We start from the raw sequence: 72,089 nt of genomic DNA on the forward strand, positions 1-72,089 counted from the left end.
TAACAATAGAATATGCATATCACTGAAAACTGGAAAACCCGCAGTTCGGCTGACATTGACTACATCTACACACCAAAGATCACGATATGTCAGATGACAGGTAAATAACAACTAAAAGATGATTTACGCCGAGCAGGGAAACACATTTGTACGTGAACTTGAAGACAAACCGGTAATTTTTACTTTGTGACGTTACAGAGTTCCTAGCGAGAATTCTATTCTAACTTAATGGTCATTCACCCAGCACCGATTTTGAAAAAGAAACTGTAACGTTTCGACGTCAGCCTGTTTTTTCCAGCCCAGTTTCCTTCTATTAGTACAACAGCACAACACCTATTACCATAATTTCATTCAATAGCTAGCCCCGCCCAGAAATTATTCCGACCAATTTTTTCTATTTTTATTCTTCGGCGATCAAATGCGCTTTTATAAAGGGACAAAATCAAAGCAATTAAGCTAATAAGATCGGAAAAATGGCGGAAGTAACAGAAGCGATGAGAAGTTTTTAGCTGGACTAAATTCTCGTCATGTATTCTGCCGAAGTTGCATGAAGTTCTCCGTGATTTTTGTACTTATAAACATTGTGATTTGTTATGTACTCATGGTAATGTATGCATGGAATGAACGAGGTTGTCACTAACACTTCAAAACATATGGAATTGTATATTGTTATTGTAGGAACAACTAAACAAAATGACAGTCAATTTTGATTGAGTAGTGAAAGTGTACTATATATATATATATATATATATATATATACACTACCAAGTATACTACCAATGAGAACGTAAATTTAGTCCTGGCTGTCTCACGCAGCTCTACACTCACACTGCATTTTAAATTGAAAATTAAATCGAAAACATCTTTATCTACACAAAAGGGAACACGTGACATATAAAACAGGCATTGTGCAGTGCAAATTCTACATAATAAATTAAGAAAGAAGGCAACTATGATCTGTATGAGTATCGAAAGGGTACGCTTCTAGTGCTGAACTACACAATTTGTGATACATGTTGGTATCTGCTTATTTACACAGTTAACAAATGGGCTCAAGAGATCTGTTCTAAGTGATGTACCGCATCTCCATGATATGTATTTTCGGGATCTGAGCTGTTTTTTCATGGGCTTCCATTTACGAAACGACCAAACTCTTTTACACTATAAGAATTTTTGTATGGCTATTCTCATTGAAACTTAAATAAAGAAACATTTATCTCATTATTTTACAGCTTTGTATAAAATCGGTTTCTTTATTACTAATCACTAAAAAATGAAATTATAGACTGCTTTAGCAAACTGCACAATTTCTATGTCTGGCAGTCTGGTCGGTAGCAACTTGAAAATGACACCAAAAAGAAACAACTGACTATATCTATACAAATGTATGGGTTTTTACAACATCCGATGGTGATTAATTGGGCGTCCTTATTTAGTATTATTGGTTTCAGCCAATTTCCGGTACTTTTTCGCATTCAGCTGACGGTACAGATATTTTTTTCAAGTTTGCCGTACATTTTTGTAGATCGAGAATGCTTAGGCTGTCCGCAAAAAGAATTCATAGTCAACAAAAAAACACTGTTTGGTTGTTATTAAATTAGTGGTGCGGCATGTAAGCCGGAGGCCTCATTGGCCCTTTCCTCGACAAAATCGTAAATTCTCTTTGCTACCAAGGGCTTCCTTATATTCGAAATACTACTCTGCGGTGGTACAGCTATGCGAAGGCTGTCGTTTTTTGTTATCGGTATTACTCAAAGATGCTGGTTGGCAGTAATTTACACAAAGAATCATTGCTTCAGGTTTTGATAGCTTTCGTGAAGACGTTGAGCAATGGGCATCGTACAAAGCCACGCTTGACGTAGACCATTCAATTAAAGGTGAAATCTATTCAGAGGATCTAAGAATGAAACGTAACGAGGGCTTCATTGGAGCACAAGCTAAACGAGCGGGATATTAACATGTGCGCAGCGCTTATAGTACCGAGACGAGAAGAGTTGAATTGAGTCGACCAGCTGGGCACGATACGAGCTAACAGTCAACTTTTTTGAAATAACTTAAACTTAAAATATCAAAGAAACGTGCTAAGATTCAGATGTTTAATTACAAGCAAGCCAATGCTATCCTATTGATGAAACTACGAATGGCTGGTAGACCTTGAACAAAAGCATAGGCTGGATACGGAATACTGAGAGAGAGCTCCCCGGTGCGAAGTTTTTCCACACCGAAAACCGTTTTACACATAGCTGCAATAACTGAAAATACAAATAGTTTGTATGTTAAAAAATTGAAACGGTTGGACTAAGTGAAGGACGCTTATGAAGTTCGTTTGAGCCTAATGCGTCTAGCTACTGGCAACCTATCTGTACCATACAGGTTTCCCACCTGAACATGATCGAGACTGTGCCTAGTGCACCCGAGTACGTCAAATGTGCTCCCGTCCAAGACTCGATCAGTACCGAAGACGACAAGGGAACGACATAAATGAATTCTGAATGTGGTGTTATGACAGATGTTTCACTCTGCTAACGTTTCGTCGAACCTAGCAAGCGGCAGACTAATGATTCCGTACCGCTTCGTCATAATGATTGTTACAGCCAAAACTATTACAAGGTTGATCCCCTAAACTTTACGGACAAGCCGACTTCCCGTTGGCCCTTGGCTGAGATTGAAGGCAAGCGTTTAGCTGAGAGCTACATTCGAATGCGACCACGTTAGAAGTTATTCGAATTTTTACCACGCCTACCTGCGGCATAGTATAAGTCTTGCCGCAAATCAGTTTACTGGCTGAAAACTGTGCCGTACATATTTGTGAATAGAGTACAAAGTGAGCTAGGGACGAAATCAGCCGGCGAAAGGCATGACCCAAATGCCAGCCACGTGTATGTGCCGTCGAAGGTTACGTGACCAGACAGCGCAGATTATCGAGTTCCTATCGCCAGCAATTCAGACAAACGACGAGAAGAAATCTAAAGTTAGATTGGGAGGAAGACAGATGGTCGTTTTTTCGTACCTAAAAAAACCAAGTGATCCTACTATGAGTTGAGACAACTCTAGACGAACGACAGTTGCTTGCGGCTATAGAAAGACTAGATAGGATATTTCACTTAAAATCCAGATCGGTCAAATAAAAAAAAAAACAGGACGGCTGGCTGCAGCAAGCTACATTGAAACAATACAACTTGCTCACGGTCCCCAATACAGCGATGCCAGGGCAAATAAAAGTGAAGTATCGTTGACCGGATTAGACCTTGATTCGTCTACTGCTACAATAGGAAAGTCAGGCTCTGCTATATTAATGTTGCGACCTAGCACAGAAATTGCAATAATAGAGGAGCTTGCGGAAATAACTATAGATGTCCTCGTGATAGATCAGTGAGCCTGCCAATGCTAACATTGGCACGTTATGGTCTAGGTGCGAATCCATGCACTGACACACGGTCCGTTTCGTGCTCAAGACTAGTCATGTTATGGTTTGTTTAACGGCGACGTCGGACGTAGAACTGGAAAAATTTAGAGGTAATTCTAGATGTCCTGCTCAAATAGCTGAAAATTCACTGCATCCTAAGCGCTTGTGTAACAGGATGTTACAGTAGAGTTTACGTACTGTGACGTCTCGTTGGTACCTTTGACATGCAGCTTTAGTAGGAGAATCTTATATTTACTTTAACCTAATTTTTGTTTTCTTGGCATCAGTAAATTTACAGTATATAATCGTACCACCGCAGTATCGAGGCCCGGATTACTGTAAGCGTCCGCATCTCCGTATGTTTCCACTCAGAGATGATATGTATCTAGAAAAAAAGTAACGTCCTGGCTTTTCGTCACTATGAAAATGTGCAGTTAGTAGTTATCACTTGAATATGTATCAAAAATTAAAACCGTTTCTAGAATTATCTCTTTACTAAGAAATTATTCTGGGAATAAATAAAACTGTAATATTGACGTATGCATGTGGATGAACGACACTGCACAGGTCCTCTTTAAGGTGCAATAAGCTGCATACCGAACAGTTTCCTCAAATTATTTGTACCTTCGAAGGTTTCCTGTATAAAATCTAGAATCATCTCTATCTTATGCCAATCATGTATATTTACTGACAGAGAATTTAAGCCAGCCAGCTGGTCTTCTAACTGGTGACTTTACTTGAGTCCCGAAGCTGCGACCAATGAAAGGTAGCAGCGATAGGTACAATGTAGGATAGTTTAGGCAGGAAGCAGCAAGACAATTTAAAAGGTCGCTGAACATCCGTTTCGATCGTTGCTGCCGTAAGCTGAGTTGCGTTGAACTCTATCAGACGCCTTCAGTCCTAATGGTCGATGTCGGGTCGTAAAGTCTTTGTCGAGCAAGAACAGATCGACTTTAAACGATGGAGGAGTACGTCTCTCTGAAGGCCGGATCATGTGTGCGCAATGATAAACGCCGGCAGAGGACAACGGCGGCGCTAAAAAGCGTGTGAAGAAGTGTGTGTTTTGGAATCTACTTTTGCGCCTTAAGTACATTTTCGTTGAATGAAGCTGAAATACTTGGGGATAGATACTTGGTCTATACACGTTGCACCAGGAATTTATTGACAACATCCCTAAAAACAGGGAAAAGTAAGTGGTACTTACTACATTTCATTAGATGCAAATTACCACTGGTTATAGCTCGTGTTTGCATAAATAATCGTAGTCTAAAACCAAAAAAGAAAAGGGCAAGGCGAGAAATAACAAAAACCCTTAAGCTCTGTTGTCACGTCATTACGATAGCCAAAAATATAATTATAATTTATTGGAAGAAGCACGAAAAAATGCAGCTTGAACAGAATATACATTTGCTAAGGCTTAGGCCACCTTTTAATTGTCCTTAGACATCTTAGATTTCTTTGTAATAGCCCAGGTAACTCGCGTGAGTTACTTAGAAATGTACAGGGAGTTGCCCCACTTGTTGTTGGCTAGTGTGCTAAATAGCAAATAAAACACACAGAAGAATTAAGCCATTTTCTATACAAGCTGGTAGAATTTCAGCTGCAGGTACTCCAAACCTAACCCAACGTGCGTTTCGGCATAATGGTATGTCAAAAGCTGCACTAAAAGTCTCCCAGCAACAGTGTATTTTTTATAAGCAGCAACGTACAAAGTAATAAAACAAAATCTCTTAGGCGATCTGTAACGGTTGGCATGTTCGAAAACATTTGAATACAGTTATTAATTATAGTTTTTCAAAACGATGTTTAAGAAATGGAACTTTACTGTTGATGATTGGGCGCTACATACAAATGATAAAATACCCATATTCAAGGCCTTTTCTAGATTATGGAAATCACTCAGAATAGAAGGTTGCTACATCTCTACGGTCACATTGTGTACAGTTTAGTAATAATATTAGTTAGTCTTAGTTCTACGCCATAACTAGAATGACGACAAAAGGTGCATTCTTGAGCATTTCGCTAACAAAACGCAATGTTATACTTGGGGAAAAGTGCAAATCTCCTTATAGTATCAAAAAATATGCCTTCAGGTAGCCAGGTTGGAACAAGTGTCAAGCTTAGAGACTTCTGACGGACACTCCCTGCTACTTGTGATTTGAACAAGCTGTTTTTTAGATTGCCCCGTAGAGCAAAATTGTTTAAAATAAAAACAACAATACATTCTTGTTCTGATTTAACGTTTGTTATATCATAAGCGTTTTTCTCTGCCGTATTTCCTTTGTAAGCTTTGTTTCGCTTAACGATGCTTCTGTCTAACTATATTTTCAGCATTGATTCTTATATTCTGTTATTTGTAATGCTGCTTGGGATCGATAATCAGAATCTGACTATCGCTTTAGAATGTCGCATTATTAACGTTTCACTTGAAGGAAATATGTGAAAGAACAAGATACCGGATAATTACAAAATTGTGTATCTGCATTTATTTGAAGGAAAGGTTATTAATATATATACTTATCATAATAGTATTATATGTTTATATTGTATGTATATGCTATGCAGAAAAATCTGACAAACATCTCCCTTGATAAACACTAATGGCCACGAGAAGCGGTTGAGCAACTCGCCCTGCCGTATTATTGTGCATATAGCTCTTTAAATGAAGCCTCGAAATAGCCCTGTTAGTGTCACATCAAAGGCCAGAGAAGAATGTGGAGTCGCGAAGAATGACTTTAAGCAAAGAAAGTCCAAATCGCACCCTTATGATCAAGCTAAATTAGATTATAGTAAAAAAAATTGTATTGACCCCGTTACGCCTTGATCTCTGCGAAGTCACCTAAATAAAATGCCGCCAATCAGACGCTTCTTCCGAAGTTCAAATTGATTTGGAAAACGATTGCCACTCCATATGTTGACAGGATTTTGGCGCAGAGGACTACAATTAGCATTGGATACTCAGTCCCAGTGCTGGAATATACCGAATGAATGTACTAAATATACGTATACTTAAATATATATTGCACAAATGTGCATAGCCGACATAACTATACACAGGCCGCAAGTAACAACCCTCACGTGTATTAATTAGTTGATAAAACGGCCATGTTTTCACTATGTTAATACACAGAAAAGAAACAAAGTCAGCCAAATATCAACCTGCTGCAAGTGAATTTACGATTAGCGGACCGAGCTAAGTGCTTTTTACAAGAACTTATATTCACTCAGACAGCTGCTCCTTACGTACTTTTAGACGTGAGTGCTTTATCCGTTAACGCTACTCCTCAAATAATTCTAATCGCATTACTGACGGACTGATCTGGATCTAAAGGTTATCGAAACCTGACCTGTCTCCGCAACCGTTCTTGGTATCGCGCTTTCTAACTAAAGCTTGAGACACATGACGTAGTCTTCTAGACTCTAAGCCTGGAGTAGGCACGCTCCGTTTTACGCTAGGAGCGAGCTGTTTCAAAGACTGCTTAACGCCAGTACCGAATGTAAAATTTTGGGAAGTTGACGAATATTTACATTTGGATTATGCAAGCCAGGCGGATACCAAAAGGTTCCCGTATTCACCCACAATATAGGATGTGCATTAGTCTACGCGCCTGACAATCAAATCCATGTCTGATTTCCGGCCTTAAAAACGTCTTTTGAGATTTATATAATTATTTTATAATGACATTTCACATTGCTACCGCTAAGTGCCCGGATTCTACGGACACCTCAAGTAGAAGTATATCTCTCAGTTTGGTAATTCTAACAAAAATTAAGGCCTATAAGTAATTTCGAATCGCAATTTGAATAATTATAATAAAATTAAAATCTAGCCTTCATTTTTCTATTTCTGGTAGTGGGTCGCGTCACTATCTGACATAACTAAAGCGGGCGGACAGCTGAGGAATACCCACCAGAGTCGGAATTCAGCTTTAAACGAACCCCATCATCTCTTTCTCCTTAGCAAATCGCGGATTTCTTAACAAAGGAAGTCGGGCTTTTGTGGACGATAAAAGAATGTGTATGTCTAAGGCAAGATTCACTTAAAACTAAAACGCCATTTGATGGGATGCAGCTTAGATAAGAATGAGACGTAAAATTTTACATAAGCTTTTATTGACTGCGAAAATTCGAAGCAACGATTATCTCTGAACCGCATATAATAAAGGTACAGGACGTGAAATCGAACAAAAATGTGATACGTACGACTGGAACGTAGATGATTTCTTAGGCATTTCCTTGACAGTTATAGACCAGCATCTACATCAATGGTAATGTTCATACACGTCATTCAAACACACGAGTCGCACGAGCTTTTCAGCTAGTCGTTTACGAGCGGGCCTTTTCATTTGTACCGAAACCATCAAGACTCCTTATCCGGTATATTCTTAACATCAGCTGTAAGTGGCCAGGAACGGTGCGCCGATAAGATCTGCGGACTTGAATTTACAGGTCTGTATTGTCGAATATATTTGTCCTAATCAAATAATATTTTATACAAACAATATTAGATTTTTTTTTTTAGAAAATGAAAAAAAAATTTCAAATGATGCTGTCATAATTCAATGTGGCAAATTTTCTTGTAGCACCTCTATTTTTTTAGCGGCGTACAAAGAGCAATTTACACATGCCTAGTAGGGCTATCGTTAATAAGCCCGCTCTCTTTACTTTTAGCAATAGCTCAGTTATTTATGCTGTCAACCCGTACTGTCGTTGTAAAAGTGTGATTCTGTAAAATTATCAAGAAAGTTATGCACTTCATCTTCAATAGGAAGGGCTTCGTCAAGCAGAGGATGCCGCACATGGCTCTAGGTGAAGCTGGTCTGATGTGAAATGAAGTGAATTTGCTTTCATGCTAGGGCTCAGTTGACCTTCAGGTTCCAATGAAGGCGCTACTGACGTACACCGCGTGCGTTTGCTTGTAGCGATGGTAGGTAGCAAAGGGATCCCGACAAACGGCAAAGAGCAAATGACAGACGAGGATGCCGACGACCCCAGGAAAAAATTCACAATTCAAGGCCGAGTTTTTTTCTTAAATTTGAATGTAGATAATATTAAATGACAATGAAGGTGCCAGTCATATTTTGTCTTCTACTTAACGAACAAATTAAAACTAACGAAAATATGTTTTCGTTGGAACGGGACCTATAAAAGTACTAGAGCGGTCACGTTGTAACGTAATGGCCAAACATTTAGATATGTACATTTTTATGGGAGAATTCGTTCCATAAAAAAGGAGGGTAACTAAGTAGATAGGCACAGGCTTGGGTCCGCAGTAGAAAACGAATCATGAACACAAGCAATGAATCTAGGAAGCCAAAGGCAAGTGTTAAATTGCTTTTTTTTTTTTTACAAAGTCTAAAAAAATTACTATAGCAATAACTACGCAATCGCAGGTGAGGAGGTACTGCAACTTTCCCAGTTGTCTACGTGAAACAGAAAGACTGACCATCAAATAAGTAGTAGAAGTTTAGAGTCATTGGGTAATCCCCCGCATTGATACCATGAAAAAATTTGTTGGAATCCGACAACCGTGGATCGACCCTGAGCTGAAACAAGGAAGGACTTTGGAAAACAAGAGGCGGCGGAAAGCAATGCTGTTGCACGGCAACATTAAGTACTGCTTGATTTCGGCAATCTGGAAAATTCGGGCAGACCATAAGGAAAAATAGACTTGCTAGTTGAGAATTCCAGCAGGTTCCACCCGTTCTCGTCCGGAAGACTAACGTATATCATTAAATGACTCGAATAATAAACATAAAACGTAATTATCGCATGAAATTTATGAAGAACCCGCGGAAAAATATTTAGTACAAATTTGCGACACTGTCGTACTACTGTTCGTCTGAATGAATTGACAGATATTTGTGTCATAAACACGCTTTCTTAGACGCTGACATATTACCCTTCTATTTAAATCTTCTAATTAAGAATTTTTACGACACTCTTCATATTTGCTCGTTAATTAAGAACGAAGGATAAACGAACGTTAATTAAGATTAAGTAAGTACGTTTCGTCGAACTAACGATCCTCATGTGAATTCTAGCGCTGTGGACGCGTCCTGGAGAAGTTCAGCGATCGAGCTCCGTCTCAAAATTGAAATCGTGTGAGGTTCAGGATCGAATTTATAAGGGGTCAAGGTAAAATAGATCTGATATGAAGCGATGAGATGTGATTCGATCTCACCAAAATAGCCCCTCAGCGGCCCTTTTTGCTTTCAGCCAGCTCCCAAGTAGATCTTTGTGTCTGTCTTGCACAGTCGGTAAGCACCGTGCTAAAAGGATGCGATCATTCCAGTTCTAAACGCTCTGTCGTTCAGAAGTCAAGTTCAAGTATGCCTAGAAGCATTCTTTGCTCCTCATATATAGACATATATTTTGCCGCTATTTTTACAATAGTCCCACAGTTTATACATTTAAGCACGTAAACATTTGATATCAGCTGTACTGCGTCTACCTAAGTCAGAGCGCCTCAGATTATGTTATAACATAATAACACAAAATTTTTATAATGAAATTTTGCATTAAACCATTCTGAGCTGAGTTGTTGTTGTTGTTGCCTCAATTGAGTAACATTTAATATCGACAGTTGTGCCCTTGATATTTGAAATGGTAACTGACAATGTATGGCTAAACACTGTTACAGAATGAATATGTTTGTACAACTTAAACTTATTCGTTAGGACAATAAACAATTGATTCAATATACTGAATAGAGTGGCTGATCGCTGCAAAACTAGAACTCGATCCGGCGAGCCTTTCATTCTGCAGATGGCTTCTCGAAACCTGTGAATTCCATTTAGCGCCCCGTGTGCGGTTGCAACATGGTAGTTTCTCGACGAATTAGGACCTGTAGAATTAGAGAACCCAGAGCATCATTTTCGCCTAAAAAAATAGAATTCAATGCGTTGAATGTTTTAGATTTAATCTATATTTAATTTAAGTTACTTTAGGCATCATCAACACTTGCGCAACTAGCTCAATTTTTTTAGAAGACTTTAAATAAAATGGGCTCCAGTATGATACACGTGAGCACTTATCTCCTTGAGAGCGGTGTGGATAAGGAATCGACACATAGCATCCTATAAATCAGCATGTCAGGAAATCAGTCTGGCTGATCCTACCAATGTTTTACACTATGATGATACTTCGAAACATATCGCTATCCGGCTAGAGAAATTGATCAAATTCTAGTTAGAAATGTACACAAATAAAACAAAAAAACTGCACGGAAATTCATCGAAAGAAGCATAGAAGTTAATCAGAACGAAGGTGTCGTTGTATAGAACCAGTCAACCGTAAATGCCTAGTGTGTGTATATTTCTTGCAAAAGACCTGTCTTTGAATTTCGTTACTACATTTTTTTTGCATATCTAGCAAAGTTACAACTCACTGAGGATGTAGACGCAGGCCGTTTCCTTCGCCAAAGGAAACTGCAACATCGACGTGGCGAAACGCCACATCGGAACACTGCAAGCCGTATATGCACTCGGACGTCGCATACGACTAATGGAAACTCATAGGGATCATGTGTAGTCTACGTTGACAGTACAAGGCCACTAAAGCTCAGCTAAAAAGCAAAATAGAGGTTAATGGAACAAACAGATATTCCATAGCTCTGTATGGAACTGCATGCTTCTTAAACGTTCGTCCCCTATTTCGATCTATAAGAGCGTCTAGGCTCTCAAAGTTTTTGCACCACAAACTTTGAAAGTCTAGACTTTCTCGTTTCGTAGCTTGAAATTTAGTATTTACAACCGCGGGCTTGGAAGCCGTGCTGAAGACGTGACATGATAATGCGCATTCTCCAGCGGACCTACTATGCATACGTAAGGTGTACTTGAAGGCGTCGCTCATAGCTAATGATCTAACTTCATTTGATACAGCCACAAATGAAAATGATAAGATTCCACAGAGAAGACAAGGTACCGAACTTTTTCCGTGATCGTCAGAGAACTTCTGCACAGACAACAGATCAGAATTACATGAAACTGTTTTCACAGACCTGCCCAAAAACTCTGGCAGCACTTCAGTGAAAATATGGTGTACATCATACACAAACTGTCGCTTGTGCGGTTGGCATGTAATACACGCAATAAAAAACGCAACCAGTGGCATTCTCCTACAGTGCTTGGCACAGTCATTTAAAGCATAGGATTTATTTAATAACTAGAGTACAACATTCATTCGTCTTGTCTTGCCAAAATTTTTTGACTTTTCTCAGAAATCGGGTTCATATATTAGACAAAATGCATCAAGACCCATCGAACTAGCTTGGCAGTTGAAGTAGAGCTTGATAATTTCCGACAGAAATAATGCTTTCCTCGTCGTCTGAGGGGTACAAATTTGGTTTGAACAATGTATTTCCCAATGAAAGTTATGTGGGCCAATGAGAGAATAAGTAAACTCAACAGTAAGGTTCATTCATATCTCGAATAGTTCGATAGACTGGAAAACACCATGTATAATAACTAATTGAATGGATGAATTCGTATGAAAACTAAAAATATGAATGAACGCTTTTTCAAATCTCGCACGTGTTTTCTCCAAGCTGCATGGATCTAGATAATCGATGGAAGATGAATAGTAGTAATTCTACGCAGATAACAAGGTTCGCACAGCGTGCTGACCACTGGGCCTTTTGGACCGTCAAATGCCGCAACATAAAAATGAAAGCAAGACAAGAGGGTACGAGTCGTTGAGCCAGGGTCCTACTAATAACCTACGAAGCTTCAGGCAAAGACCTAAAATAGACATCGGCTTCGTGCTATGGATCTACATAGTAACACAGATATGAAATGCGATGTCGTAGGAGATGTTAGAAACGTGTGTAGCGTCCTTCTAGTACTCAGATCTAAATGATTGCGTTGTTTTACAAGGTAGGTTGCTATCAAGGATCTTCGGTCAGTCCGCAAAGACTAGACGACATAGAAGAAATCAGGACGATCGATCCAGCAAATCTCATCAGAGAAAAAAGTCAACGGATAGTCATTCGTCGTCGACCTGTTCCTCCGAAAATCGAACTCCGCTGAGTGTAACCGGTCTACGTAAGACAGAGGAATCTGAAAAGAAGCTGAAGGAACTTATACAGGCACTCACTGTCCACGTTTTGCCGTTATTGGAACAACCGCCTAAAGAAACAGAGGGCGCAACAGTTAGCAAAAATCGTGTTTTATTCGCATTAAATCATGCCGCAGAAAAGGTAGAATGTATGCGCAATTTCCATAAAATAAACCGGCTTTAAAGATCATTATATGGCCATGAGAACTGTGTGTGCGTTGAGGTAGAATACTTAGAGAAAATCGTCTTTCTTTAAAATTCGCAATTGAACGAATTCAGGTCAACTTAGGTTCAAGAAATCGCACATTTAACATTGAAAGGCTTGTAACTTTCGTCTGCTGGTTCTCTTACAGGCTCTTAAGAAAAAGAACGTCTTCGGTCGGCTTGAACAGTTACGCACAGAGGCGCGAGAGGCAGACAGCGTTGTAGCTGACTTTTTAGAAAAAGACTGCGATACCCGATTAGCTGCTATGGCACCGAAGTGCGCCGCCTGTGGGGCTCCGTGCAAGAAATGCACGGTGAGTTTTCTCCCGCTCACTAATGTAGGTTCCACAGGTCGCACTTACACATTTTTGACTGTGTGAAAATACATAAGATTTTTTGCATTAGAGTCGTAGCCACGAACAGATAACATCGCTTAAAAATTAAAAAATGTTTAGTCACAGAATTGAAGTGTAAATTTTTCTGTTAAAGCTGCTTTGTTCTGTAATTTATAATTAACGTGTTCGATTTTTTCCTTCCTGTCGTTAAGTCGAAGCAGGGATTGCCCCACGGATAACGGCGACAAGTCTTTTTTATTAACATTTCATTGTTCTGGAACATTAGATAATCTTTAGATTTAAATTAAATATTTTTCAAGTTGAACATGGTCATTGGTTTTTGATATAGATTGTCGATCAATTTCGATGATACTGCACTATACCATCATTGGCACGTTTTTCTCGAATGTTTTTGCATCGTCGCTACTTTCATAATATTTTCAAATTTGTATTTTTTACGTGGTTTTGCCTTGCATAGAACGTATCTGACACATATCGATGCTTAAAATTAAGTGCAACAAACGAAAGGTACTTGCACGGTATTGTATGTGATCAGGAAGGGTGAGAAGCTCTGTTATGTGCGTTAGAAAAACAGAAATGTACATCGTAAAGTTACGTCTGCAGTTTGTATAATAATGAAGTTGATTTGCCCACGTTGAAGAGCGTTAATTACAATCTATGGAACCTGTTTGGAAGTTGGGAAGGGAGTTGAGAACGTGGCTATGAATTTTTTTAAAGCGAACATACGTGACGGATGCTTAGCCTACTGACCTGACATGGTCAACATTGATATTTCGGAAGGTGACATTTTGTTATTGTTATTGCAATAACAAAAAAAAAGCATTGGTAAATAGCATGGTATGATGCCTTAACACAAGTTGTTAATATAAACGCTGCTGGAGAACCGTTTATATATAATATATTATGTGTATACATATAAATATAATAAAGCCAGACCACTTCACTATAGCTTAACGTAGATGACGTTCAATCCCGATGGGTGATGATTGCGGTACGCGGCTTATATTGGTTCCATCGTGTGGAAGCTGTGTCCCCCCCCCCCCCCTAAATAATTTGCAGTAATCCAAACAACGTAGATATATTCTGCATACTAAACCGATGAAATAGTTGTAGATCGTTTAATAGCAGTTCATTTCAAAGGCACCTCCCGATCCAATAGGCTTTGTTGTTAAGTGTGTACAAGCCAGTCACTAACAAAGCTAAATTTAAATCTATTTGTTGCCAAATGTTCTATCATACATTTTGGGCAAAACAATTCTCACGCCTTATGGTGAGAATTCAATTGGGTTAATATCACTGTTTCAATAGCCATACATTTTAGTGTAGTTTTATTGTCAGTATGTATGGTACATTTACGAACAGCTGGTATCCCCCAGTGGTGGAAAGCAAAGACGTTTAACAACAAGCTTGAAATTAAATTTTTTTTTATATTTTTTAACAAAAACGAAGATGTATTACAGGGTAAAATATATAGAATAGCTTAGCTAGATAATATAACTAGATAGAATAACAGCCTCTTCTTAAGCTTCTGAATTCAGACTTTGACTACGCATAGCGGATAGTGCGAGTACAGAGTTGCTCACTGAGTTTGGGTTATTGTGAGAGTTAATGAGAACTGAAATATCAATTTATATATATATATATATATATAGGGAAGTTAACGTTGCCCAGTCACATCGTTCTAGGTGCTTAATAGCTATGTAGGGCACATGTCTGTAGGCTGGCCACGTTTCGGAATAAACCTGCCCGTTGGAATTTTAAAATGGTTTTAGATAGGCAAACGTTGAAGGTCAAGTACCGTCGCAGGTGCAATCATTTTCGTATGAAGTAAACTAGCTTGTTGTGCATTTTTTATATTATGTCTGCACGGTCTTCGTTCACAGTTGCGCTAAGGGCTTAATGAAACGAGCGCAGGGAACCCCATGTCGGTTCATCACGAACAAGAACATATGCGGATTTTTTTTAACGTACGATAAAGTAGAAGTGTGGAGCTAGTTAGAGGAACATGGCCACTTGGTCTAAACACTTTGGAAACCAGTGGTTAATTTTAATTGTTCTGCTAACAGACGTAAATTGACAAATAAAAGATATAGCAATCTTTTATTTGTCAATTTCTGGTTGTTTACGGTCCGATTTCGCAATTTTACGGTTTTAAATCCAGGTTAGAATACAGCAGAATTGTAGTTGAAGAAATGCACGATTGTAGTCCATGGTCAAGTACCTACCATAGGCCGTACAATATAATGTTAATATATATAATATAATAACTTATATTAATTTATATGAGAATATCATGGTTGAACCCATTTGAAATTCCACTTGCGTATGTTGAGGTGTAGCTGTTTTCTGTAGTTCGATGTTGACGAATAGCTAGCTAGCTAGCTATCTCTGCGGTAATAAGAAGAATGGTACATAAATAACATTCGTCAAAAAATAAACTTTGATCACCAGTTCTGGATAAAACACTTTTGGCTAGTCGCATTACTCGACCCAATCCACGTCCTCCAAACCGGAAGAAATCCTTATACATTACACGCGAATTGACCCTCCAGCGGCAGTAAGTTGAAGGTTAAAATCTGAACGAGCAGTGGCCACCGGTTCACTCAGATGTGCAATGGACTGTCAATGTCCTTCAGTGGGTAACTGATATTAATCTTTCGTTTTGAAAGCGTTTGTATCTGTGTGTTAGAGGCTTTTTCCGTTCCCCTATTAGGGTTCTAGTAGAGCAGATAGTTATTAAAAGAAAAGAAAACATAGAATTGCGTTAGCAATAATTCGATACTCAGTTGGTGGAACGGTACAATCTTAATTGACTAACTGAGTTGGCAGACACCTGGCGGAAGCGGCTTCTCAAGGCCCGAAGATGGAGAGCTTCGTATGTACAGCAGTGCAGTATCGTGGGGTCCTGATCAAGTGACAGATTTCAACGTGTCAGCCAACGAAGTAAATGGCGGGGGTTTTTACCCGGAGCCAGACTCCGAGCTACTCTCATTGGACGAGAATACGTCATCCAGCGTTAGAAGCTAACGTAAGCCCTTTTCGATGCCTATTAGCAAATATTACAGATTAATCTGTTACCATACAAGCTCAAATATTGTACTTGTTGTTTAAGGGTCGCCTGTATTGGATAGTCAGTATTACGTTTTCTAACAGCAACGTACTGAAATCTTACCTCTCGTCTTGCTTATTCGTTTTTAATGTGGACTTATCGAAATGTTTTAACATTTTACTGAACTAGGACAGTTCTCAAGCGTTCCCTCAAGTAGCGCACAGGCTTAAGTCGAAATAGCAAATTTTGATAGTTGTTGGGTCCATTTTTCCCGCACTAACAAACCCATCCTGTATGCACGATTGGTGATATGAAAACAAAGTGCTTCTCCTAAATTTCACGTTGAGCTAAAGTCATGTCTTAAACTAGCACTCGGTAGTCGCTTTACAGCCGTTGTAGTTATATGATTTGAGCACTTATGATAAGTCATGGATTTTTTGATCATTTTTGAAAGAGTATTCATTTTTGGTCACTTTCCATAGGTTTTGATTTTGCCGCAGATACGATCTTGCCGTAGCGACTTCGTGTCAACTTGCTAACGACAAAGGAAGGGTCACAAACGGTTTACTTTACCTCGATTTGGGTGCATTCTAATTTTTAAATGTGGAAGTGTTTGATGACGACAGCCAGTTGAAACCGTTTCAGTACTAGAGGCCGCGATCAATCTAGTACAATTTACCTAAGACTGTCCTTTTTGGGTAAAATAAAATGCTTTACATCTCGTTATAATTTGCATTCCGTCATCTGCTGTATAAAATATTGCTATTTAAACCTTGAACAGCAAAAATTCGATAGATTGACCTATTATTGATCCGATTATTACATATAGGAAACTACGAAAGCCATCGTAGAATTATGTTGACTCTTCCAAGCGATGACGTAAACGTAAATTCATAGAGAAACGTTCGTTTCTAGATAACGAAGACGGGAACGGAGAGTTTAGCTTCGCGGAACATTCTTAGACAATGGTTACGGGTTCATATATATGTGAACGCCTTAAATTCTATGAACTATGAGATTTTTCTTCTGGTAGTTATTTTTGTCCCGAAACGTTGAACCAGTTCTTTTAGAAGGTAACTTAAACTCACGTGAAATTATTAGGTAGTAGCTATGTTTATTTAGTATAGTTTAAAACATCGGTTACTCCCGGTCGTGTCTACGGGTATAATATACTAATAACAGTATGTGGACAAGTTTGAAAAATAAACTATCATCTAGTCTTAATCGTTTCGTGTTTTCCAGTGACAGCTTCTAGTTCGCTGAACGCTGCGTACGTTCTTCACGCTTGTAACGACACAATTTTATTATAGTTTGCAAATGCATATAGGTTATTATCTTTTTTTATTTATTTGTTTGTTTAATTTATATGTCGTGAAAAACTATTCTCCATTTTTGTAGTCGGTAATCTACTACTCTAGGCTTGTTTTTGGTCGTGTTGACTTTGTCAAGTGAGTGACATGAGTGTATATATTTGATGGTATGGACTCGTGCAATTGTTTCTACCTGTCTCGTAACCTAACGAAAAGAAACAACCGCGGCTGCTAACGCGGCTTATCCCTTAACCATTAGCACTTGATGCTTTTAGCTCCAGAAGGGCAAATGAACCGGTGCCAAAAAAGCAACTTAGAAAAAATGATGAAAATTGGAAGAGCTTTGTTTGATACTCGTAGCATTGCAGGGTGCACTTGGAAACACATTAGCTTCAAAGAAAAATACCTAGAAGACCAAGAAAGACAACGCTTAATTTGAGTTTTGTTCTATTAGCAGCATAGACGAGAAACGCTGCCTGCATGTAGAGAACGAATCCGGAAGAAGTTTCCCGCGAAGGCATCTTAATTTCAAAGCGGGGGTTAGTAAATGCACAGGAGAAATATTAATCTAGCTGCGGCCATGCCTCCTTTGATACTGTATGAATACACCGCATTCCAGTCAGGTACATTAGGTTATGATGCCTGCTTCCTCTAATCGACTCGCCTTGATAGGACGTGAGGGGGTGTTGAGTGCGGCCTATGAGGTGTTGATCACTGCGCGGATTAAGGCGTACTGGAGTAATTTTCTGAATCTGCTAAAGTTATGAACGTGGTTTTTTTAATACATCTAATATGAAGTTCTGAAAAATGAGATCAAACCAACAAGGGACATGCTAAGAACAAGCAGGGATTATAGAACCTCAAGACTTAAAGTAAAACCGGCAAGAGGCAAGAGGCTGCTGAATAGAACTGGCATTTGGTGAACGTAAAATAAAATAACTGAGAAAATACACATTATGCGTTGGAAAATTTAAACACTTTGAAATGGATAGTAGAGGCAGATTGAAAATATTCAAGGTACTACCGTAAGCTAACAAGTGTCACGCAACTGTTACATGTTGCAACGTTCAAAACAGAAGATGAATGTTTTACAAAGTGTGGTCAAAATGTCTGAGATGGTGGGTAAAGCCAATTATTCCTGCCATTCCTGTTGTTATTGTAGCGTATAAATTATTTTTCGTACATTTTTTAATACGCGCAACGAGTACTAAACTTCTCGAAGTGTTTGTAAGTTGCCCAAAATGTACGATCCTAAAATAATTCAGTGGTCTTGAGGTCAATTTGTGGTGTAAAAACTCTATGCGATTCACATTAGTTTGATGTTACAGATCAATCCGTTGGACCTGTTACTCAGTGAGCCCTTGTGTTAACTATGTGAATGCGTTAAGATCATTTAAAGAACGTATTCTGCAGAGCGGATATTTGTACATACCGTCACAATATACTATTCGTGATTTGTATGAGCGATTTATATAAATAATGTAGTGAACGAAACAGGTTAATTAATAATCATGACTATACTAGATATACAAAAGCGAGCAAAAGCGTGATGTAAAAAGATATATAAACTGGATAAAAGTACATTCTCGAAACATCCGTGATACGGCGCAAGCCGTGCTCCTCCAATGGCGACAAATGGGATTCAAGGGAACCTGGGGTCATCGGAATGCGACGGCAGACGTGAAAGAAGAGTCTTTGCTCCCAAGTTCCCTCGGGGAAATGGCTATTGAGGAATGCAGAGACAAAAACATAATCGCCGCTACAGGCAGTCATCCGCACCATTTCCTTCCGCTTCTCTCAGGACTGACAACATCGGGGTTTGCAGAACAGCAGGAAATTTAATGGACGTTATATCTGCGCTTTGCGATTTCGATATTCTGCCAACTCGCCTTTACTGCGAGCTCTGTGTATCTGTCTATCGCATACCCTCAATGTGCAGACCGATAGAACAGCGTGTGTCTGTTTCTATAGTCGGAGGCCGTGATAGTGCTTTAACGTTTTACAATTTTCTAGTTAAGAGGACCAGATGTTGTTATTATCGAGTTTCAAGGAAGAAATCAATATTCATGTTGAGCTGTTTGCTTACAATTTGTTTTTAAGACTGTAGATAAATAAAGATAAGTAGATATTTCAGCGGGATTTTTCGCATGTGTTAAAAGGGTCCTTCTTGACGGTCATGCATATTCAATATAGCTATTATCCATTAAGATGACAGTTTCGGTTCGGAACTTAAAACATTTCTTCTTTAACCTGAAAATAACTCACAGCGTTTGTATTTAATTAGTAAATTTATGAACCTGTTCTACTTGTTGTGTAAACTTGCCGTAGTCGTAGAAATTTCAACGAAATATAATTTTGGACTAATAGCAATACAAAAGTCTTAAATGCAAGTTCTCAAGGGAAGCAAGAAGTTAGAAAGACGCAAAACGTACAAGAAGTCTCTGAAGATTTTTCGAGCTTCTTGAAGGCAAACCGTAAAAAAGATTTTCCAGTTTGTCTCATGTCAGCCCTCCCATTTCTTGAAAACCGCATGTTCTACAAAGAACTGATTTTGGTCTGAAATTAGGAATAGCGAATGAAAGCACGCCCGTTACGATAAATAGCCCGCCAAAATTTTTTCATTTTGAATACACCACTTTGTAGACAGATAACTCCCACGCCTAGCCAAACCGCTACAAAACTGAACCGTTAAGTCGAGCATACATCGTGCCACAGAAGCTAGATAAAGCAATATAAATGTAATAAATATTGTTTACTAGCACATGTGAATTTATGCCGAGTATGTAACACACTTGGGTTCTTTGTTGGACCTATATATTTCAAGCAGATAAGGCAGTTCCTTAAGCCAGAATATAATGTTTCATTATGGAGCTTTTTTGTTAACCAAGAGAAGGCAGCAGTATTAAACCTATCAATATTTAATTTCTCTATTAGACAATCCTGCTCTCGCCCCTCATTTAGTTCGTTTTCACTGGAACACAGCCGATACGCCTACATTAAGCCATAAAACAGCCTGCTTTCTGCTCGCAGCTACAAAAAGAAAATCTCCTGCTACAAACTCCAGTGCGACATGGCAAACAAAAAAGTTCCATGTTCCTTTATTTTCGTATCATAGTTTCGTCCGATTAATCAAAACAGCAATTGAGATGTATAAGCCTTAAAAACCGTCCGTTTCGGCATTTAAAGTATAAATAGGAATAGAAAAAATATGTAAAATATAATCGGTAGGTCACAACTACTGCATTGCTCTTACCCTTTTGATGCCTTAGCTAAGTGCTGAGAATGTAAACAAAGAAGTTGTGTATATAAGCAAACGTACTTGACGACATATACATGCCATTATTCTTACAACGTTTTTATAACTTGCGTTTTGACATCGTAGTCGCCGAATGAGGTATTTTGTATTGTTTCCATTTTCACAGTAGCGACATTTATAGAAGGCTTTCAAAAACCAAACTTAACCGTTCCATCTTCTCGAGCCCCGTCGACGAGATTAAAGTTGTCCTTAGCGTATGACGTATTTAGTAGTAGTCGAGTAGTGTAAACGAATAAAGTCAGACTTCAGATGTTGTAAATTAAGAACGCACACACGGTTCGGGCTTAAAAACGCAGCTGATTGACGAACTCCTCGCCAAATTACTCCAATGAAATCTTTGTAATCGTGGCAACGTTGTTTTTTGACGCGGATCGAACGCGCTTTGCTGACCCTTTAACTGTAACTTTGTAACGACTGTAACATTGAAGAGATGAATGCTTTACGCAGTGCCGAATCGACGTCTCTTCCCTCTATTTCAATAATCAGGATTACACCAACAGCTGCGTCGAAGACTACCACGATTCTGGTGCTGTACCACCCTAGCCAGCACAAGCGCCCTGCTGCGTTACGTTGAATGAATAACATCGGACTGAAAAGAAAAAAATCAAATCGATTACTTTAATTAGGTAGATAGCACTAATATCCCCCTCCCGACACCTCAGCCTAACAAGGTGAGGCTTTAGCGATACTGCTGAATATGATTTATGCTTGTGAATTCAGAATCGACATTTTAGAAAGCCATATTCTCGGCGATACCTAAGTTAGAGAATAGCTCACTTATAAACTAATACCGCGTTCGGTTAATCATATTCTCAGATGAGAATGAAAATGGTCTCCCGAGTCTCCTTTTTCTTTTTTCTGCAAGTCGGACTCTTCCGTCAGTGACTGGCAAAAATAAGCAGAGCGCAAAGGCGTAAGTAGTCAGCTAGTCGGTCAAAACCATAATGTATTCTATTTAAAGTAGAGACTCTCAAGCTGCGAGACGCCAAATAAGCGATGGTAGTTTTAGGTGCGTAAACAGAAATCTTTCGGTCTCTGTTTTATTCGTTATAAATTAAATCGTTCTGTCAGCGCTCAGCCATGGAACGCTCGATACGTTCTCTTTCTAAACAGATACCTTTTATTTTTTAAGTGGATGAACCCGTGGGTAGAGCCCGTATGTGCGAGAACGCTTCGCGAATATCAACAGACCAAGTTAAACAGGTTCGAATAGCTTGAAACCTGCGTGATCTCCCCAAATACAGTGGCTGAAATACTTCATCGTTGTTCTTTGTCGTCCAAACTGTGCGAGCTACGAAGTCTATCGTTCTATTGCCGTCCGAGTCTAAAGCAACACATCGTTCCCCCGTTAAGTGTATAAACTGCTGAGTTAGAAACGAGCCCAGAATTCATCAGGATCATTTGACTTGAGGTCATTTTTAAGAAAATCTTCACAAGCTGCGCTCTGTCGAGAAATGCCATATGGATTTCCTCATCTATTTAAAAACAGATATATTTTTAGCCTTATTGACGGTGAATATTTTTGATGCATGTGTCTAATCACTTTTGAGGCAACGTTTAAGTGCGGCAACCATTGATTTGGCATGCTTCTTCCGTAAGCAAAGGTAAATATAATTTCTTTGACAGGTCTAGAGTATGTATCGATATTCCTGGTCGTGTGTCTTTAAACTCCACAGTTCTATCAAAGCGAGGCTATATATTTCGCTTACGCTGGGCAAGATAAAAAGACGTGGAGGAAGCGAATTAAGTAGAAATAGGCACGTTTATAGGGTATTTTTGTACGGTCTGCGATTCGCTTCGCATCTGCTAAAGCAGCGGAAAGTCAATATTTTTATAGAGCTTTGATGCTTTTACGTATCCCGCCGTCGCCGCCGCCGCCGCTATTAGACGGCGACGGTACGGTGACAAAAGACAGACGGAATATAGTAAAAAAAGTCGCTAACGGAGCCTTCAGTTTCCCTGGCGGGAAAATTTGATTCGAGGTAAAGCTAATTTTTTGTTATGTCGCTGCGATCCGCGTTGCTAGGTTTTCGATTTACGCTTAATATATTACGACCTGTTTTTTTACAAGAGCTATTACATGCTTAAGACAACTCCGTTTACGGGTAAGTCGAGCAGCCTTTTTTTGGGTTTTGCTAATAAACGCAAAAGTGCGATAGTATACTTTTTGGAGCTTGTACTGTGCAGGTTATCGGCCATGTTTTTTGGCGCTGAAACACTCAGTCTTGCGTTAGGAACATTAGCCGAAGATTATCGTCTTTGGCGATGAGGACGCAAACATGTCTATTAAATTATCCTCCATAGGGCGTTCTATGTTCTGACGAAACATAACACTCAGTTTTAATAGAAAGCCTAATAGAGCATGCCACGCTTTTGCATCCGTCGAAGATTTGGCGAACAAAGACGTTCAACTGCATAGCGTTTCGTAGTCTGTACTAGTTTTTGCAATACAATATAAACTATTATTAACAAATACTGTGAAAGTGGACCATTGTTAAAATACTGCAGCGCCTCGCTGAAGCTAGCAAAAATCATTAACGCTCCCGTTATTGTTTTCAAAATCATCAACGGCGAGGAAAATGCGCCGAGGTGCTAGATATCGCTCGCTAACACTCGTCGCATCAGCGTAAGAACCGTTATTTATACTCATAAACAACGCGATATAGATTGAAATGCACAGTTTTATTAATTACAAAAAAGAAAAAATCAATCATTACCGGACCTGCGGAATAAATGAAGACTAAATATGGTAGAGAACAATCGAAAGGAATGCAAATGATCTACTTGAATATATTTAGCGCTATATAAATAAAAGTCGGGTGTACGTAACGCATCATGGGGCGTGACCAGTAATAGCTACGCGACGACATATTTAGTGTAGAGAAAGTTACTCGCCAGATGTCGCACGCTACTTCATCTTGAAGTGTTCGTCATTGCGTAACAAGATGCCCATTTGTACCGCATCCATGACGTGCGCGCACGCTACTCAGGGGAATAGAGTAACAGCACGATTCGTATCAATATCTCTGATATAGCTTAATTATCACAGCGTGTAGCTGGATGGGACGGTGTTCTCGAAAAACATTTCCAACCTTACCTTTTTAGCGAGCGAGAGAGATTACTAAACCGTTTGCACTTGTCAGCAGTACGCCTATCGTGTGTTTTTTTTAAACCGCTCGTTTTTTTATAAAGTATATTTGTACGTTAGGTACACCAAAAGAAAGAAAGAGCTGATGAATTTTCTCTTTCTCGCGTAGCAACGATCTCCTGTAATTCGACCTTGATCTTTCAACTCCTAGGCACTTGCTGCGCAACTGCTTCTGAACGTTTCGGAACGCTCTATGAGGAAGATCATTCTGAATAGTCGCAGAGCGTGCACCCTCTGTTATGAAACGTGCTACGGTTTCATAATCCTGAGATGTGCTATAAAATGAAGTCTCTACCGTGTGCGATTCGGCTAGTACGTAGAACTCTTCATTGCCGTTCGCAAAGGCACTGGGTAGAGCAAAAGGTAAATTTATTGTTTTATCGATTGGAAAGAGATAGCCAGTCAATGCTTTCAGTTTCTCGCAAGCGGTTATCATCTAATACTCAACCGCTTGGATATCGTAATAACCAGCTAAATCCAAAGCGTCGTATCTGTTTGTTTTTACGGAGACAAGTGATACGGTGATAGTAACTTCCAATTTAATAGTTGTCTAAAGCTAAAGAGGTACGGACCCAAAGGTTGATGTCTATAGCCTTGCTCGATCTTCAGTCTTTACTTCTGCATTACTAATACGTTGTAACTCATGAATGAAACCCCGTTCGGTTTTCAAACAAAAACAGTTTATGTAAACTGATCGGACGTTCAATAATCTTTCCGAGACTATTTGAAGTCGACGGAGAAGAATCATAACGATTTTTGCTGAGCTCTCTCTGTCAACAACATTACTAGTCGGTAGAAATCGAAATAATTAAATCGTGGATAGACACTTAACAAAGGGGCTGAACAAATCCATCGTCGACTCTGAAGGGTCCTGAAGGACGTGTAGGCCGTTGCCGGTATCGTCTCTGCTTTCACTTCTGTGGAAGTTGCTTTGGTCGCCGCTGCCCCGTTTTTTATCGCTCGGAGCAGGGAATAACGTCGTTCGGCTGCTGGTGTTTCCGTATTTTCTTGTACGGCCTGCCACACACACCGACATAGTGACGCATTATTTTGTAAAGAAGTTTTAACGTAATTGTTGGCCCCTTTACAGTAAGTAGCGAAGCTGCTAGCCAGTTTGGAGCACCGATTTCTCTCGAATGTTTCAATCGATTGTAACACTTGTCCTATCGCATGCCTGAAATAACTTTTCTATGCAGAGATCTGCCAAGAAACTTGTCACTGTTAAAGCCAACCCGAGTAAGCTCGCCATCGCCAACAAGGTAGTCGTCGATTTAAAGACGATTCTACACTATTTCTCCCTGATGGTAAGGACAATGTGTCTTGAAGTTATCCTGTCAAACGAGAATGTGACCACCATCCGTCAACAGTTCGACAGTGATAATAAGTATCTCCTTCCCGTCGACGTTATTTTCAAAGTCCACTCAAAAGGATGGAACCCGATGATCGACTTGGTGGCGTACTCATCAACACTGTCGATTTTTTAAAAAACATACTGCAAATACACTAACTTGTTGACGTTCAGCGAAGTCTAGACACATCGTTTTTCAACCTTTTTTCAGCAAAAATATCCCGCAAGCTAAGTGCGATCACAAACCCTAGATTATCCATTAAGTACCTTGTAAAATTAAGCTTTCTAAGTTAGCAAATTTCAAATTGACAAATCACTCTACCTTTATGTATTTATACATCTTTTTGCTATCCCCAAAACTCGATCAAAAGGTGTCATTCAAAATTCTTCACGCGTGTCACCTTTTAAGATTAGAATTTAGAAGTCAGATACTGCGTATCGATAGGTTATTTGAAATCTCGATTAACGTGCTTGCCTGTTGAACTTCGCGGCGAGTGATGATCCAGATCCGAATCCGGTCGTGCACGCGCTTCGTTTCGTGCTGGGAGCTACCTCTCGTAATGTAATGCCCAACGACAATATTAAATAAAACATTCAATGCAGTACATGACTGCTGCTGGGCAATACATCATACATACACACACAAATAGCAATAACGGTAACGTACGCAAAATAATAACGTACTCGAACAGCTGCGCGTTCGGTCGGCGAAGTTCAGAAATAACAATGAACTGAAAAAAAGAACACCAAGCAGTGTATTGTTGATAGGATTAACAAGGGTAGCGATTCATTTATAATTGGGCGCTGAGGACTGCGAAATCGATCGTGTATACACACGCTGGAGATATTGCCGAAGCTATAGGGTCTATCATATCTACATTGAGAATGTCTTTATCTTACGTGGAGCTATAGTATCCGAGCCATCACAACATGAGCTCTAGATTAGAATGAAATTTTAATTTTCCTCCTGTAATACGTACATATAATCTATAGTAGAAAAAATTAAATTTAGGTAGTTTAAAGAAAATATTGAATTGTGGTTTTAAACTATTTAGCAGATTCCGTAGCATTTGGCTAAACAGATTTAAATGTGTTTTTGTTGAAAACGTAATTTCATTGGGAGACGCTGATAAACATGATGAACGATGATAGACTCTCCGCGAGTCAAAATTCGGAACGGCGGGAAAGAATATCTTGACTGCCGTGCCCCTAAAGTCATTGAAACGAGGCCACTTAATCCAATGCTACCAATTGGACAGTTTTCGGCCTAGGTCTATATTTTAGTGAGTTTCATTTTAGAGATCGTACACTTTCCTTATTGAGTGTACTTATCGCAGCGTGTCCAAAGTAGATCAAAGCATATATTGAGTATTTATTAGGTGGCAAGTTGCACACAGTAATTTGCGAAAACATCAAAGGTGAAATTTGCGCACCATTCGTGTAAGGGTGGCCTATGTTAGCCCAGAATAGGACAAGATGACGAATAAAAATTCATTCTGAATGTGGACTACTTGCAACTAACAGCCAACTCTCGATCCGTCGACGACGTGGCTCGATATCAAAATTTTAATTAAAGTTAAAAAAAAAACATTTCCAGCGACGGCGCTACTGGCCGTTCTGCAATATCTCCAAGATTTTTTAGCTAACGCTTCTTTTTTGCCTTCTACTCCTGTGTGGCGTGTGGAAATACGGATCCGGATTCGTTCCCCGAACAAGTATGAGGTAAGTTTGTGCATACAAATGAAGACCTCCGAACACTTAATGACGACTTGCAGCAAGGGTTAACTCTGGGTCGCGTACACGTTATCAGTCAGAGTGAGCTTACCGATATATGCAGCACTTTTGTTCCTCTCAAAATTCAACTCAGACGCGTTTAAGTAGGGCGGAAATTGTTCTTTATCTCATAATCCTCTATATTCTACAGTCCCAACGGGCAACTGATTCGCCGTGTGCGACAGAAACGATAAAGAGAGATTGGACTGAACCTGAATCAGAAACAGCTATACCATGAAAAAATGTAGATGTTTGCGGGTTTATGGTGTTTAGATGATCAAAACTAATTATGTATTTTTTTCATTCGAACATTGGCATTTTGTACTGCTACATAATCCACATTAGTTAGCGATAGCAGCTTGATACAGCTGTTCTCGATTTAACCTGGGCTTGGAGGCCACGTTCCGTCTCTCCACCCTCAACTGTACCGTACAGCGCCGAAAAATGGAATAGGGTTTTTTTTAAGCTTCGGCACATCCAAAGCACACATTGTTGGAACGATGGGGCACAGTGGCAACGGCAACGGCAATGGTGGCATATAATTAAATGTGATAATTAAGCACATGAAGGGACCTTTATTCCCCTCATTACCACATGTTGGTACCGAACAAACGTGAGCAACTGTTAGTCTGAATCGCGCAGTTGTCGCCACCGACAGTGGCGATAAACTCCCAGCAAAAGGCCAGCGGGATCCAGATGAACGCGTAACATGCGACAGTGCTGGTAAAATCTTGATTATCATGAGTAATATGGATGAAATAAATTCGTTTTGCGATAAGCGATATTAACAGGAAACAAATATGGAAACATTAACTGCGTGTTGGGCCGTTAGCAAATTTAAATGGCGACAGCGGCAGCAAGTATACGGCTTCTCTCTCATATATAGGAGAGTGGCAGTATAGGTACCCATTTCGTGACGGGGCGCTAGACGACGTGCTGTCTGCTGCGGCAGAGCGCTATCTTCAATTGCCGCCAAAGACTTCAGGCGCCAAAATCCCAAACGTTAGAAACGAGGTTCCAGACACAACTTCAGAAAACAAAGTAACTTCTTTTTTCAGCAAATGGAAACGCTGCAAAAAAACAAATAGTAAAGGGAACTCATCTTGTTCTTACGTTCACGATGTAGTAGTCCACTTGCTTTTTATGGAACCCACGCTACCTGAGAGCAGCTCTTAAAACAGTTAAAAAAATTTAGCCGGTCTAAACCTGCGTTGTTAGGACAAGCTCTGAGCTAGCATTGTTCACTGATAAACAGATGCGTGTACTTTCTAGGCGATGCACAGCTATTTGAGACATAGATTCAAGCTCTTCATTATCCATTCGGAATTTGCCAGCCCATAGAAGCGAAAACTGACAGGGATTTATTAATCTGACCAACGAAATGGCCGGACAAAACGAACCGATATATAATTAGATGGGTTTTATCACATCATAAGTGGAATAATGGGTTTTCATTTGTCAAGGCTATGTTTATCCGGACTAAATGTGGTGCAGTACGCTTTAGGTAGAATGCGCTCAAGTACCATCACTGGATAGTCTGTCTGATAAATTTTGTGATTTCTTCATTTAATATCTTGAGTTGGTACACCACAACTGTACTTTTTAAATAGGTATTATCTAATACCTATATAACCTGATTTATGCACATTCCATTCCTTCCAGACTCAAGGGACATTTTCCAGTTAAGGGAATCGGGCATAACTGGCTTAATCAGGCCAAAGCCAATGTCAAAGTTAATTTTATTTATATGCTTAAAGACAGATAGTTTTATACGATTTTTGGAGTGAAAAGGCAATAAGATAACCTTATCTTCTTCACGACAACTTTGCTAGCATTAGCATAGTCGTTAGAGTGACAGCTCACTCGTTTTGTATCGCTCGCCAAACTATTTTTGCTGGACATCGCAGGCATCAGATCAGAAAAGTGTACTATTTAATATCATTTAACGATCAACGCTTTTCTAAAGCGCCATTCTTAAAAGGAGGTAAATTGTCGCTCCGGATGAAACAGATCTTTTGGGTTTTTGATTGTTTAGACAATGAACTGTTGACAGAGCGATTGGTTAGACACGAATTGGGATCACATTCTACTTTTAGCCTTCGAGTGAACATTTGAAAAAAATGTCTATGTTAAAAACAAGTCACGTTCGTAACAGAATCTAAATGGTACAAGTGTGCTACAAGCATCTCCTGTAGGCAAGGTTTCTGCCATACAGATCTTAGCAAAGAAGGAACTTATCGGATACTTCGTTTAGGTAAAAACAAATAAATAGCTTTTATATCATTTGGGGTTCTTTCAGAAAGTCAGTAATCATTTAATATTATCTTAAGAAACGTTGGTGGATCATACGTTTATATAAGAGAGTACGAATACAATAGCAAACCATCAAATCAATGGGACTTCGATAAATGCCGATAAGACGTTTGTTTACTATTCACTCGCACATGACATTGGAATAGTAGTTGGCAAGAGCCTTACCTCACTTCACTTCACTCTCTGCGCCCTCGCTCCTGAAAAAGAAGTAATATGTTGGAAAGTTAACATTCTTAGAGGCGAACCTTGTTCCACTAAATAGAACCGGACGTAATTGCACAGTTACAATTTAGGACTGCACAAAAGCGGTGACTAGATATTGTCATGCAGTTTCCCTTTTACCAATAACCTGGGGCCTTTGCAGATCGTAGTGTAACAACTTATGATATGCTGCTTTTTACAGGGCTATTTACGTAGGCAAATGTCACACCGGCAAAGTTGTTCTGAAATTTAAACGCTGAATCCTAAAGTGTAATAGCAATGGTAACATTCAAGAATAATACGCTTTTCAATTATAATATGCCTATTGTTATTAGATCCCTACCACACTAGGGTCTATTGGAGCTGCCCCGAGCCGTTGTTTGTAATTATGGTCTACCAAAACAAACAAACGAAACTAAAAATAGGAAGAAATATATATATATATATATATATATATACACTGGTTATAGTAAAAATGCTTTAGGTGTGGGCTTGATTAGCTGGATGAAAAAACGTTTGTACAAGATATCCACTAGGCTTTTACCGACGAGCGAGAGTAGATGGGGCGCCTAAAAGCCTAACCCTCTTACCTCATTACCAAAATTACTTTAGCTCCTTCATGTGCCCCTGCCTTAGAAAACAATCTCGGGTCCGCTGTATCGCTAGCGAACTAAGCCAAACTAAGGAAATGAGCAAGCTTGCAAATCATACATCTGATCAATCCAATGGAGTTCGAGACCTCAGGTAAGACGGATCTCCTGATCCTTAATACACTAAAATAAGTGGGTCAGAGATTTGTTACAGCTACGAGGAATGAATAAGAAGGTTATTCATTTATCACAACAATTATCACGTACAGGGAGGAAACTTCCAGCTGTTCCAGATCCATCTGGGCATAGGGAGAATGATCAAGCCTAAAGAAGGCCTTGCTTTCAAGTTTGTTCATTAGTGTAGCGTAAAAATAAGCATAGATAGTAGTTAAAGTATGCTGTACGTAGCGTCGAAGTAGTGACTTTGGAGGGATAGCTTGTCACATATTATCTCGTATAGGCGATGCCACACCGTTAGCTCACACACGACGGTTATGGGTCACGAAAGCCACATGCGAAAAGACGAAATCAACAAGCTGCAAAACGAGTGACGACGTTAGTGGAATTACCCTGTTATAGTCCATGATAACCTTGGTTCCGTGTAAAATAAACCTATGCCAGCATTTACGTGGTGTAGCGCAATAAGTAACCGCGGTCGCGGTTTTTATGCCAAAAAAAGACGAGAGCTGTATTTAGGGAAAGGACGTCCCCCCAGATAACATTTTTCACCCTCCCTGTGATGGGAGTTATAACGGACCTTGTGCTAGGAGGTACATTTTAAGCGACTAAGACCGATTGGTCAGGGTTGCAAATTACTCCTACCAACAATATGACATTTTACACGAATCGTTTAAGCCTTTGTTTTGCCTAGTCTTTGGCTAACTATTAAAAGTGAGATTTAGATGCTCCATGTATAACAGTGTTGTAGGCATACATATTTACTGAACTCCTGAAACTTCCTAAAAATCGGAAGCAGCCACAGGAGGCAAGACGAGAGTGGAATTTCCTTATCTCCCTAAGGGCACTCTGTTGTTTGTATTATGAAAAAGGTTTATATCTTATGTTACCATCGTTAAAAGTTTGTGTATCACTAAGTGTAGCATGTTAGCGTTCAGCGATATTATACCTCTCGCGGTATCGAAAGTCCAGGTACAGAAATTAATTAATACTGCAATATAGAAACGTGTTAGCTTGCAAAGCAGGTTGAATTTCTTCCAGTACGACAAAGCCAACATCCAGAATTGAGTGGCCACTGTGTAAGCCATACGTTCCGCACGGGATGGTCTTTCGTGGTGGCAAAGTTTCCACCGGCCTCTAAGTCAGAATAGAAGATAGAAATTTGTGCTCTTTTTAACAGTACTGTTTCATGGACACGTTGTCGTTAACTTACCTTTGCCTCTGGAAATTATTCCAGATTAGATATTCCAGATAAAAGATTAGAATAATCAGCCGGGACTCACCGAGGATCTTCCCAGGCTGTAGGTGTAACGCAGAGTTATCTCTGACGGTTTATTCCGTTTTTCTTAGTTAGTCGAAACCTCTTTGGTGTAATGACTACAAATGTAGATATACATATTTTTAAAGTGACTGCTTTAAACGAAATTGTTAGAACGATTCATTGCAGAATACAGTCCCACAAAATGCAATGCGTTTTGCCGATCATTACATATGATACTGCAAATGTTGCTGGACGAAGACTCGCCATGGCGGAATCATCAAGGTTGACCCCTTACATGAGTTTAATGACTATATCTGGGCTCCATGTTGTAATTGGAAGCGAACGGTGCAACATTCCACATAGACGGAAGGAGGCTTACGTGAGCTGGAATTGTATCTCGTCGTAGTGATACAGGGATGGGCCATTTTGTATCTCTAGTTCTCACTTATCCTGAATAAGCTGTTATTGGCAGCGTGTGACACATCGCTTTGACACAGATCGAGAATAAAGATATCGATGAACCCTGGTATCCTTGGACGTAGCGTTGAGAGTATCGTCAGAGAACCTGCGCCGACCGCATAACGTTTAGGCTGATCGATAGCCTTGAGGACAGCCATTACTAAAAAAATAAATGGAACCTGGAAGCAACAACAGAGCTTTTCTATCGTAGTGGTAATGCTTTATTTATCCATCAATCAGACATGAAGTTATTATTGTAACATTCTTAATTCTGTTTCTAAAAAAACAGAAGCCCTTTCATTAGTCCGGCGCTTACCGACGGTTTGCTGAGTTCTACATGAACGCTAAAGAATATATTAGAAATATAGAAAGCGTATTATAACAAATTTATCGCTAAAGTTAACTATGGTTTCATGTTAGTATGAAGCAGGATGACCTGACGATTGTTTGTCAAGCCTTTTCCTTTGACTAACCTAATTCATTCGATGAAACTGAAACAAATTAGACTCTCTGGTTAGCTATCTCATTCATAGAAAGCAGTTTCTAATTAACCAGATCTTCGCTGCCCTACTAAACAAAAAGCATAACATTTTTTGGATAAGGGTTGGGTTAGATCCTGAGCCTTTGCTGTTCTTCTAGAGCCACCCACAACGATCTTAACATACAAACATCATTTCTCATCACCGATGATAACTTTGTGGAAAAATCGGCCTCACGACGGTAGATATCGGGCGAGATATTAAAATTCTTCGCCAAGCAATAGATGCTTGTTGAATTCGCGAAGTGTCGATATAAACCCAAGGGACTTGAAATAATTCACGACGATCGTATTTCTGCAGCAAGTATTTTCGACCAACTCCGGACTTTTTTTTATCTATCAGAACTATCTTCAAATGATCGTCATCAAATTCTCATAATCGGCTAGAGGGCAAGGCATCCTTTAAATCCCCTAATACGGTTTTTAAACTTGATAGGCAACTTTGGAGCAGTCTCTTAAACGTTCATGTTTTTACCGTAGAGAAAACAAATATTCCGAACTGTTTCGGCAGCATTTTAGGTTGAAAGTACACTCTTTTTTTATTTATTTATTTATTTTTTTTATTTCGAACACCTTTTCGAGTTGAAATTACACTTAAAACCATCACAGCGTAATAATAGAGTAATAGATAATAGAACGGTACATCAGAAGTAAGCAATAACTAACGAAAAGTGAGAAGAAGAACTATTAAAAGAGCGCGGGAACTTTTTTACGTTTTATATATATATATCATAGAGGTACCATATAGATCGCTTAAATATAGTTCTACTTAACTATGCACACACTATAAGTATGTAAAATTAGGTGAGTAAAATTTATTCACACAAAGTAATATTTATACAAAGACTGTCACATAACAGTGTTTCATGCAAACATGTTCTTGCAGGTAATTCTGACAATAACATATTTAGAATTATTTAAGGCTCTAGGTTTCTATAAATGAAATATAGGCAGCATATGCCAAATATATAGAGCAGTCGGTCATGAGATTAAAGCCTTACTACGCCCCCTCAGTTTAGGAGACGATTGGATGCCATTTTTTTGTCTACCATAAAGGTTATACGAAAAAGAAGAAGAAAAGATTCGAGCTGAAAAGAAAATCATTTTCTACCAATGTGCGTTACAGGCGTTGGTCACTGGGTCGCATAGACAGCAAGACTGGTAAGAAGAGTATTATTTACTTATATAAATTCAACGCAAAAAAGGTATAGGAGCAGTCAGGTAACACGGCAAAACGCTTTTGCTATATTACCAGGCTGCAAGCTGTAAGCTTTGATACAATTCGGTATAGAGAGATTGCCTGAAAGGGAAGCAGCTAATTATTTACTAGTAAATCAAAAGGCTTTCTTCATTTAATTCATAACCTTTCATAGGTAGCTGCTCCTTTCCTAAACGAAAAGGGCATTAACATCAAATCTACATATATCTTTGAATGATTGACGTTGTCATTCAGACAATTGTTTTATGCCCTTAAAAACTAAAAAAAAAAAAAATGTTTAAAAATCACTACATTAAAAATATAAGCTTTTTAGCTTATATTTATCTGTGTACTGTATAGTACAGGAAATGGTCTCGAAACACTGTTGTTGCCATAAGATATTATGTATAATAAATATAATTACTGATAAATGAACACGGGTGACAGGTTTCATTAGCCAGAGTATACTTGCCGACAATACTAGTTTAGTCTAAAAGGAACATATAATATTAAGTTGAAAATGACGAGTCTACAACAATGTATTTTTATATTTATAAATACAAAAAAAATGATGATATTGATGAAAATGTGTGAGGTACGGATTGTTACAAATACCTTTGGACTTAAAATAAGTGTGGTCCGATCCTTCACCACAAGGTCGCTGCCTAGAACAATCATCATAGTTGCATTTGGTTTAACACATCAATGAGATTAGCTAAGTGGTTTCGACAAATCTGTAAAATCTCACGTTTGTAACGAGTGAGCGTAGGATACCAGGTGTGCACGCGTGAAGAAAAAAGAAGATCAATATAAAATAGCTTGAGGCACCTGTTTCGAATCAGCTCATCAACGAACAGGTCATTTGTCTTTGGTGATGCGTGTTCTTCTCCAAAGTTTTTACCAAACGAATATAGTGCCGAATCTTTTGCTATTTTTTGAGATCTTATAGTACTTTTATTTGATACGATCTTATTTTATGGTAGGAGTGCGAATTGGGCCTCAATTTAGCTTGGGAGTTAATATTGGTCCATACATGTCCCAATACTTTGTACTAGAGCGAAAGATGCAGCGCACTTTTAGGCTGATACATCGTCATACGTTCTATTTTGAAACTGATGCAATTGTATTTTGTTTACTGGTCTGTTGACAGGGCTATGAAATTGAATCCCAAGTAACAGCATAAAGTGTGTTGCGTATCCTTTGACATCAAACATTTTGGCCTGAAGATACAAACACAATAGGACAGGCTTTGAGGGTTAATCCTTGTGGGACAACGAAACATCCCCATATATCTTTTATAGTCAAGGAGCCTAACCTGAATCAGCTAATAAAGGAACTTGCTTTTGTCCACTAATAGCAACTGCTTATTACCAATCGAGTAATTTATAAGTATGCCTTTGTGGCTCCAATTAACACGAATTGACTAAAGAAAAATTCGCTTCTAATTAACCCACTGAACTAAAAATATCTGCGTATTATAGAAAACGAATTCTCTGTGTAGACGCCGATGACTCGCATGATTTTTCAGTCTCTTTATTTTAAAACAACTCTCCTATGTGGCCCTTACAAACACTACGTAGCTTATGTTGCTCATGATAATGAAACAGCCTAACGAGTATTTTTTTAACCTAAACAAAGACTAGGCAAAAACATACCAAAAAAAAAATAGAGATCCACTGGTTCACGGCTGAAAACGCTCTTTTCCTGGAATACTATTGCCCGAAAATGGTTCAATGAGACTGTGGCAGACCTGCACCACCGGTTGTGTCTTCCTATGCTCGTCTCCAGCCCTGTCGCGACACGTTTCTCACTACAGCGTGAACGATCACGACTAACCTTAACTAAATCCGTTAACTGCCATGGAACATACCATTTACTTACTTTAGCTCCAATTTTCTTATAGTGTAATAAGCTCTTTATCTACTAACATTACTTTCACAACCAGAAATGGCGTTCGCTTTTCCACTCTATTTAGATGCTACTTGGCGGACGAAGAAGAGAAGCTCCTTCCCCATCGACTGGACTCTTCTATTGGAAGCAGGTCGAGCCCTCCTCGTTTTTCTGTCCCGTTGTTTACTTTCCTTTTGACTTGTCGATAAAACCCACTCCTGGAGTTCGCGCCCTAACTATCCAGGCTCTGCCTTCTCATGTCATCGCCTACTCGAACCTTCTACCTGCATTCTGCTCTCGTTCACGACCCAGTACTTGTGAATTTCACCGTTCTACAGCTATTTTCCGCAAGTGCCATTAAATAGGATCTTCTGGATCTGCTTATGAAGCGTTACGACAAAATCCTACTCCAATATGATTTCCGCTAAACTTGGCCGGCGACAAGCTTCTGCTTAAACTTTCATCGCGTTGTTACAAGCTGGCTAATATATTTTTGAAGCTTATAGTCAGCAAGGAAATAAACGAATGTTATCACTTCCCTAACACCTCCATACGTCTACGGCAGGCATGAATTAATTTCTTTTCTTTTATTACTGCTTGTCTGCTACAATTTTATGGAAAATTCTCCAACAGAGATATCTACGAATTTTCAACAAAATATATCCTAATATGCCTTATATGCCGTCATCTGTAATATTTCTCAAATGTATTAGATGGTGAAATTTGTATATAATACGTGAAACGACCTGATCTGAATTTGTTTACACGTCTGCTTAATGCTCTGGTATTCGATTATATAATACTAGGCCTTATTCAAACAATTGTTATTACTTCGTTCAGGGTCATCTGAGTAACCTGTATACTTTAATTCTCAACGTGCTCAGTTAAATGTCAAACTAACCGTCTTTTAGCCCTGTGTCTTTTTGACTCTATTAGGCAATCGTGGGCGAACTAATTGTAGACATGTCTATTCCTTAAGGGTCCAACCCTGTGTCTGTTTTATTACTCACAAGATCTTTGCTTGAAGGTGTGGTATTCAGGTTCATTCAGAAACTCGCCAAAAGTTTAAGAGTACCAAGATTTAAGGAAGATAATTCTAAAAAGGTAAACGCTGAGTACAATCATGGTTATTATAGTTACCTGCTATTATAGAATCCTTACCTACTTAAATAATAAAGTTACTGCCTTCACACGAAGACGAATTAGGTTAGGTTATTATCGTATTGTATCTATTGTGTGTCGTATAAAACGTAAATCGATCATTTAAACGCGTTTAAGTACCTATCATTAGTCACATGGCTAACAATTAGCCTACAGCTTTTCGTACTCCGAGTGCGCGGCGACTACGTGGTAAAGGCGTTCGTTCAGTTTTATATCATTTTGACTGGATGGGGCAGCGGCAATGACATAAGGCCGCCATTTTGGGCATGAGGCCACAGGTGGCTTGTCGTGGCCTTGGGCAAGGCCACTCAGGAAGAATAGAATCATCGCGTCAGCGACGCCCTCATCTGAACGGCGAGACCTCGTTAACAGTAAATCAAACGGCACAAGGCTTAAAAATGCTGCTGGCAAGTAGGAAGAGCTGAATGAAAGGCAAGGAAGGGGAGTAAACGAGCTGCAAGGTACTTAGTTAGACAATGACGTAAAGTAAATACACATTGAAAGAGGAAACAGCGCCACCAAGCGTGCTTTACGTCCAGCCGATACGGCCTTGCCGGCTAAATCGATAATGATTTATCACTGATGATGAATAATCCTGTTTAGCAATTGTGGACTTGTGTATTGCTGGACATTTGTAGAGGTGTTAATTCTCCATAATAATGTAATATTTTATATATGCAACCTCCTCAGTCGTACGTCTTTGGTGATCTTTTCCACTGACCTTCTAGAAAATGGTTGCCAGTCATTCACTGGTGAAATGAAAAATAGGAATAATGAAACGACAATACCATGACAGTCCACTACGAAAAAAACAACGTGAAATGAACAAAAAAAGTTTGTGTATATATTTCACTACGTGCGATATTTTTCTTTAAAGGTTTGTGCGATGTGATTGATATGGTTATAGAGAGACTATATCATATATATTGTTTGGGGAGTTCGTTATAGGCCGATTCGAAGAGCGGGCAGACCCGAGTCAGTCTGCGCAAGTGTTACGGAGGTGGACGTAAACTCGTCCATTGGAGCATTGGATGTGGAAACCATATTCGGTTGGATAAGTGGGGCTTGCATTTTTATCCTGTCGCTTGTAAGCCGGCCGAATATCAATTAAAAGTTACTTGTTCCTACAAGTCACAGCCTGCTAGAGCTAAAAACTGGCCATGCTAATAAAGTCAATTTCCGCATCCGTCAAGATCCAGATATCCCACATTTCACGTTCTCCCGCTACAAGCAGTAGACTGAATGTCAGCCTATTTTACCTACTTTAAATAAAAAATAAATAAGTTTTTTACCTGATGTTGTGAATAACTATAATAATTGTGCTGGATAGAAATAACCTAATTCTAATGGACCTTTTACGATATATATATATATATATACGTAGAGATTTATGATGAACTAAAACAAATTCTTAAGGATCGGAGCATGAACGTGTGATATTATTCTCTCGTCCCTTTTTTCGGCTTGGTTCTATCACTTAACGCAACTTGCTGCGTTATCCCGACAATCAGCTGCAGCTTACAGTTGAACCAGCGTTCATAATTTTCTTAAAGGATTAGATAAAATGGCAAAAGGTTTAAATCCAGAGTGTAGAGTAACTGAGATAACAAGCATTCTAAGTATACCGGTTCAATGTCAAATATGTCTTTGGATGACTAATGCTAGTTCTATTTTTTCACGTTAAAGTTGGCCTATTTTGGTAATGCCAATTTGAATAATGATCAATTCAAGAGATGGCTGCACTTCTTAATTGTACAATGTCCGTGTGCCTCGTTCGAATTAATATCTTTAAAATATGATTAAACGTTATAGTGTTGTTACCAAAGGCAACTGTCTCAATACTCGACATTAAAGAAATATTTCACTACTGAACTTTACTTCCAGTTATAATAACACTACAGCAACGTATTTAGGGTTGATACATTATTTTCTATAGAATATCTAATGAAATAGATATGCATACAGGTTGACTTACTTTTAACACTAAATAGTTTAATGGAGGCACAGGACGGCCGCCCTGGTGACGGACGTGGTTCTTGAGCTCTATCTCTGGCGTTATTACCAATTAGTTGTCCTTGCGTCAGCGAGGGCCACCGAAAACTGCCTCTACCGCCGCACAAATAGGCTGAGCAATCGAAAAGCTGTGAGCCACAAGTACCAGTAAAAGCCAATTCATCCGATTCCAATGGCTTAGACTGGAGGGGATAGCCTGCTGAGGGTTGGATCACCAAAAGTTTTACTCAATCTAATTAGTTACCGAAAGCGATCTATTTAACTAATACAAACTGAACAATTAGTTACTCACAAATAATGGCTGACAATAAATTACACCTTTTTATATTCCCTAATTAAATGCTTGGCGCTGTTGTGTCTACCCTAGTTCTTTGATGTTCGTGATGCTACCAAGCATTGTACAGCTATAGCAAACTAGCATCCTCTTCCTTAAGGATCATTTTCTTTCCTGAAACCGCTCGTCCAAAACAGTCTATTTAAGCAAGAAACTCACGGTGCTGCGGTCGAGATGAACAATAATGTTCACACCTTTTCCCACGATTCGATATATTTGAGGTGTTATACAGAGTGTCAGCTGGTATGGATCTTATTTGATCGATCAACGTTGCGCATCGACATAACGGGATGTCCTAATCTAGTTGTTTCCATAACTTCGGAATCGTGTAAGGGAAATACTTGGAACCCAGTGTCGGATAAAGTATGTTATAGGCCACCGTTCCATCTTAGCCGCTGACACATCGTGCTGGCGCTCGCTGAGGTCACTGGAACAAAACCTATGATAGGAGCTTCAATTGATGGAGCAGCTAAATTGCTGGCTCACCTATATGAGGCTCGCTTGACCTCGTAGTAACGTTTTCGGCAATGGTCACCAGCAGTGGTTCATTTTTCGATACTACCGACGTTTTACTTACGCTATCCACATTGCTGGCCGTTCCTTTAACTTCGTCAGCTTCAGCTACGTCTGCTAGCGTTACGCTGGGCTAGTGTTTCTCTTGTCAGTATTAGCGGGGTTTGTGTTGTCGTCTGTGTCATTGTTAGCTGCGTAATTTGGTTTCTCTTCTGCACGTCCCTCGGCAGTCACGGTAGTCTCTCTCCTCCGGCCCTTACGATCCGTATTGCCAGCCATTTTTCCATAGCTAGATCTATTTTCAGTGATGTTAATGCCTTCTCAGTTAGAGTTACAGTGCTGGCTTCACCAGGCTTTATCGTTGCCAATTCTGTCACCACTTTCTCAACAGAGTAAGTTAAAGTATTTTCAGACTTCGTGCTAGGTGTGGCCTCTTCGACATGAATAGTGTCAGATAATTCAGCTGTCGTTTTTTCAGTTGCGTCTGTTAACGTTATGCGTGTGTCATCAGTTAGCGGTTGTAGTAGCGTCTACTTCGGTGAGGTTATGTTTCATTATCGGAAATTCCAGTTTCCGCTGCGCTGGTTATTGATAATACTGCAGTCATATTACCTTGAGGAATATCTGTGCAGATACAATTGACTTTAGTGTTATTAGCGGTGTTTGTCTTTTTGGCTGATTCAGAAATTGAAATTTGGTTTTCAATATCGGATTTGTGAATGTGTGAGTCTCATTGATTGTTGTCATGCGTTGAAGGACTTGTGAATGCTACGGAAAGCTCAGATTCTCCGCGATCAGGGTCAGTGTGTTGAGGAGATATCGTTAACAGTTTAGACAGTAGGGTTTTAGCGGATACAATCAGAACCGTTTAAGGCGTAGGTGCCGTAGTCTTACCCAATTCGACAGTGGATAATGCATCTTGAGTGAACGTCTTTCTAGAAAGAATTGTTGTCGGCGTTGCTTCAGTCCGTGTGGCCGAGTTCGGTGTTACGGTGGTAATATCCTGACGCCTAGTTTCAGCCATCCTTCCTGATATCACAGTCAAAGTTTGAAAAGTTTTGCTTAGAGAAGCGGCTGCCGTCGACGATGTTTCCTTTTGAAGAAACCTTTTCAAGTGAAACAGCGATTCTGATCCAATATAAATCGTTAATCCTTTTGATAACCAACCTATCCAAGCGTTTGGAATTCTCGTTTGCAGAAACCAGCTGATACTGCCCGAAACGACAGTGGTGTAAAGTGTAGGCATTTTACCTAAAAATCCAACACAAATAGAAGGGCCAGGTGGTAAAACAAAAACAAGCATGAAGTACTGCATGGCTAGTAATAGAGATGTTCTCGGTTGTTCTTACTATATATATATATATATACACACTATATATACTAAACTCTATCTTAAACTATAATATAAACCACTTAATGTATTGCCGCATTCTAAAAGGTCTACTATCATTCGCTAAATCGCATCAGTAGCAGGTAACACTAACTATATTCGAAGTATCAGAGGCAAAAATCTTTCATACAGGCAATAGGATATACACACGAAGTTGTTTCTTTTTTTTTAAATAGTTTCGAAATTGTCATGTATTTTTTTGTTTTATTGTAAGTATACTGCCAACTATTGTATCTGTTACATCACGTTACTAACTTGTATTTTAATATCCATACTCTGTGGTATGGCTCAGAGGAACATTGCAACGCACATTCTAAAATTTTCAGCCTGAATAAGGTACAAGGCCGTCTCAGATAGCTGTTTTATTCAACCCTGGAAATTCCTCCAGTCTTATTCCCATCACAGGTTTACTACAGTGTAAAAAATGCATAAGGTAATTGTTGGCTCAGACACAGTTTCACTGAATGGACAACTGACGTTCTATGATAATGAGCGTTTCGAGTTCTGTATCCAGAATTGAGTTCGTATCGCTGTAGACGTAATAACATTGCACGACACATGCTATATAAAACATAAAAGGACAGCTACTAATTTTCTTGATATGCGTTAATAATACGTAGTCTTTCCATTGAGATTGCCGTGCCAACAACCTAGTTCATGTAAAAAGGAGCTTTTTTTTCTCTTAAAAATTTCATTTTTTTGCTGATCTTAGTTACATTTTGCATACCTTACAAACCTTTACCCCATTTCTGTTCTAATTTGACTAAAATTATCACTTCTCTTGCTTAAACATTTTCGTAACGGTGTGTTCAGTCTGATACAATATGAGCAATATCTTATGCTTCATTTCGATACTCTAATCAGCTTTTTAGGGCTCACAGCTCAGCTATTTAGGGTCACAATTGTAACACAATACACCAGTTGATATCGTATAAGCGAACAAATACACTGACACCCGCCTTTGTGCGACATAGCCACAATATCATATGAATGGACCTACCTGCTTTTGTGTGGCTGGCAATCCTCCATTTATGCTGCACGCACCGCTTGTCACGACTTCGTAGATAAATGCAGAGCTCCGTACGTACTTGCTTACACGTTCGGCCGTTGCACGTGTCGAATAACGTTTTCCGGTCTTCTTTTATTTCACACGATGACGTCTTGGCACGGTTCTGATAAGTAGCATCCCTTATATCACCTTCCTAATCACATCCTGATCTCGTTGGTGCGGCCTGAGGTACGGTCGATAAAAAAATGCCTCATGGCTAGGGTACTGGGAAGTCAGCAGGAGCGGTCTGTAGCAAATGTGGCAAAGTTACGCAATAAATTCCTATTTAGCAACAATAATCGAGAATTATCTCGAGTTTCTGTTCGTTCGAAATTATCATCTGCCTTTTCCTCTCCATCAGTGGAATCACCTCAATAACATCAGAGAGATAATTATATGTTAGAAAACAAATATTGCGTGTTGCTAGCTAGCCCTTCTCCTTTAGCTTATACACGTAAAACAGGCAATGATGGTTAGTTAATGTACTTACCTACATGAATATTAAATAGCTCATCATGCGTGAACGGTTGGGATCACTTGAAGTTCTATTATGATTAACGGTCATCTTAGCCCTCTGCACGGGTCAACTATTATTGAGCAACAGGATACTTTTACGAGAAGCTATATAGCAGTTAACGTGTGAACAAAAGCCAAAGCCGTTAAGGAGGTGGTCATGGACAGTAAAAAATAAGGTTTATGAGGAACAATACGAGGTGCCCGGCACTGTAGTTAGCGGCTGCCGCCGTCTATGAGCCATCCGGCGGCCAGACGGCTTCTACTGTAGGAAAGACGGCAAATAATTCGTGACCACTGCGGGTATTTTACTCCGCCTTACTTTGGGGAAGAGGCCGTCATTTATGGGCACCATTGCCTCTTTCGAATCCCCCATTTCCGCCATGATTGACTCATGGACGGCTGTGTAAAGCATGGCTCAGTGAATAATTGATATCTTTTTTTGCGTCCTTTAGTGTCTCCTTCTGCTGAACACAATTGCCTATTTGCTTTGCATGAACAAGTCTTTGAAATCACTTCTCCTTCATTAGGATAGTGTCAAAGACTTGCCCCCATCGAAAGGATAGATCCAGATAGTCTATCACATGGCGTTATCTTTAACAGGCTTATGAAATGGCACAGTAGCTCCTTAGTACCGTCAAAATTCCTAGTTTTTCTTTTGCTGATGGTTAATTGTTATAAGTCCTTGCTTTGCCAGGTGTTAATATTGTTTTGTTTGGCTTGCGGAATTTTCCATTGACTTTGGGCTTTAATAATAAGCATATTAATTAAAAGTGAAACTAAGTTTAGCAGTTTTTTGAATTTTGCCGATTTCAAAAATTACTTAACCAACTTAGTCGTTTCGCGTACTCTACGTCTAAGGAATATACGCCCACGGATGGTCATCGAATCTAATTCATTGCCAGTTATTTCGGCGGCTTTTTAACGTCAATAAAACACGAATAACATTTGTCAAAAATGATGTTGTTTGCCAATCGACACATCTTGGTTTGGAGCCCCAAATTGGGGGTGCTCCCTATGATCTGGACAAGCTCGTATGTATATATTTATGCAATACTATCAGAAAACGAAAAACTTAAAGTAATTAATAAAAGATGACAAACAAATGTTATTTGAGAATATCTAGTTTTGTTGTTTAAACAGAATAGAACTATAAAAAGTATGTTTTTTGAATGTCACCTGCTACAATTTTGTAACCAGACATGGAAGCACACTCTTTATCTAACATAAGTGGCAAAATGGAAAACTTAAATTTGGAATAACAAATTTTGGCAAAAGTTTTAGTCTATCGACTTAAGTATCGATCATAACGTTCCCTTAATATGTTACGATGACAGCTATGTATGAATATACAGACCAAGCATCCGTCGCAAGTGCATGATGCAAACCGCAATGGAAAACGCGAGAAAATTAGCGAAGGTTTTTGCTATTTATTATTGCGACCGCATCATGGAGATGAATCATTGTGTCTCATGAAGGGCTCAGCTATTTCAAGGTGTCATTATTTGATGTCGACAAACATATTGGCATCTCTGCATTTGTCAAATATCCGCCGTCGGTCGCATCTCTTCATTCAGCCAATAATAATTCTAGATGGAAGAGCCGTCTTCTAGCCGCCCTTTGCTTCAACGCCGCTGACCTGCTACCTAACGCCGCTATCGGTACGGATAGTCACAACAAAGGTGGTCTACCCCTGTCGTGCATCTGACGGTTGGGCTCTATATACATATACTCTCACATGTCTTGTATAGCTCTCTTTAATTTGATGTTTATTTAATCTCGCATGAGGTAATAATCAGCGCGGCATACATACCACATATACTTACACATACTTTTATGTATGTGTATCTGTACGCCTATGAATAAACACTCTGGCTTGTTGTTCTTACAACTTTAAATTACTTTCTAAGAAATTCAGCATAGCCTCGCATTTAACTCAATCCCACATTCCGTTTTTCTTCCATAAATATGCGGTATATGGCATAAAAGCTATTTAATCCAGAGCGAACAGGACGATGTCGTCTGTGTGGAAGTCTCATTCTGCCATGAGGGATTTGCAGCAGTTGAAAGCACTCCCTGAGTTAGGTGTCCGTCAAATTGGCTGGCGAATTTTGCAGAGCGGGCTGCTTTCGAACTACTGCACTGTTTGAGTCATGGCTAATGAATTACACCGAATTAGTCCCATCACTATGCTGCAATGTCGTTGATGTCGTAAGGTTCGGGTGGTCTTTGTTTGCAATTCAGTGTGACGCCATCCTCATCATCGGGTTAATGACTGTAACACTGACCAGAACAAGATCTCGACTGGCCTCAGACAGGAGGCAGCAAGACAGATTGGCTAGCATGTAAGCCATATACCTGAATTAGGTAGACACCACGCTCATTAAGGGCGAAATCACCAGCAGACATATTCAAGAAACCTGAAGCTATTCCATTGCGTCAAGTGATGCATTGATTTAACATTGTGAGCTCCCCACCCGCTCGTAAATTCCAATATTAAGCCAATTACACAACGTATGAGTGCTTTGATTATACGCATAAAATGAGACTTTCTATATGACTTTGCACATGTTGTTAGTAAGCTATAGTCATCCCAGCGCGTTAATCTCTCCAATTGCGCTGCACTATTTTCCGTCACGTTGAAATAGAGCATTGAAAAATTTTTCCGCTATTCATCCGTCACACTGCAAGTCCCTAAACCTTGTGATCTTTCTACCACAGGCCGTGCTCTATTAACCCCTAATTCATAGCTCCTGTCGTTTGAACCTTGCGAGGCAGGATATTAATGTAATTTGGCTTGAGATTGATGATGAAAAACAGGCTAACTTCAAAACGTTTTGTCATGTTGTTATAGAATCAGATTTCAGCTTTAAAATTTGCTAGCAGCGTTGCATTTGTTTCTTTGTGGAATTTGTCATGTCATCATCTCCGATGCTAACGCTCCCCTGTTGAACCAATTCAAAAACGTTGGCGTAACACAATCTTGATCTTGTATTCGGAGGATCGCCAACGTTGTCCGTCGCCTGGAATTACTTCATCAGTGCCAGTATCGAGCAAACGCACTTACTATGAGCTTCAATCTGGCCCAATTACCTGAGTTCGCACCCTCCTGTGATTCGTGATGCATTTTGCAGTACTATTTGTACTAATGGTCGAATTCTCAATTAATGGATGTGGTTCTCCTATCTGTATCTACTTAGGTGCTACATCCAAAGTTGAAGGTACGAAAAACCGTAAATACTCAAATCGAGGTTGAACCAAAGAAAGAAGCCCTGGCGAAGCCCTCGGAGTAATGTAGTTTGTCTTTTCATCACTCATGTTCAACCACAAACTGTGATAGCAGTGCTGCCATATCCAGTGTTTTTATCATTAGGCTATAATCATCCTACATTGCAAGTTGTTTGTCAATAAAAGCTAATAGTGAACAAGCCATCTATGACGTGTCCTAAATAACTCGGCTGTGATAATATATGCACAGACTGAACCACCATGCATATGACTATCAAGTACTTCGATTTCATAACTCAGTGTTTATAGATAGCACTCAATGTGCACCAAAGGCGGAATAGTGTTAAACGATTAGAAGATAGGAAAGTCTAAACTTGATAGATACTCTTATTTTCTGACGAAGCAATCGCAGCTTGATGCGATTGGTATAATCAAAATCAAAGTATTCACCACTCTTCGCCACCTCATGATCAAAAGAAGCATGATATAGTAAAAGGTAAGATTCAGGACTGAGGGCTCTTTGCTCGTCGTATAAGAACCTCTGCTCCAGGACACCTAAACTAGGTGCGCAAGCTAGGCCGTGGAATAAGCTTTTAGGTTTGCCGCGCATGAAGGGTGTAGTCGAGCAACTTGCCCTGCCGTGCGGAAACGATCACGGGAGAAAACAGCCACTACAAGGGATCGAGATGTTATGAGAGCAAAGACAGCCTCTAACAGGGTACAGGAAGCCAATTAGGCAAACACCTTTCCCCCTAGAATGAAAAGTTCGCCTTTTTCTGTAGAGCGTAATGTTCATTTGGTTAGTGCTAAACCCACGGAAGATTTCTTCCTCATTTTCAATCCTTGAAAACAACGCGTGTCCAAAGTGATCACCAGCATTTTCTGCGTCGAGTGTATTGCTGTATTGCACGAAAAAGTGCATTCGACTTGTGTTGTATGACAAACCGTATTAGAACTATATCGTGAAAGGAGTTATCAGTCTATTATGTTTACAGCTCAATAAATAGACGTCCCAGACAATACGATGATGGCAAAAACCGCGGTCGAAAAGGATCGAGACGCTTAGAGAGTAAACAAAACCTACGAGAGACCCTACTACAATACGCAAATTATCGACGTAGCACCACTGCCGACAGCCGTTGGTAATACAGAACAGACCAACACAAACACCTCAGCAAATGTCGTATAATAAATATATGTAAATAAAAAGTATGTATAATTAATTAAATTTTCCGTAAAGCTAAAAAAAATATGGCAAGTTTCTGTTATACCAATTAGATACCAATTAAATGATGAAAGACTGCCTAAAGAGCTAGACAGAAACAATTCAGCCTCATTCAGTACAAGCCTTTCAAAAGAAAATATAGGATAATACGGTTGACTTTGATGATTTCATTTGGTATTACTGGGAAGTGTCGTACTTCTAAAGGAGCTTAAATCTCGCAATAATTACATTGTTCAGTGCTATAATCGGATTACTGATGCCATGGCACGACTGGAAACCACGCACACCACCATATAGAAGACCGCCTAAGAATTCTGAATCGTGCAAAATCTCGTGTTACTGTTTACGAATCAGAAAGCGGATCACTTAAGAACAAGCTTCACGTTCGACGTCAAACAACAGCCTAGCAGTACATTAGAAGGCGCACGTGTCATCGTTCTGATCGATGGTCATCAGGAAGCATAAAAAACCATGCAATTCCTTCGTACAACCGAAACGAGAATGACTGTTTGAGATGCGACAAGGTCAGGTATAACATAGGCATACGCTACCGAGACAATCCAAACAGATGGAATGAATGGCTGTTTGCTTCAGATCATTTTCAAATCTCATCGACTTTGGCTGCTTACAGTATGTAATACAATTCCTATTCGGTGAAAATGGTTTGCGTCGCGAGCTACGCGTAACAGCACGACGATATTATGCACACTGACTCCTGAGTTAGAAAAATGGGTATAGTAAAAAATTTCTACAATAGACTGCAACGAGAATGAATTTACGAGCGTTTAAAGGCGGAGTGAGATGGCAGAGCTTCGACAGGACGCCACGATGTACATTCGCATGTACGAGCTTGCATGACTGTTCCTGACGACGACGTGCAACGAGTGTGCAACCAGAAACTGTGATTCAATTTACTGAAGGATCAAACAGATTTATTCGAAGGAACGTTTCAAGGAAAAACCTGCCAAAATTAAAGAAAAGCTCTTTGATAAAACATTACATGAAAAACTCCCCAACGTTATTTCCTATTTGGCAACCAAAGAATATCAGCAAAAAGGATTACGTTCCATATTTTGCTATAGGTGGATAACACGCTAAACCTCGACAAAAAAACTAGCACACATTTGGTTTACACGGAAATCCCGGAGCTCCGTAGACTAGTATCAAAGCATAGGACCTATGGCCTGTATCATGCAGATAATTGGCCCTCCTTTGCAATGCTCGAAGAAGTACCCGAAGCCATACGCTAGAGGTATATTGTGTGGCGAAGACGTATATCCCACATGAAAGTGGCCTTCTCTGGAGATGGGAAATTTTATAGGTTGTAAATAGTGCCAACAGCATGTGGATTATGAAATTACGTCACAATTGGTCATCCAGTATAATTCCAGACCTACATTGCCATTTCAACGTCAAAATACGCTCATCGGTCGAATAAATTAAGCATATTGTGAAATATATACGGAAAATGACAAAACGATTCTACAGTATTTAAGGTTTTTTGCAATTACGATAAATCCACAAAGACTTTGCTGTGCGCCGATGCACCTAAATTCTATATTTAAGCCAATAACGAACAGACTTCTCCACTAATTATAAAAAAAAAACAGTCTTTCTTATTTGTACAGCGAATCTACGTTGGAAAATTTTATTTGAGGCTCTATATCGTTCCACTTGCAAAAATGCATGAAGAAATCCTTTTCGCTACATTCAGGAGAAACTTGTACGCAAAAAGAAGTACTTCTCGAAAGTAGCTGCCGGCAGAAGACGATGCGAGATCTTGAGCAGACGCAGATGTCTCGAGATTCAAGAGTTATTTGTAACTAAGCTAATTAATTAAGCTAAGGTTAAAACTATCATTATAAGAATTTGTTGTCGAAGAAGATGTCGACATGATTCCTCTTCCATCGCAAGCATCCATCACCTTTAAACACTAACACCAGAAAAACGGAACTGTGTATCTTAGGTTGTGGAAAAAGTATTAGCCGTTTTAAGCCAATATTAAAACAAATATTTTATATATATATATATATGTTAAAACAATATTACTGAACTGAGTATGCGCTACTTTGACCGATGACCTTTTGCTATTTTCTGGCAACACCATAAATGCATCACTGTTGAACATCTGTGGTTGTTAGACGACCTTTACATCCCCCATTGAAATCAAATTAACATCTGTCTAATCGGAAGGTCTGATTGTGCAAGGTCTGAGCTACACGGCGGATGCATTTATTTCTTTTAGTTTCCGCTGTATAACTAAGCGTCTATGTCGTTTGACATTGTCATGGTGAAACACGGTGCCTTTTTCCGTTCATCGACGCCATCGAAAAGTACATTTTTTAGGATTAGCAAAAAAATTCCAACGACGTCATAGATCATTTACAAGGACCTTAGCTATGCGTCATATGTCCTTAAAGCCAGATAGCTTCTCCATAAGGACGATATAATCGATCGATCGACTTGACCTTTTGCTCCACAGTTGTTTCCACAGGTTATCTTCGTGATTTATGGTTTATTTAGGTTATGACGCAATTTGTTCTGTTGAAGCAAGAATAAGCCACAGAATTGACTACTAGCTTGTTATTGATGTAGAGGATGTGCCTACTCTACAGCAATAGAACAAATTTCCTAGACAATGTTTGTTTTAATCGCGGCGTCTAGTTAAGGACACGCCATTTGACTTTATTCCTTCCAAAAAGTCGAACGCATCACCGAAGAACTATATACGCATCCTCTACAAACTGGTACTATTACCTTGTATGGCCAAATCGTCTAAAAAAGAGCCAGCAAGATGTCGCACCAGTTTCAGACGATGATCTTTTATCATTTTTCTGATAACACTATACTTTAATCAAAGTAAAACGTCTTCCATTTTTCGGCAAGGGATTGTGACAAGTAATTTGTGCATTCTTAAATGAACATCGTTAAGAGAGTCTTGTAGAGACCAGAACAGATGATGCAAGGTTGTCATTAAATTTTCCCATCTAAGTTCTCCTAGTTTTTGCCGAATAGCTAAAATGTATGTGGTCTAGATTTTTTCCAATAGCTTGTTGTAAGCGTGTTTCTTGGCTATACGGTAGCAACTCATCTCATATGCAATTCCTTTCCAATCTCACAGCATCGTATTTTTTGGCGCTAGTCTGGCTTTCATTACAGATTGCAAAGCAAATTTTCTTTTTGTTTTTTTTTTTGTTTGCACATTACTATCGTACGTAATTTTCTTCTTCGTCACTCGCGGTCAATCCCTTTAGGAATAGCTCGATTTCATAGAGTTCCGCAGAGGGAAATAAGATCTGGTAAATTATTTTTGGGCCAATTTAAGTGGCACCCGAGAATCGAATTTTTTTTTGGCTTGAAACTGTGAAGTGTCAGATGTTTAGTTCCTTAACGATATCACGACCATCTACGTGTCAGTCTTGATCAACTTTAGCAGCAGTTTAATAAAGCTTTTCCGAAGAACGTTTTTGGTATCGAAGTTTCTATGATGAAAACAATAGAATAATTTTTTAGGCAATTTTATCGGATGACGGACCTTGGTAATAAAGAGCATAAATTTATTAAGCATTGGGTTTGAGCGGCATTTGTGGCTTACTGCAATGATTTCATTATGCTAAGTCTGATTAAAGACGTTCTAACAACCCAAGGACATCCACTATTGCCGAATCTTAGCAATTAACATACCAATTCAACCCGGTGTGGCACTTGAGATTCATTTAGATAGAAAACGGATCGATATTTTTTTACTTGAAACAATATGTCTTCATTTTATAGAATATGTGAAAAATTTCTAGGTTTTGATGATGTCATATGTGTGTGTAATAAAAACAAAAATTCAAAACTGCAGACCTACCTTGTATGCCAAAACTCATTGTGAGAGATGAATCGCCCGTGATTAGATGAAAGGGCTTTGATGTTTTTGGACGTAATACATGCAGTGAAGATAATATTTAGGTGTTATCTTAAGTAATGATGACCAGCCTTGTTACAAGCTTCGGAAACCTAGGTTGTGCATGAGGATGATATGTTAAGACGATTTCCGTCAACCGGTACCAGTATTTAAATGAGGTAATAATACGAATCTTAAAGATGCCGGTATAAAAGATCATATGTACGAAAAATGTGTGACTTGACTATCAACATATGATTAAGAGAAGTTGAAGCCGAATATTCCCAGCTTCTATTAGACACCGGTGAAGAGATATATGCAAACATTGATATTACACCGCAAAAAACATAGTGTTAAAAAAGAGAGATTCAAGTGGCCAAGGTATCGACCTAATCTACTCGGAACATTATTCAAAAGTCACGTGGACACCTTTTTCAAGAAATGCATATTGGTTCTTGTTAACCGATCGGTTCGAAACATAAATAATGTTGGCATTACATTTTTCGGCGGTCAATAACCGTCGAGAGGTTCGCAGAAACTTATACCGAAAATTGCTTGTTCTTTAAGATTAACAAAATCATCGTTAAATCATTTGATTTGAAGGGTAAATTTAAATTTTTCATCTTTTCGTGATTTAACCATAAAGTGGTGATGAACACGCAATCTCTTCACTATTCATTCCAGAATTACATTGATAGCAAGATCTTTTACAGTACGTCCTACTGTTTCCGCGGCCGAAAGCAGCTGGCATCTTCCGCTACAATCAACACAGGACGGCACAAAAGCTAGCTGCCCTTCGATACTGCGCGTACCGCATCATGACTTCCGCGTTTAATTTAATCTTTGCACGAGACGATTGCTTTAGCGGTACTAGGTGAACTGTTTGGGAGGCTGTTTTGAAGATAGAATCAGAAAACATTTTCTATTGTACAATTGGACCAACCAACACATTCTACGGCTACTACATATTGAGGCCTCACGTATGCAGTAGACGATGACGATACGATTTCGGGAAACATTATATCCTCTCACTTTCTTTGATAAGCTATCGACGATACATGGCTAAATCACGCCACGACGCCATGACGTGCATTCGCACCTACGGCAACGCGTCTCTCTTCCTCATTTTGACTTGTAACACGTAGTAAAATTGTTTGGAGTCGCACTCACACAAGAACTTAACTAAGTCTGAGCGATTATTGGCTTTTTTTCAGCTAAAGAAGAAAATAGTCACACGGCACCACATGCATGCAAGTCCGTTATCGCAAACTTGGTACCCAAGGGGTATCCGAAGTGGGAGCTCCTGCGTGTACACATTTTCCGTTGGCTTGATGAGCGCACCAAGCCCTAGCCATACATGTATGACACAGTTCTTCACGCTGAGATATACGATCCGGAAACAGACAGTGGTCTTTACAGGTTAGTGTTTAACCCCCAAAGCACACGGGAGGTTCTGCACAGTGACATTACTGCGCATGCAAGATGCCCTGTGCACAGAAGTATTCCCTACGCTTTGTACCAATCGCGCACTTCATGTCGACAGTGTATATTTAACGTATAAAGCGCACTCATTAGGGATGGACGGCCTTATCGGCCGCAAATAGGACGACCACGAAGCGAATTCTTTAAATACCTCAGAGTGCTGTACAATGCCTCTCGTTTAAGGACATTCAGCTGCCACTTAAATGTTGAGACATGTTCTTCGGCCAAGTCGATTAAGTACATCACCAAGCATGCGCTCAAAGGAAGGGGCAAAATCATCTTTAATGTAGACAAAATCGATCAATGCCTCAATGGATACATTGGCTTTTGGTAGGCAACCGCTACAAATCATTAGTTTCCCCATTCATGACCGTCGTTTGTTTATTGAACGCCTACATTTTTTGCCTAAAGGGCGGCAGCTGTTCTTCTATGTAAGATTCGGTAGGCGACAAGTTGTTCACCTTGACCGACAAATATTTCATGTCCGCTTATCTGCACGATGAATTCGCCAAATCTACATTAGTTACACGTGGGTAAAGATATGCATGTCCTATCCTATAGCAATCAAGCGTTCTCGGCTGATTATATAGCAGCTATACCCCTATTTGCACCTCCTACTCTATCACGCTCATGGGCTAATCCGAAATCATCATCAACCATGGACGCTTCTTCAGAGATTAGTTTACGATGATACCTGCGAGTGCCCATATACAGGTCAAGGCAAAATTACCTTCGGCGCTGCACTTGGCGGTACAGAGAAGGCTTTTCCAACCAACTTGAGCTGGTGTGAACACATGCCGACCAAAAGTAGGCCATCCCGTTGCATCGTCCGATATTGCGGCTACATTAGGGGCCGGCAGCCGCGGTGCTTAGTTTCAATTAAAAAATTCCGATTTAAGTTCACGAGGTCTCTCTGGGCAACATAGTGAAGAACCCATAGTGCTGACCGCTCTTGCTTACAAGTGCTTATTATTTAATGAGTGTCTTAGAGGAGAGGATTTAAAGATCATCGATCATTCGTGCTGTGATATATGCTTGACTGATGCTTCTTTCTGCTAAATCTTAACCTGCTAGTTCCGAAAGCTCTTACAAGTGGTGCAGCAAGGCGCTGATGACGACATTGAGCATATCTGAATCAAATCATTGTATGATTGGAAGCACGTTTATATACACAAGTTGAAGGTCAGTACGCGATTCGCTACCTTTGACACTACATATTCCGATCTCCTACTCAAAACCAGTCTACACAAGCATTTCAAAAATTCCAAAGGCATAATTACGCTGCCCAAGTAAGTTGATGTTCAATGCGATCTATTGTAAACATATCGACCACAATTACCAGTTCACCTCATCTGAGACATCGCAGTATGTACTGGCAGGCTCCTTAAGACACTCGCCAGGTACCACGCGTTGCGTCAAGCTACGAACAAGGCCAGTCTTGGGCAATCCGACCGTTCACTTAATACTTTGTGCTTGAAGAAGGTTTCACTCACCATCGTTATGCACATCTAGACCTTTGAATTTTGCAACGTAACCAGATTAGTCGGCAACGCTTATATTGTCACGTCGTTGTATTGTGTTGCCGCGGAAATCGCCAAAGGCACATTTCAAGATCGAATAGTGCTGCTATTTTTTGAGGATGTGGACATTCCCCTCAGCCGATGGCAGTTTTACAATTCTATTTCGTTATAATAATTCACAAGGCCCAAGCTCAAATATTCAGCGACGTCGTACACTCGCTTGAAAAATATCGGACCAATCACTTTCAATTTACTGTCAGCCTGAAGATAGTGGAAGTTAAATGTGACATTATGTGGCAGTGAACTCCGAAAAAAAAATTATTTTTTAAACGGAGTTATAATACATGTTAGTTGTAAAACCGAAGGAACTAATCTGGTGAAAATATTGCTTTTTTGGGCGTCTTTCTCGACGCCATTCAATAGATCTAGACGAATTAAGTGAAAATGCGACACATCTTTTTAATTACAAATAAAAGAAAGTAAAAACTGAATATAGAAATTGTTCACCTATGTAACACTGGGTGAAAAAATTTTACACATAGATCTATATAGGGGAGACTTGTTGCTAGCAATCGAAAGCTGAATTAAAATATAATTTATGTTACTATACCAAGTCTCAGCTTTCAGATCGAAACTTAAGAAGTGAAGCCTTCGAATGGTACTCTATATAAAAGGGGTGTTCTTTTTTGCTATCAGTCTCTGAAAACTGAATCGAAATGCTATATATATCCCGATACATGAGGTAGCAAATTTCGGTGCAAAAAAAGTCACAAATCTGAGTGGTTATATTTTTTTATTTCAATAACAACGCAATAATAAAGCCACTTGTAAGGGCATTTGAAAAAATATCCACTGAAAAGTCAGGCCAAATGCGAATTTATTCATATTTGAACAAACCCATAAAATAACTGTCGAAGACTAACAAGCTAGGTGGGCAAGGTATTTATAACGGGATAAGGGTCAATGTACACAATAGTTTATATTAGGTTGGGTGTAACATTAATGGGTTAACATTAGCTAAATCAATCAACCTGGCAGACCTGTTTGATATACTGCTAAAACCCTGGGTTCTTCTGTTAGCTTGTCTGTCCGACCCTACTTACAGTGTTCAAATTAGGCTGATTTTGTTCAGGTTACTAAAGTTCTAACCGAAAAAAGCTGCGCGTAAGGCAAGGCCGACTGGATTAATCATTTTTCTCCCGTACAATTGCAATATGAATTTGGAAAACCTTACTCTGTTTTAGCAGTTTTTCAATCACCGTGGAGAATTTGTAAAAATGTTTATATCGGGAGGTTATTATTTCAAGCTGTATAAAATGGGTGTAAAATTCGACTTCGTCAAACGATTTTTTCTAAATAGCCCATTTTCGATCAAATGGTTCGCAGTGGATGAAACATGAACCATTTCTGTTCATTTTCCTCGAGTGTGCGACTACTTTTCCAAAAAAAATTTTTATTTTCCCTTGGAAAATGAAATTTAAGCTCAACGCTTATCTGGTTACGTTACGAAGTTGTTGACGAATACCGAACCATCTTAACATATCCGGGATATACTTTTCGATTCGGTAAATTATGTTTAAAGTTAATTAGGTATATCAATTTCTTTGGCGATTTGGTTGACAACCGTTGAGAATTTGTGATACGCTTAAGCTAAGAAGTTGTTTTTTTTTTTGCTTATGGAGGGTCATTTTTATTGTTTTACTTTTTTCGATTTAACGATGAAATTGTCATATCTTTCTATATAGCCACAATTAATGAACTATTAATCTTCGCATGTTCGCCTTATTTGTCTGTGCGATTACTTCTTTTCCAAGAAATAGTTTCTTTCTCCTATAAAATTACGTAATGCTAATCTTGTTTTTCCTATATAATTATTACAGCTGATGTCCCACAATAAACTGGATTTTCGATTTTTGCCCTTTGTAGGCAGTTTTTCCGCAGGAATTTCTAATATCTGCCGATAAGAAAACCGTACAGGTTGAACTAGGTTATGTTTTGGTAATATTTCTGTCAAAAATGCTTTTTTTGACAAAATGGCAATTGAGTATCTACATGGAGGCCTATGTTAGGTGGCGTTTCTGATACCCGTCGAAAGCCCTCGACGAAGTGAATTTAAATGCAATATATACGGTTCTTCACCCAAATGATACTTTTCAATTAAAAGATGCCATTGGAAAACTAAAAGTTTAGCGTGGTATTCTATGTAAGGGGATTTTTTTCGTTATTAATCGACAGATCTTAACAAGGTGAGTAAAATTACAATACGTATGCCCAAAAAGGGGTATTTCCATCAATGAGATAAAAATCTGTTCAGGGAAAATTTCAAACAGCTCTTTGAACAAACTTTCCTTTAAGTGTCAATTGGAAGGTTATTACGTGAAGATTTTTTATGAAACACATTTTCTCAAAATACCCTATGAGAGATTTTTTACATACAATACGAAATATCAAAAAGATTTTTTTATGTAGCGTACCATTTAATTGGCACAATTAAAATTAACAAATCTATAAATAATAACAAAATGCAATGAATCCTCTTAAAGCTGGAAGTAGTATTTCAGCGTGGAAAGAGTCAAAAACCTAATATGGTGGCCATTTGGCGAATGTGCCGCTGGAATGAAGATATTTTACATGAAGGCCTACATAAGGAACGTATATACACAAATTTCTATTTTCAAGTCGCATTCTAATAAGGTAACAATTCGACATTTTGTTTTGTGTACGGTGGCTTTTCTTGACAGCTAGGCATCGATGAGTTGAATAGAACTGTAATAGATCTTCCTATTGCGAAGGTGGATATTTTTGAATTGGAATAGCGAAAATTCTAAGGGTCGAATCAGTCTACTCTGATGCATCAATGAAATGGACATGCGGTTGTATTTTTTGACCGAATTTCTAATTCACATTAGTTGAAACGTTGAAGCGGTGAAAATCCCTCTAAAAAGATCCTATAATTAATCGTTGGAATTTTGTTTTTAGGAAAAATGTCAAAATATATATATAAATATTTGTTATAACGAAAAATTATAAAATCCCAGAGCTTTTGTAATGTCCTAAAAACTTTTGCGTCTCTACGCAACACTGTATATAACTATTACCCAAAAAATTTAAAAAAAAATAATATTCGCTTTCATAATTCTCAGAAAGGTATTAATACACCAAAAGAAACATATCAGTCAAATATATATATACTGACTTGTCGAAAAGAGTATTGATCGCTAGAAAACAAATTTGAAGCAATATTTTTTAAATTTCAAAATAATATCATTAAGCTGAGTGTACGCTATTTTAACCAATAGCTTTCTGCAATTTTTCCAGTAACATAATGATCCCATCATTGTAGAACTTCTGCAGTTTTTACGCGAAGGGAGACTTAAGATGATTTCTGCATACGCCTGATGAAACCAAATTAACACCGTTAAGAGAGTGCAAAGGCCGAAGCAGACGATGGTCTGGTAGTACAATATATGGGTTTTACGGTGGATGTATTAAAATTTTCCATTCACGTTTAACTTTCGGCGGGTAGTAACGATGTATTTAGTCTAGAAGACGGCGTCTTTTCTATTTGCCTGTCCCGGTCAATTTTTCCCAATAACGTCTTGTATTTCGTCAGTTGTTGATAATAGACGTCCGGGTGAATTGTTTTCTAGGCAACAGACACTTATAATGGTTCCCCTCTAATCCGACCAAATACATAGCATCCTTTCCGTTGTCGTCAGCGTAAGTTTTGTCACACACTGTGGAGCACATCTTTTTGTTTGCACATTATAGTCGCCTGTGGTCCACTTTCATACTCACGATCAACCGCTTTAGAAATGATTCAGTTCATTTCATTAATAATTTTATCAAACCTTTCCGTAGTTTATCGACCACTACGAGGAGCACTTTTCACATAACAATTTCAAAAACGAAAGTGACAAAACCGACTTCGAGCCGTTTCCTCCGATAACGCACCTTAATCATAAACAGCCCAGATTTTTACTAGTGCCTTTATCGTGATAACATTCTAAAAGATACTAAATTTTTGAAGAAATTTAGCTAATTGTTGAGGCGATCTGCCTAAAATCTGAATGAAGACATTCCAAAAATGCCGCCACGTCTACTTCCGAATTTCAGCTTACCACGAGATACCACGCCCATCCCACGCGATTCATATTACTTTAAGTAGGTCACTTCAAAGCTGTTTACCTAAAAAGAGCCTATATTATTTCAACACCCCAATATACGTTTTTCTAGAATATGCAACTACTTATTTTAAAGAACACGTGATTTTTGGGTGACATCCAGGAATTAAGTCGATCTTCATTTGATACAGTATAGTTAATTGTTTCTTAGAAAAAAAAATAAACGAAAAACATTAAGGAGCAGAATCAACAGATTAGCGGTTTATATATGTAGAAGCGTTGAATAAAAATTAGCTGAGGATACAGCAACGAGCCAAATCCAAAGAAGCTTCATAATCAGAATGTAGAGTCACACCAAAAGATAACACATCACGAATATAGCAAATCTAAGTTGGTTAAGCCTTTTGGCAAACCCATTGGGACAGACTGCTGAAATAATTACGGAGATGTAGCCGGTTAGATGGAGCGAAATTACTGCAATGAAACAATTGCCAATATACGATAGTAAAGGCTAAGCTAGATAACCAATCAGATTACTTAAATTTATCAATACCAAAAGAGCAAAGAGGTGTAGGTCCGTACAATCATCACAAAAACTGAACTGAAATATTCATCGACTAAGTGAATCCAAACCTATAATTTCATGTATTTAATAAATAACGTTTCTCTAGTATTATTGCCAATCGCTATTTACACCAGGTCCATAATTTAGGCTAATAGGGCCTGCGTCGTCTCAACTGAGCACTATACGTTCATAACAGTGATACACTAAATTCACAAGACCACCGTAGTGGGGCGCTGTAGTATCGGGGTCTGAATCATGCGCCATCCCCCCCCCCCCCCGCGCTTGCAGCACCGTGTTAATTATTGCTGTGTCAATTAATTAATTTCATTGAATTAGTCCGAAAGCAGATGCTATGCGACAAGTCGATCAGAGACGAGAGTGCTAAATGGAGAATGGAGTGAAATTGTGCGAGCAATAATAGCAAATGGCGATCATAATAACAATAGCCATACAAAGGATAACACTAGCCACTCAGCATTCCATATCGACATTAGATAAATCTGCGCTCTAAGTCAACTACCGAAACAAATCATGCGTTGAGCTACTTGTTACTGTTGACTAATATGAATCCTCGTTTATCGGTGAAATGTACGTATCACATGTATATACATTATATAGATTTTTTTAAAACTAAGCTGATAGACGTTCGTTAGGAACAACAACATTGGTCCGTTGCTTAGATTCACATATTCCAAGTTTTCCCCTGTTCTCCTAAATGTGGGTCGTTAGCATGTGCACGTTTTTCGTTTTTTCTGATTTCTTTTGGACTTGGAAAATTTCGAAATACTTCATAGGACCCAATGAACAAAGCTTCACTTTTGAATAAAAGGCCTAATGTTTTGATGCGATAAGAAAGTTGCTGACTCCAAAATGTGTGACACATTAACAAAGGGCCATCCACTAATATTTCAATTATTTAGTAACTTTGTCATAATTTTTTTTCGCTTGCTATAAAGCCTACCTCAAAACAGTAAGACGAAACGGAACTCCTAAGACAAAAGCGCCGGGTCTCGCGCGCCCGCCTTGTCGAGTATACTAAACATGCATCCATGCATACGATGCATTCATTTGTTCAGGTATCTTAAAGCGCTACCACCCCCTTCTTCTTCACCTGAAGCAGCTGAGCCGCTCTAGTGCGGTTATAATTAAGGAAAGTAATAACTAGTGTTTTCTCCGTGGCTTATGGAAATGCCAACGTGATTTATGTTTCTAAGACTAATACACCTATTTGTAAATTTGTGGCTGACTAATGGATTTTTGGACAGTTCTGCGTGAGTGCCTTTTTTACTGTACGAGGAAGTGAAAACACATTCATTTGTATTTGAAACTTTATGGAAATCGATTAATTGGTGGTAGCATTTGCGTTTTACCGTGCACTCCACGCGTCGAGTCTAGTCTTCTCAGAGCTGAACGGTGGCAACAAACAACTATGACCTTTATTCGTTATTTTGCCCTACAATAATTAAGATTAATGGCCAGTATAGTGAATCAATATGGGTAACTAAAGCGCACGTTTCGTACAAGCAGTGCTCTGGAAGCCTTTTTACCAATAGTTATTGAAAATTTCATGCACAGTCGATTATTGCCTAATCGATAAGAAATAGGTCGAGATATTAGCACATACACCATAAATAATGACAACAATCCATTGTTAACAGGTTATTTTAAATAAAATTGAATGGCTATTTCTGGAATCAGTGTAATGAACACGAACATTTATTTATTTGGAAACCATTTTTCAGGGAAATGTAATTCATTAAGAAATGCTTAAGTTATTTGAAAAACGATTCCAGATTTATCAACAAAATGCAGCTTCTATGCAAAGCGAAAATCAAAACTTTTTAGATTAGTCAAGAGAAAAGTAAATCCGTATAGATTTATGAAAAATAGTACACGTTTTGAGGACATTTTATGATTAAGGTATCCTGAGTACTACCTGAAAGATAATTATACGAAAACAGCTATTCGAATCAGCACTTTGTCTTGCTGGACCATTGCTCCAACCACTCGACGGCTTTAACAGGCCATACTTAGCGTAGCTCGATCTGAAAACATAGACTAGATTTCCACCAGCTGTACAATCGTTTATGCACACAGCTTATCATTGATATTAAGCATTACTAGAGTACTGAAGCATTCTTTCACAATATCAGCAATACAATCGTATATGTACAGGAAGGCCCGAAGACAAAATTCGGGCCTGCCTTATACTTTGCTTCTTGGATTGTACATAAATCACGAGAAATGTAGAATGAAATGCTGTGTGCTAAAAGTGTCGCTGATGGTTGTGTTTATGCTGTCTAGATTTCACTCTTGTGGGTTGCATTTCAATTTGGGCCCTAAACTGCTAACCAGTCATTTTAAAAATACGCTTCGATTATTTTTCAGCTGTACTTATTCCATCGATCTACAGCAGTACATCGAAAGAGCTTTTATCTGCTGAGATAACTTTTTCGTACGGCTAATAATATATCTGATATACGAGTCTTGGCTACTTTGTAACAATTTGACCACCCTCAAGATGTATTTGTTTCAACTTTCTTCACCTCCTTGATCTCAGAATTTTTGTTGAAGGAAGGTATCAGATTTGTTATACTTCGAAAATATTAACTGAACACGCACTTCTCAAGCTCTGTAAATTGTCTTTAGGAAAGGCTTTTTTTTTTTTATAAAGCATTATAAATAACTGACAGAGTTCCCCTAAACATTATGTTGTAATGTGTTCTAGTTTATGACATCAGGTGCCTTTCTTTACAGTACTTGAAAACTTTAGAAGCTAAAATAATAAATCATAAAATGATTTGTATATCATTTACTTCTAGACATGATTCAAAAAGTGCATCAGTGGTTTCTAAGAACATGCCGTAATTACATCTAACAGCTTTAGAAATTCCCGCGCTACATATAACACTGTGAAATTAAGCCTTTCTAATGTTGACTTAGCCAGTTTGTTTGACGTACGATTATTGTAGAAACAAGGTCTCTTTGTGAATTTAAGAAATAGAATTATTGCGGATCTAATTTTCTCTTACTTACCTAGGCTTCTTATCATATGATATCAAGTTAGTTAATTCAAAACAGACGCACATCTAGACCTCACGAGCCGCTGTATTCTTAATGTTACAATAACTACTTTTCCTATGCCTTACAATACGAGTAAATAGAAAGCCAAAAAATGCCAATTCAATATCGATTTGGAACTTCAGTGGTTTGAGGCTGAACGCGAGACTCTTTTTGCATAAGCTTCGCAACTTCTTCAAAAAGCTAGACACGGGTTAACTTGCCAAGAATAATAAAGCAAAGACACCCGCATATTATAATCACATTTTCTAAAGGAACGTTCTTTCTAATAGGCCGGGCTAATAAAATTTAAATGCAGTCGGTTAGGCTAAAATTGACATTTTTTTTTTGTATAACGAGTAAAAATGTGTACTTATTATGTAATAGTTTCGTTTGCCCTATGTCACTGGTTTTGCCATCAATGTTACCAGTAGATTCAGAAACGAATCAAACCATACTATATTGAATACAGTTTTCACACAGTAATTTCAGATACATACATAAAGGTGTTTTGAGATAAGAATATCGTAATTGAAATCCATTGGGGTCTCTGTAAAGCATAGAGCTATTTTACCATGGACTGTTTTAAAAGTGGGCGATGAGCACGTACTTAAACTCTAATTGTGGGTACGACATAAATCTTTTCTTAATGATTAAAGCACGAAAAAAAAAGACAAAAATAGACGCACCTACTAAAAAAGTGTTCTGAACTTTTCTGAAATGTGTGTTTCTTTATTTGTTTTTATTCGTCAAGTCTAAATTTGTAAGAGGTGAGACAACTACGCGAATAATCTAACAACAATGGAATGCTTCGTTTTTATTTTTTTATTATTTATAATTTTATTAATGATGTTAAATTTTGTATGTCCGCTTGCAACGATATCAGGAAACACCGAATATGGCGTATGCTTGTAACACTCAGATATCGTAAACCCATGATAAAAGAGTCATCCGCTCCCAAGCTAATTCGATCCTATCTCATAGTACGTGGATGTCATCACAGATGATTAGAACGATACCTACGATTTTTACTAGCTCGACAGTGTAAAAATGGTTTCAATTTAGGGGATCTGTGGTTTCCGGAATCGGATAATTCACAGCGGTCACGGGAAATCAGTCATGCAGGAAAGGCCTGTATCTGCTCAGCGTTAACCTAAATCAAGTAAAGCGTGAGAGCCGCTTGTTGAGCCGTCCATCTCATGGCAAAGCATGTATTTCTAGCTTTCGTGTATTTACTAAATGGCTTTTTGTTATCATGAATAAACTGGGATGCGTTTTATTAGTTTAATTGTAAATGTTACCATTTTGTCTACTACGATTAACTTGTAGCAAAATGACACCTTCGTTATGACTGTATTTAGTATGGCAGCAACCTTTAGTACTGCAATGAATAGTGTACTAAGTATACGTATATGAACTGCCGTCCTATATACATATTTTAAATTGAATAAAGCTAGACAAAGAATACAAGAATGTTATTTTACAGAAATCTCAGTCGATCAGAAAGATCAGCTGAATGTTCCGGCTTTGAACGAACATTTGAAATCTGTTTCATTTCTCAGCTATAATTTTATAGCACATCCTTGGATTGCACAATGTATCCAATTATCAGAGGGTGGTTCTGTTTTACTGATTATAAAAGTGAGCACTGCCACTGTCTTCTTGTTTTAATGTAAATGATTTTTGAAGGTTGATACGGGATGTCATCCGTATGATCTTTTTTTGAGTTGATGCCTGTTCATTGTGACAGAAATATTTCCTTCGTTGAAGTTTCAATTAATTCATTAGTCCTAACAGTACTGATATTTTTATTAACTGTCCGACCAGTGGGCGCAATGACAGGCTAATACCGCGCTTTTTGGAGTGAAAAATTGCGTCGTATCGGTTCTCCATCGAGTTTTTTATGCCAATTCTAAATGGCTCCCACGAGTGGATCATGCGCTTCTCGGGATTCTCCGATCGTTCTTCTCACCGGTTACGATCTTTTCAGGACTTACTCCACAAACTCATCGAAAGAAGTGAGAACGCCGGGCCCAATATACTTTCTCAAGTAATTCAGCAACTAAGATTAAGTCAGATAGAAATAACTCCTTGAATTCACATAAATTGTGCAGTATCTATTCAAGTATATAGAATAGTTCATTAACACACTTGAATCTGTAGAAAAAGCACTTTAAATGGAAAGAATGTCTCTGCAATTTTATAGGTAGCGTGTCCAACAAGTTTGTTAAGAATACTAAGCCTTAAACTGTAGTTGGCTGAGGTGGAACGCTATAATTCGCGCTAGAGAATTTTGTTCCTTGGGGAGTTGATGGCAGAAATGATGGAAATCGGCTACAAACAATTTGAGCTTCAAATGGATAGTACACTAAAAGTTCTCTTTTTTGTTGTTGTTTCGCAATAAACAGGTGGTTGAACAGTTGGGTAAAATTGGTATCGATAACATAGATCTTCGTACGGAGATATTTCCCGTTGAATATGCGGAAGTAAAAAGAAGATCGCAGGAACTCTTTGAAGAGCACCACCCTCTTCTCACTATTCATTGTGGGATGCATTCCCAGGCACGTGCCGTCGTGCTTGAACAGGAGGCACGAAACTCAGGTAAAGTTCAAAACAAGTCCAGCTTAATAGATACCACATTTTTCTCATCCATACGTCTTCTTAATAAGAGTAATATCAATATTATAAAACGGTCGCAATCTGAGAAGGCATGTACCCCTTACACTTTAGGTACAAGAAATACAGTGCGTACTAATTTACTCTGCACGCTGAGTTATTGAATTCGTACATGTCTATGACGGGTTTCTTATCTTTCTGTATTAATAAATAGCAGCAGGTTGCAAAGGTGTAAAGGGCAGTTCTCTTGTCTGCAACGCCCAGTTAATTTAGTCACATAAGTCTAACTTACCGTTTTGCTATTTTTGGGGAAATTGCCAAATATATACGAACTCGTATATATATATGAGCCCTCTTGCATATTAAGTTCTATCAAGCCAGATGTAAAGATATGGCTTTATGTATAAAGATCTTGGACGGTTGACATAATTTTGAACTTTAATCTCTTGTGCTTGCTATGATGGATCTGTTTTTTCCAGAAATAGCTAGTACAAAGAATAGCGGACGGCGACATTGCCGATACCACAAATAGGCCGCTAGTCGAAACAATGGACTTCATGTTTTTGTGAAGAAGCCCGTCCTCACCTACGTTTATTTTTCCTTAAGCCTATTTTTATAATGCTTATGTTGCGGATATTCTCGTTAAAGGTTTATTGATCGCATCAAGAAGAATCAGCAAATGTATGCAGCTCAACAAATTTAAATTAATTTAAAAATATTTTACATAAAAACTCTTTGTTTGCCCGGGCTAATCTCAAAATCGCTAACAAATTTGCTTATTTTTATAGTTTGCCTTGATCTGATTGGAAGTCTGATTAGAAGATAGAGAATGTATAGCTGATGTTCAAAAAAATCATTATCGTGTTTAAAAATTAATTTATTTTAAATTCGAAATTAGACTCACATGCAAGAAGTTTGTGCTGGGGACCAGTCACAACCAAGCCAAAGTTAATGGCAGTACTGAGCGTCACACCCGGAGCATTTCTTCGTGCAAGATAGCGGCAAATGCGCGCTCTCAAACGTTTGATATCTTAATTATCCGGAATGTAGATGAAGGTGTAATCTGCACTTTAACGTTGTTAAATTTCAATATCATAATTGCATTGACAGCTACTGAGTTTTCGGGAAATATTACATTAAAGATCCATTATAAATAGGTGTCACCAATATTATAAAATAATACTATATTGATCATAGTATATTCATTGGCTCCTAGTCTATGAATACTAAAAATTTCTAGGTATTATAAAATAATTGCGGTTCATAATATTGCATTGAACAGTAACCATCATACAGAGAATTTCTCTGTTCTTAATTTATTATGCCATATGCTGATTATCCATTTTATTAGCTTTCTTCATGATACTGGTCCGTACAAATAGATAATTAATGCCAATTGGTGTAACTCTGAGATCTAATTATGTGTACAGTACCATTTTCTGTTGTGGTTTTTCTCTTCAGGGTATGACGCAGCCGATGTGCAAGGTCGGCTTCCAGAACGTAATTGCTGTGTAAGCTGCCCAGCACCAGAATTTCTTTCAACGGGCTTAAATCTCGAAGCGATAGTATCCCAGGTGTGCAAAAGCATCTCTGTGCCAGTGCACATTTCGAGAGATGCTGGCAACTACCTTTGCGAGTTCATCTACTACTGTTCTCTGTCTCGTTGTCGTCGTACGCTATTTGTGCATCTTCCGATAATTTCGAGCGAATTTACCTTGGAGTGCCTTGTAGATGCCCTGAAAAAGATTGTTATTTTTGCCGTGGCTCAGTGCAGCCGACAAAGTGAAAATAGTCAACAAACCCCATAATGCGCGTTTTTATGGTAGGAACCATACCAGTAAAAATAAATCGTCACATCCGCCATAAGTTGTTGTTGTCAAAAGTTTATAGTATAAAATTAGAAGTCTCTATCACCTGAGCCTCTCAAAGGGTTTTACTTACAAATTACGAAAAATTAAGGTTCAATTTGCTAAAGAACATTGAAAAGTATCAAATGAAAAGTCAAACACATGATCGTCAAGTAGCGCTTACACATTTACACTAATTATGCTTATTCATTCGAAAGAGTCTTCGAAGAGTTAAAGAGGATCTAAATAAATTGTGCTACCGCCCTTGCTGAATGAAAAATAATCCGCTTAGTACTTCTTTTCGGACAACTACTAAGCGCCTAAAATAATTATCTATAATGTAATTTATTTCTTATGTTTCTTCATTTAGCGGTTTCGAACGTTAGACTTTTTTCAGTGTCTTACGTACACTATCAGGTCACTTGGATAGTACATCTAGATTTTTGGTTAATCGCTATGTGTATCGGATATTTTTTATATCCACAATTTGAAAAACCGACCCCACTAATTGGGACCAGTTTTCATTGTAGGGCTTGACCCAAAGTAAAAATTCTGTCATGAAAATCAAGATCTCATTAGACTCATTTTTACCTTTGAAACCTAAGAGGACTATTCTAAAAACTTTACTAATAACCACAAGCCGGGAACGCTGCGAAGTTAGTCATGACTAAGTTTAATTATCTATAAAAGCACTGCTAGTATGCATCTTCGGCAACTACGATTTGTGAAAATTCTATTAATTAGCCTTTATTACTCGAATTTCTAAAGGTAGTTATAAACTATAAAAGACGAATTGTTTATAAGTACTCCTCGGAAGGAACTCAGCTGTTTTTACTCTATTTGTAGCATTTGTATGCAATGATTTGTTGCAATAGAGTACTACCAATCAGCACTCAAAGTAGTCGCTTCTAATTAGGTTTTATTACTGTTGTGATTAGGTTTAATACTATTGTCGCTGTATAAATGTGTCCGTACCGCTAAAACTAACCATTGCAGCAATCGAGATGAAAATACGCAAAAAAAGGGAAGATAATCTTTTCGACTTGTTTGGCTCAAAAAATAAATAAAGAGGAATCGCAGAGGGAAAGTAAATGGCAAGTGAACAGGCCAGCAGGAGAGGTGCGAACTTATTGTTTGTAATCAAGCCGAATAGGACGTTGTTTAATGACGACACAAGCATAGTCGCGAATGTGACCCCGATCTGATAATTTGCTGGCGCATACCACTCTCTTCAACTAGTCTGTAGTACTAATTAATGATCGTCCGATCTGGTACCAGTGAAATTAACAAAGTATGAACGAGAACCGAGCAGCTAGGCCCTTCAGGAATTTTTGTGTAAGGACAGATTAAATAATCAGAAGGAGCAGTAAGTAAGCAGAGCTGAAACTGTGCAAGCAAATACAGATTATTCCTTCCCATTCGCGATTTTGTATATTTTTACTTTCCCGAGTGCACAGATTAGGCAGATTTTTGTGAATCGCTACAATAACATCCTGAGAAAGGCCAGCGCGAAGGATAGTGCCGACTGTAGATATAATTTTTCCTCTAGAAACAAAAAGGTTCGTTGTTAGTCTTTTATTTTTCCAGACCACTCCAACTGATATGCCTCCATCTTCAAAATCGGCGTAAAACAGGAGCGGGACACTGACTCAAACCTTACTAAGTGAAAGAGCTTTCGCGCTTTATGAGAAATGCAACTTTCAAACGCACCCGCTAATAATCGCCGATCACAACCCGACCCCGATAGGGCTGGGGGGAAGCGTGAGGGGGACAAATTTTAAGTCATTCAAGTACACAACGGATTTCCACCCAGCCACAAACCCTTCAAGACTCTGATTCTATGACGCTTTCCCGATTGTGATTCAACGACCCGCCCAACAAAATCGGAACCATAACAACTTTCTGTTGGCAATCGACGATTCAATGAACAAAATGTACCGCTACAAGAAGTCCTATTGTTGAGAGGTATTGAAGTACAGTTGTGGTGCGGGGTAAAATAATATAAAATGATACCAATCTGGCCCCGGAATCCGACACGCTATACAGAACCAATGCACCTGCCACCAAGGCATTTCATACAATGCAACAGCGTGGCATGAACGAACAGTGGTATCCTTGTAAGGAAACGTACAATCCTTCTTTAAATATACAGGGGAATTTCTCTCATTATATAGGTTCACTAGCACCGGCACATGACATTTCATGTCAGTTTCTTCAGATATATTATCTAGACCCTTATGGTGCCATCGAACGCAAATTGCACATTACTGAGCGTCCTGAATACCGCGTCATCGTAAGAATGACAGAAGTTGTACTCCAACAGTAAATCCCAATATTCATTACTTCATTATAGCCAAGAAGACCATTTGTGACGTGCGCTAACTTCGCTTCATCATTGATTCAGGCCGACCACCACTAGGCATACGCGGCCACATATATAATGCACCAAGAGCCGACGAAGTAGGATCGCTCAAGACTGCCGCGGCCTTTCCGTAGCATTCGGCACATCGTTCTACCCTGCCGGAAAATCCCCGATGAGCAAATTATGGCCAATTCATGGATGGCTGGACTCCAAGTCATTCCAAAAAGTCACACCTATCCTGTGACAGTCCTTGGTACAGTTCCAGTTTAGGGACGACAGCCTACTTGTTCAGTTACGGATAACTCACATGCAACGACGCGTACTGCATCATGAATAGACTATTTAACCATTTGCACTGGACAGGCTGCCTGTATTAACAGTAGCTTGTTGATATGGTAGTGAAGATTAAGTCGAAAAACCAATTCAATGCATTCATCAATCAGTTCCTTCAAGCAACGGCACATAGGGACTTCATTTGAAATAATGACGACTTAAACCTTGTGAAATCAAGACCTCACCGAAAGCCAACAGCCTGCGGATAGACTAGACTTGACTGTAAGTGTTGTCCGCTGTCTAACAACCAAAATTTCCAAAAAAAGAGTTTTCGTATCCCCACATTTAACGCTGGCTCAACGAGCAAACAAGTTCCCGGTCAGAAATGTACGGCGAATTTTTGCAGGCCGGGATCCTGGATTTAATACAAAACCCAAGACTTTACAGGTTAGTACCGACGCGCTTGATTCACGGCCCGTTTGAGACAGTTAAATAGCTATGCATGATAAACGGTCAGTACTCAAAGAGATTTCTCAAGCTATACACGGAGTGTACATTTAATGCTGACAATGATCGTTCAACATATGAGCGTCGCTCCCCCAAGATAGGCCACACGTCGTCAGCTTCACAAATAGCTACAAGCACCTTAATCATGCCACGGCATTGCAATGGATGGTTCCGTACAACGTTGATCTCCCGAGATATGTTACATGTGTATTCTGCTCCATCATGCCCGTGGATATAATCGTTTGATGCATTAAAAGCAGTCGGCACAGGTTACGTTTCTTGCATTTAGGCTTGCATTTAGAGGGCGCCTCTTCTCGATGACAGGCATTGGAACCCGAAGATGGCAGATGCTAACACCAGCCAAATGTCACACCAAATCGATATCTCTTTATGTTCATTTCGATAACGGACGAGCTAGCTGACCTGCTCCGCCCATGGAGCATGTCCAAAAGGCAATGACTGAAAATTTCCTATATAATGCGCGATGTCTACGCGCAGTTGGACGCTAACCATCGCGGACGCCCATTGCGATTAAACATTCACACTTCAGGGCAAATTGGTCGAGTATAGCAAGAATCTATACGATTTCAATCTCTTTTCGCCACGACCACTTCCAAAAGCCAATGTGAGCGCTGCAATAAAAAGCTAATGACCTTGCTGGGCAGCACGAAATTGTATTGTCACGTGGACGATTTTAAAAAGAACGTCCACAGAGTAATCTCCACTGATATAAGCCTCTTTCTAAATACGTTTTGACAAAATGATCTTCATAAACGTGCCTGGGTGGGAATTCACTTTTTATAGAAATATGCGCTGACAGAAAAGTGGCGTTTGCCATGGCTCCTTCGGGCACCGCTGCAACCTTGATGTCTGGCACACTGCTTACCCCGCTCGTTAAGATCCCCATCTAGATCACCAAAAATATGGTATATAATATTGACAATACTCGAAAACAACTTATCCATTGGTCCGAGATATTAACAATTCTTATGCAATCTCTTTCTTGGAGGGACACAGTGTACAATGCATTTAATTAAATCTCGAATGGCGCTAACTCTACTCATTTTACAAGCTTAAACCCGAAGCATACATATATTCTGTTGCCTAAATAAACGCCCGATTAATCTCAAGAGGAACCTTGTCCGCAGGAACGATGCATGTGTGCAATGGCAGTAATCAGTAGTCGTACACGATTTGCATCCGACTCTCATAGCCATCAAAATTAACACGGACCGACGCAAACATGAGGTCGTGCTGTTTTACTTTCTCCGAAAACGCGGACACACTACTTAGCCGCTGCCATTTTTTCGTACAATTTCACCTCGCAATGACCACCCAGAAAACGCGAACCTAAACCGTAAATAAAGTTCTGATTGATTTCGAAGTACCGGTCTTCAGTCACCGTCAACACCACATTGCTCTCAGCTATGTCCATGGGTTTGCAGATAAGTTGAATTGCTTTTCAAAATCAACGCCATTACACGAAACAATGTGATTCGCGCCATCTTGCACTTATATGCATCGCATTCAAGTGTCGCCTTTGCAACACTTTTTTAACACACAAAATTTAAGCATTCACACAATGGCGATGATCCACGTCTGCAAGTACCGGCGTGGCAGTCGACAACTCACGCCTTAACTACTTGCATACTTGTGTCTGTACATTAAATTACCATGGCAAATATGCGAAATATTAAGAATTTGTAAACGGATTATATTGGGGAGTTTTTTCTGTTTTTTTTTTTTACAAAATGGGTTTAACATTGAGTTTAGACATATATCTTGAATACATATTTCTATGACCCTGTCGTAAAGGGGCGATTTTTTCGAAATGTTTCTCGAAATCTCATAGTATATGAACCGTCATAATCTTCTTTTCGATATGTGAATACTTTTCCGAGAAGCGGTCTTATCTGTCCTACAGAGGACAACGTTTGCGAAATGATAGATCTGAACCACCATTTTCGTCGATTAAATTATTATGTTTTCTGATTAATAGGATTTATGAAAATTATTAAATGAGAGATCGGTTTGGGTTAGGCGAAGTCTTAAGACTGGCACCGCATAGACGATTATAGCTCCGTTATTTTTTCAAGCAGCAGCATACATGCATTGCATTAATGGAAATCGACTATATCAAAGAAATATAATTACTTAAAAAAATATAACATGGTTTTATGAGAACTGTAACCGGACCTTTGACAAAATATTTGAAATTGAGTAATAGTTTATGTTAGAGGCTGGGTACAAGACCAACCAAACTGTAAAAGAGGATGGTGAGCGAACTGTAATGCAGTAACATGGCTATTAGAACATTCCATTAGGCAATAGAGACTGCGTCGGGACAATGATAGCTGCTATAACGGGATAATTGCAACGGGATAGCTGTAAAGGTGTAAATCTTCAATCAAAATATAACTTGTTTCGCTAGAAATAGTGCAAATGAAAAATTTTACCCTGATAGTGTTTTTTCAGCTATAAGGTTCGTTTCTAAATTGTTTCTAGTTTTCCTTCGAAATATCCTCTACATATCTATGGGAAACTTAAAGGGGTTGATACGAAACATCAATTATGTAGTTTTTTTTTTAATTACAAAATGGCAATGACATATTTACAAGAACTCCTCGGTAAGAGGGCACGATATCTTTTGATAACAATTGAAAGCCCTCGTCAAGCTTGATTGAAGCTTTATACATATTTTTATACCCATTTTTTCTCAATTTTTCAGTTGAAAGTACTACTTGAAAGGCAATAAAGTACTGCCTTGGCGAACTGAGCAAAATCCATTATTATGTAATAATGGGCTGCAAATTCGTCTCAAGTGA

The 72,089-nt window shown here is 38.9% G+C and overlaps 3 protein-coding genes and 1 long non-coding RNA gene across 13 annotated transcripts in view; 2 read left to right on the forward strand and 2 right to left on the reverse strand.

Annotated features, from left to right (window-relative positions):
• Window positions 1-12,002: 12,002 nt before the first annotated feature.
• LOC111271342 (uncharacterized) lies at window positions 12,003-16,801 on the forward strand. The gene is made up of 5 exons (XM_022852077.2): window positions 12,003-12,091; window positions 12,287-12,605; window positions 12,817-12,981; window positions 15,853-16,051; window positions 16,555-16,801. The coding sequence occupies exons 1-4, from the start codon at window positions 12,057-12,059 to the stop codon at window positions 16,048-16,050; spliced, it is 717 nt and encodes a 238-aa protein (XP_022707812.1). The 5' UTR covers window positions 12,003-12,056; the 3' UTR covers window position 16,051; window positions 16,555-16,801.
• A 3,640-nt stretch (window positions 16,802-20,441) lies between these two features.
• LOC111271338 (uncharacterized) lies at window positions 20,442-42,852 on the reverse strand. 9 transcript variants are annotated; one of them, XM_086972883.1, is made up of 6 exons: window positions 42,544-42,851; window positions 42,006-42,300; window positions 40,510-40,866; window positions 38,731-38,967; window positions 29,446-29,477; window positions 20,442-21,287 (listed from the first exon to the last, which is right to left on the reverse strand). In XM_086972883.1, exons 3-5 carry the CDS (start codon window positions 40,859-40,861, stop codon window positions 29,452-29,454), a joined length of 615 nt encoding a protein of 204 aa, XP_086829009.1. In that variant the 5' UTR covers window positions 40,862-40,866; window positions 42,006-42,300; window positions 42,544-42,851; the 3' UTR covers window positions 20,442-21,287; window positions 29,446-29,451. The 9 variants fall into 9 exon arrangements, with proteins under 9 accessions (XP_086829009.1, XP_086829007.1, XP_086829008.1 ...); XM_086972885.1 differs by lacking the exons at window positions 20,442-21,287; window positions 29,446-29,477 and adding an exon at window positions 38,103-38,301 and having other exon boundaries at window positions 40,510-40,644; window positions 40,783-40,866; XM_086972881.1 differs by lacking the exon at window positions 29,446-29,477 and having other exon boundaries at window positions 42,544-42,852.
• A 5,799-nt stretch (window positions 42,853-48,651) lies between these two features.
• The window catches only part of LOC111271340 (uncharacterized), a 29,211-nt gene continuing 5,773 nt past the window's right edge, over window positions 48,652-72,089 (reverse strand). Inside the window, exon 3 of the long non-coding RNA XR_002686811.1 lies at window positions 48,652-48,952. This is a non-coding gene — a long non-coding RNA (uncharacterized LOC111271340). The remainder of the gene's footprint in view (window positions 48,953-72,089) is intronic.
• LOC111271339 (pyroglutamyl-peptidase 1) lies at window positions 59,683-66,405 on the forward strand. Of its 2 annotated transcripts, XM_022852073.2 has the most exons (4): window positions 59,683-59,870; window positions 63,487-63,677; window positions 64,068-64,260; window positions 65,737-66,405. In XM_022852073.2, the coding sequence occupies exons 2-4, from the start codon at window positions 63,576-63,578 to the stop codon at window positions 66,081-66,083; spliced, it is 642 nt and encodes a 213-aa protein (XP_022707808.1). In that variant the 5' UTR covers window positions 59,683-59,870; window positions 63,487-63,575; the 3' UTR covers window positions 66,084-66,405. The 2 variants fall into 2 exon arrangements, with proteins under 2 accessions (XP_022707808.1, XP_086829014.1); XM_086972888.1 differs by lacking the exon at window positions 59,683-59,870 and having other exon boundaries at window positions 63,594-63,709.

This window comes from Varroa jacobsoni, unplaced genomic scaffold (assembly GCF_002532875.2).
Source record: "Varroa jacobsoni isolate VJ856 unplaced genomic scaffold, vjacob_1.0 contig00549, whole genome shotgun sequence".
In the NCBI taxonomy this organism is placed as follows: domain Eukaryota; kingdom Metazoa; phylum Arthropoda; class Arachnida; order Mesostigmata; family Varroidae; genus Varroa; species Varroa jacobsoni.

Excerpts from the sequence above, each read along its gene's own strand:
- LOC111271342 (XM_022852077.2), top strand. The coding sequence starts at position 12,057 with ATGCCGCAACATAAAAATGAAAGCAAGACAAGAGG. Across the intron at positions 12,606-12,816 it reads TAAATCATGCCGCAGAAAAG|GCTCTTAAGAAAAAGAACGT; the intron begins GTAGAATGTATG and ends GTTCTCTTACAG. Across the intron at positions 12,982-15,852 it reads CTCCGTGCAAGAAATGCACG|ACACCTGGCGGAAGCGGCTT; the intron begins GTGAGTTTTCTC and ends CTGAGTTGGCAG.
- LOC111271338 (XM_086972879.1), bottom strand. The coding sequence starts at position 40,861 with ATGCCTACACTTTACACCACTGTCGTTTCGGGCAGTATCAGCTGGTTT. Across the intron at positions 38,968-40,509 it reads ATTATCCACTGTCGAATTGG|CAGGCTATCCCCTCCAGTCT; the intron begins GTAAGACTACGG and ends TCCAACCCTCAG. Across the intron at positions 38,302-38,730 it reads TAAACTATTTAGTGTTAAAA|AAAATTATGAACGCTGGTTC; the intron begins GTAAGTCAACCT and ends TAATCCTTTAAG.
- LOC111271339 (XM_086972888.1), top strand. The coding sequence starts at position 63,596 with ATGCGCTTCTCGGGATTCTCCGATCGTTCTTCTCACCGGTTACGATCT. Across the intron at positions 63,710-64,067 it reads GGCCCAATATACTTTCTCAA|GTGGTTGAACAGTTGGGTAA; the intron begins GTAATTCAGCAA and ends CGCAATAAACAG. Across the intron at positions 64,261-65,736 it reads ACAGGAGGCACGAAACTCAG|GGTATGACGCAGCCGATGTG; the intron begins GTAAAGTTCAAA and ends TTTTCTCTTCAG.